This window comes from Python bivittatus, unplaced genomic scaffold, assembly GCF_059951505.1.
Source record: "Python bivittatus isolate LINGU-HERP-01145 unplaced genomic scaffold, Pbiv_v1 ctg000330_np1212, whole genome shotgun sequence".
Taxonomy (NCBI): domain Eukaryota; kingdom Metazoa; phylum Chordata; class Lepidosauria; order Squamata; family Pythonidae; genus Python; species Python bivittatus.
The window spans coordinates 8144228-8216316 of record NW_028277058.1 but is presented as its reverse complement, the minus strand read 5'-3'; the positions used below and the strand labels follow the sequence as shown (position 1 = coordinate 8216316).

The 72089-nt window shown below is 36.9% G+C and overlaps 1 protein-coding gene across 1 annotated transcript; it reads right to left on the bottom strand.

The window, feature by feature from the left end:
• Positions 1 to 24873: 24873 nt before the first annotated feature.
• SLC13A1 (solute carrier family 13 member 1) lies at positions 24874 to 65804 on the bottom strand. The gene is made up of 15 exons (XM_025164812.2): positions 65686 to 65804; positions 61010 to 61138; positions 59906 to 60042; positions 49847 to 50034; positions 49704 to 49755; positions 49570 to 49618; positions 46694 to 46854; positions 40432 to 40551; positions 39577 to 39675; positions 39379 to 39480; positions 33733 to 33836; positions 32917 to 33026; positions 30665 to 30826; positions 29317 to 29454; positions 24874 to 27648 (listed from the first exon to the last, which is right to left on the bottom strand). Exons 1-15 carry the CDS (start codon positions 65782 to 65784, stop codon positions 27505 to 27507), a joined length of 1794 nt encoding a protein of 597 aa, XP_025020580.1. The 5' UTR covers positions 65785 to 65804; the 3' UTR covers positions 24874 to 27504.
• Between the last annotated feature and the right edge of the window lie 6285 nt (positions 65805 to 72089).

The window sequence follows — 72089 nt, the reverse complement described above, 5'->3', positions numbered from 1 at the left end:
TTTGTTTTTTCTTTTCTTTTTCACATTTACTTTAGTATATATGTTTTCTTTCTTTGAATGTATTATCTATGTAAAATCTTTTAATAATACAAAATATTTAAATTAAATAAATATTACTACTGCCATTCAAATGAATATTTAGGACCAATGACAAAATAAATCAAAATTACAAATTAGTATTGCGATATTTAAAACCAGCAGAAAAATATAATCAGTCTTCTTGAAATCAAGATGCTTTCAGAATATGCCACAGAAACACTTACTATGGAAACAAATCGATCTCCACAGGAAGCACCTTCCTGTCTTCACCACCATCAAGATGGTGACAGAGTATTATATCAGTTATCACTCCCACTCTAAACCCGAATGCTTATGGAGATATGTCCTGTTTTGTGCAGATCTACAGCCAAGTCTGATGTCAGGTAAAACAGATACTAGTGGAGTCTAGTAGAGCAGAGAGCAGCAAACACTTGAAAATCACCAGGATCAAGGTTTGAGAAACTGTTTGACAAAGGCAAAATCCAGGGAACAGAGATCCAGAGGCCCTGGAAGCCATAGGCATGATACCTCCAGCAGTTATCTACATAAGTGTAGCAGTAAGCTACAAACCACCATTAAACCAAAATTCCTAGAGCTATGTCAAGGTTCAGCTATCAGGAATCAATAAAGTATTTGTCTCCCAAAGAGATGTCTTAAATTCTTCAACAAATATATTTATACATGAACATGATTCAGAAAAAAATGTTTTAAAACCTGGCACATACAAACACAATATATCTCTTCTATTTTTTAAAGCACAGATAGACTTTTTTCAGCCTTATGCATGACTGTAAAAAAAAAAAAAAAAAGGCCATTCTTTTCAGAGTTGGATGAATTTTAATTATTTAAAGCTGTGACATTTTTTTCCAGGCTGTTATAGAATCCTGAAAAAAAGAATCAGCCAGATTTAATAAATAACAGAGATAATACATCAACTTTAGTTGAACCTTCAGTAAAACTATTGTTGGGACAACTCCAGGTGAACTCAATTGACATATAAGCTCTGATTGTGTTAAGCCACAGTAAGTTAGTTTGGTTGTTCTTGAATTAGTACATTGTATACACTCAGCCATTTTGGTTTATAATTTATGGCTAACCTAATGTGTTAACTGATGTTATTCAACAAACCATGGCTAAAATAATGAGTTGAGATTAAAACATATAATCTGCTATTTTGTATTCTTTAGTTTAATTTTCTTTGGTCATAACTAATCAAATCAAATTAAAAAAGAAACCCTCTTTTCTCATTGGTAGAACACTAGATATCATTTTTGGACAAGGCAGTTTTCACTAAACTTTCTTTTCATAGTTTTGTTTCAAATAAATGTCAGGCAATCAGCAACATACTTCCTCAGATGAATTTTGCAATCTAAAAAATATTATTCTGTTGCCTGAATCTATGAATTTCCAAAACATTATACACAAAGTCATCAGTACACTATGACTATAAAATCTTTCTGAATGTGGCAGTAAATAACAAAAAATGAAGACTTGTTTTCAGATATGGTACCAAAGATTAAACATATTGCTAGATCTCAAAATGTTTTTTAAAAAAAATACATATATATATTTTATGTTCAACAATTTGTTTTTTAATATACTGGTTTATTTTCCTAAAAGGATTTTAGAGACCAAGGATTGTAGTACTCAAAATTTTCAATGAAATATTAGATATAGTGGGTTGAAGAGAGATTGATACTTTCAATCATCTTTCCTTTTGATGAATCACTATTATAAAAAAGGAGAGCCTTTATTACTAGGAATAATAAAAAAGTTACTTTGCTTTAAGTAGCTACAGAACCTGTATTATAGATGTCAGTCCAACTTTTTGCAATCTGGCAGCTGCCAAAAGTTTTAGGGAAGGCTGGACTACTGGCAATGCTGGCTGGGAATTCCAGAAGTTATACATATGGAGGATTTCTGATTGGAGAAGGAATTATTTGAAATAACAGAGTTATTAATACAAGTAAAACTGAGTTCAATGGAAATAATGGAGCCTCTTACCAATGGCTGGGTATTGGATGTTTGGGAGGAAAAGCTATTTTGAGCCTGTTATTTTTAAAGCCTCACTATCTACAACTGAACCATCTGTGAGATATCTGATAAGCCATGGTAGTACATCCTTCCCTCCAAACTAAAATGTTAACTCTATTGAGACTTTCATGATGCTCCAAACTTTTGCAACATTTTGAAAATATAAAGGCCAATTAAATGGGTGGAGGAGGGAAAAAAGCTTGGCTAACTTTTACGGTGCCCTGCTATGATGCCCCTGTGGTACTGGAGGTATGTTCCTGGGAGGGGTCAGCTACAAACACTGGAAGTGTACATCAAGAGTATATATTCCCAGCAGGATCACTCAAGGTATTAAGGTCATCCCAGTTGCCCAGCTGATGCAAGCAGGCATCTATACTTGGCAACAGTGATATAGGATGATGCTGGAGGTGGGTGATCATTTTACTGATATCAACAGGCATCATTTCATACTGTGTGGAAGAATGCAATGGTAAACTACTCCTGTATTTCACCAAGAAGCCACGTGGATAGATGGTTTAAACTGATTGATAATATAGTGCCAAATGATGGGCCCCTTATGTCAGATGGTACTGAGATGCTACTGAGAAAGAGCTGAGGATCTTTTTGAGCACTAATGGTGTTTATCACATGACTAGATTAAACTCTTCAGGATGTCTAGTTGCTGATGTTGCCATACAGAAAAAGAAAATCCAGAGCTGCAAAGACAGAAGTATATGGGAACCTGGTATGTATGAAGCACAAATATGGGAAAGTTCAACACAATGAAAGACAAATCAATTACACAATGACATCTTAGGCAACAACAAATTGAAATGAACTGAAAGTGGACACTTTCAGTTAGAAGGTCATGCTGTTATTACTCAGGCATGAAAAACAAAGAAGGAATAGCCTTGATTTCATAGACAGGAAGGATTCAACAAAGATAGTACTTGGTTACAATACAGTCAATACCTGAAAAGTATCAGTTAGACTTTGGGGATAATACTTTGATATCACAGTTATCCAAATTCATGTCCCAACCACTGATGCAGAAGAAGAGAAGGAGGATGAGTTTTATGATCAAGTTCAATCTGAAATCAACAAAACATGCAAGCAAGATGTTCTGTTCATGATTGGAGACTGAAAATAGTAAGGAGGAAAATGTAGTTGGACTGTACTGTATGGTCTAGGAATCAGAAAGGAAGCAGGAGAACAACTTACTTTCTGCCAGTCCAATGATTTCTTCATGGCTAACATGGTCTTCAAGTAACCAAAATGGTGTCTATACAGATGGAAATCAACAGATGGAGTTCACAGAAATCAAATTGATTATATTGTTGGTACAATATAATGGTATAGCTCAGTTACAACAGCAAAAAGCTGACTATAGAACAGATCATGAACTGCTTATATGCAGGTTCCAAGTTAAGCTAAAGTAGAAGAAAGCCAATGAGTTTCCACAATATGATCCTGAGGGTATACTCACCATTTTGAAATACAACATAAGGAATCACTTTGAAATCTTGAACCTTATTGATAGGGAACCAGAAGAACAATGAAATGAACTCAAAAAAAGTTGTTAAGGAAAAGAGACTGCCAAAGACCAAGAAACTGAAGAAAGCAAATTGAATGTTAGAAGTCACAGTGGAAATTGCCAAGAAGAGAAAAGAACCCAAAGCCAAGAAAAACAAAGATCTCAGAAAGACACATAATAAAGGATTTCAGAGAGCTGTTAGAAGAGACAATAAGCAGTATTACAACAACACCTGTAAAGACACTGAAGATGGAAAAAGTTACTGAGGAAATTTTTCCAAAAGATTTCTGAAGAAAGTTCCAACCTTGAATTGATATGGTAAAGGACACCAATGTACAGATACTAACCAATTCAAAGAAAAGCAAACAGAGATGTAAAGTACCTTCTGTATAGCAGTGATGTCAACATCTGACCTCAAGTTATTATATTTTGGGCTCATTATGTGAAGATCTAGCTCTCTTGAGTCATCTATAATGCTGGGAAAGGTGGAAGGAAAGACAAGAAGAGGACAATTAATGTTGGATGGACTTGGTTACAGTTGCAATGGAAGACCTGAAGAGCCAGGCTGGGGACAGATCATTTGAAAGGTCTATATATGTGGTCACCAAAAGTCAACACTTGATGGCACATCATCAGTCAAACAACTTTTTAGTAAATCCATTGCATTTAAAGCTTCATATTTGCCTGTTCTCACTCTCTTTTTCTTATAAACCTTGGTGATTTCTGCCTTTTTTTATTGTAATTTGTCAAATAAATCACACAAGTTGAAATAACCAGCTCCTAAAGCAAAATGCTGTGCTAAGTGGTATTAAATCTGTCATATAATTGGCCTCTAATCTGTCATATAATTTGGCCTCTAATCTGTCATATAATTTGGGAAAGAGAAGAGGTAGGATCTTATGACTTGAAATGAGCATGAGGACTACAAGTTGCACTTTCCATTTGTCTAATCTGTATGTTTTGAACTCAATTATCTTCTTAGTTGCAAAGCTGTTATTGTGTGAAAGAGAAATGCCATGGTTTAGGAATTACCCCAGTGCTTCTAGAATGCTCATTTTTTAAAAAGTTACATCAGATTAATTTGCTTTTCATTCACAGAGTATTTTTAGTTCATGGCCTTTGAGACTGATGTGCCCAGATATAAAAGTATGCAGGTGCATGAATTCTGTTGCTCACATCCTAGTGTTATGTCTGATCACACCAACCGTGGTGGGAACAACAGCCAACTGTGCCATTTCCAAAGAAGTTTTTTTTTGCCATACTTCTGAGATATGCTGTTTCTATGATTAATAACAGCTGGGAAAAGTTAAGAGTATGAATCAGCCCCCTCTCTGTGTCCTGTTGTTTGGCTATGTGAAAAAGAAAAAAGATTCATTACAGCAAAGGGGAAAAATCTATTTTTCAGAAACATTTCTAGAAATGATTTAAAAGCATCTTATAGCTGGCCTGTTGGATAGGCAATAACTTAAGTCAGAACTGTCTGAAGTTAATATTGGTTAAGAAAGCTTTGGCAGAGAAATGGAAAGGGGTCTAGTGTGGCTTTGAAGATGATGATGTACAACTCTTGTCAAACTGAACCATCATGAACACTAGTGTGGGATGATGGGTGCTGTAGTCAAGCAGCCCTTTGTGTAGAACAGATACAGGCTCCCCACATTTGTTCCAGGTGTGACAATGATTAGTCACAGTGAAAAGCAGGCATAAGAACTGACATTCAAGAACAAAATGCTGACATACATGTATGCATATAATCTATATGCAAAAATTCATTAAACTTTACTTATATCCCAGTTATCCTTCAAGCAATTCAAGGACACATTTATAAGATTTCACAACTGTACTCATAAAACCCTGGGAAATAGGCTAGGCTAAATATAACCTATTATTAAGCCATTCATTGCTTAAGTCTGGCTTATTGCAGGGAAGGCAACTTAACTCAGAGGCTGTACTTAGCATTTTAAGTGGGATGGAGGGCTGCAACATGGATGGACCATCATCATACACATGGGCAAAGATAGATTTTTTTTTAGGGTCATCTTCTTTGTCTTTTTAACTGTGATGTGTGTGTCTTAGGACTTATCTTTTCCTCTGTTCCCTACCTGAAAAGGGCCAGAAACTGTGCTGTCAATTTTTGTCAATCATGGCCAGAGGAGGGTTGCAGGCCATAGAAAGGGAACTTGAGGGATAGGAGGCTGCCCATCATAGCTTAGTGAATAAGCCATGATTGGCTGAATTCAGAGAACACACTAAACCACACACTACAGTTTATAAACCAAAATAGTTGGTTCTGCACAAATGCTAAGCCCAAACTTAAACCACACAATGACTTTGTATATCATGCAGTCCATTGCTCAGAGATCTCCAGGCTAGATTCATTCCTCATATTAAACAATAATATGGTTCATTTGGGTTTGGCTTAGCCTGTATTGGGTGAACCTAACCAATTGTGGTTTATTGAATAAGCCAAAGTTAAACAGATCATGGCTTCATCTGATGACTAAGTTTCATTTCCAAGCAAAATGTGAACCTGATGCTCTTATAGCCAGACCAAATGTTCTTCTATATTTTAGCTCTCAGATGCTGCTTCAGGCTGATCATCAACAATCCTTCAAATGGTAGCTTATGAAAAACATCAGGTATATGTATTTAGTCTTTGACTCTAGAAATGTATCTTGAGGCCCCACCAGCACCAAGCAATTGTAAATAGCATTTTGGACCAAAGTATCAATCCTATTTGGCACCTGAACTATAGCTCCCCTTCCTCTTGTATCACTAGCCATGAATGGCTATGCCTTCATTTATAGCAACTAACTCCTATGGGTCTGTGTGGTGAGCATGCTGATTCCTTAATTAAAATTGCATGCTAGAAAGCCAACTGTCAGCAGATGCTGGGTTCCCTCCTACTGTTGCATTCTGTCAGTTCAGGGAAATTTATTTATTTATTTAGAAAAGGAAATGTCACTGCTTTCTCTGAAATAAAAGGTAGAATTCTAGAATATGCTGCACTATAGGCTAAATTAGGGAAAGGAGGCATCACGGTGAACGAGGGCACATTGTATCTGGCAAGGACTGAAGTCTGGAGCACAGGAAGGAGAATGCAGACCAGATGAGGATCTTTCCAAAGTTAGAATAAGCCCATGGACAGAGGGTCCGTGTGCCTGGTGGAGTCCTATCATGGGAAGGAACTACTCTGCATCAGTAAAACAGGTCACTAATGAGACATTGCTTCATAAGACGTCTGATCTGGCAAAATCCACAAGGATAGAGTTTGCTGATAGTTCTGGGAATTTATTTAACCACAAAGAAGATTATGGTGGGTAGCTTAGTAGAGGTGACTTTTCACTGAAGAGGAAATAAAAAAGAGAAACTGGTTACATGGAATATTACTGGCAGGTACTGGGCACATGTATGTGCATTCTATTAATAGAAAAATAATATCTATGACATGCGAACCTAAGCAAGAGGGAGAAGCAAGATGGGTTGATTGTGCTTCATCCCCTAAGTATTGCATGACAGTTGTTTTCTCTCTTTTTTGTGGGAGGTCAGCTAGTTTCACACATAGACGCAAAAAACAGTTCACAGCATCGTTATCAACCATGGAAATCGGCAGATAAACACAGTGTTTCTATACTGCACCTCTCTGGATGACGCTTCTGAAGCTGCAGCTAGGTTGTCGCTATTATTATCAGACTATACTAGCAGTTCGGCTTCCTTACTATTTAAAATAGCAAGCAAAGTATTTAATACTAAATAAATGGTATTTAAAATACTAATGTTCCTTTAACTTAGGATTTTCACATTGCAAAAATTGGGCATGAAGAATTTAGTAAAAAGTGTATTTGACTAGAATGATTTTAATCACTGGTAGGGTCCAAAATGGCAAAATTAGAACCTTCTTGGTTAATATTTGGGCAAGTGCAAACTTTAAAAAATAAGTTTGTCTCTGCTTTGCAACATGTTTCAAAGCTTTGAGGAAAACAAAATAGATCTTAGCAATAACTCCTGAACAGTTGATAGTTTTATGGATTCTAGAATCAGAAATAAAATCTGATTTCTGTTGTACCTAAATTGCACTGACAGTGTGGGTGGTCCTACTAAAAAGAAAAGGAAACATGAATTACAAAAAAATGTTTTGATTAGAGATTCATATACCCAAAGTGAAGCCAGCTGTATTTTCAGATGGAGCTTGTATGACTGAATACAATGCAGAATACTTCAAGGGCACGATCCATCCACAATTCCACAGTGTAATCCCATTTATTGAATGCACTCAATCGATCAGAAATGCTAGAAATCATATCTCAATATATGGATGAGAATAGAGAGGGTTAAAGAGATTGCTATGCAGTTAGGAGAGATCCCTGTATAGATATTCATGAACAGAACAAGATGTATTAAACAATCTAACTGGAGCAAATTATTATAATATAATGCAGGCCATAGGATAAGGTTGCCAATGTCACATTTAAATGCAGGCATATTGTAATTATCAAGGACTCTAAAAAGTACCACCATACGTCATTAGTTTGAATATTTAAGGTTTCAAGTTGTTATTATGAAGTCAATATCAAATCAGAGGACAAAACAAAAGTAGAAACATTACTAAGAGAATCAAAATTGGCATCAGTCAAAATGTATCAAAATATATGGGAAGCATCCAATCGCTGTTTTCAACTGCCTAATTTGCAAGCTGTGAAAGTGGAGCATTATGGCAGTTGTGGGGCTCAGGTGAGGTGAGCGAATTGAAATATGGAGGCAGCGATATACCAATGTTGGCCAAAGCAGCCACTAAATTTGTCCCAGGAGACTTTCTTTTCACTTTTTAATATAAATTTTCCTGATTGAGGAAAACGAATTGAGAGTGGCAGCTTCATCTTGTAAAGTCATTTGATTCCCAGGGCTGTGGTAATAACCTCTCATTTTGAGGTACCTGATGCCCTATCTTCCAATTAAAAATCTTAAAGGTAGAGAAATCAACAATGATATTCAATCTATGCAATTCCAGATTTGGTGTAGTGGTTAAGGCATCAGATTAGAAACCAGGGGACCATGAGTTCTAGTCCTGCCTTAGGCACAAAGCCAGCTGGGTGACTTTGGGCCAGTCGCTCTCTCTTAGCCCTAGGAAGGAGGCAATGGCAAACCACTTCTGAAATCTTGCCAAGAAAACTGCAGGGAGTTATCCAGGCAGTCACCAGGAGTCAACACTGACTTGGAGGCACCAAAATAAATAAATAAAAATCCAGATTTAAGTCCTGCCATCTGTGTCTCTCCCTTTGCCAAGTTAAGAGTCCTGATAGGAGTTTGAAGCATTACTAGAATATTGTAAATAACGCTGACACGTCAGTTTGGGAGAATCCCAGAATTCATTGCACAGTAGTGAGAGAAACAGGTGAACAAGCTTTCTTTGAGCTTAGCTATCATGCCTCCATTTGATTTCTTTCATAGTTTTTTTTTTAAATTAGTGAAATAAAACCAATTATTTATATGGTTTCTTTCTTAGCTGAATAGGAAGGGGCTGACAAATTTGAAGGGATCGTTCCAAAATTAGCTGATGGCTTGAGATCATCTTTTCATTAGATGGTATGGTCTCTGCAGGGTATATAGGGTGTCCAGGGAGGGGTAGCACCTCTGGTGAAGGTGCCTGCCATGCCCTGTCTAGAGCTGCTTATTCACCTTTGGTCCCCACCTGGTGCTCAGCTCTCACCTGTGGCTCCAAGTAGCTGTAACACGCGCAGCGGCCATACCCCAATAAACCATCTCAGCAGAGGGCCAAACCAGGTGAGAGTAGCTGATAGGTCTTCAACTCTTGGCGAGATAGGTGGTTTGTCTATCCCAGTGTGTGAAGTCTGGCCCGGCAGATTGAGTGGAGGAGACTGGTCAACAGACCAACAGTCAAGAACACAGGCCCAGCAGGCATTGTGGAGTGCTAAGAGCATGACAAGACACTTAGACGTCGTGATCATCCATTGCAGCAGGAGAGGTATCCAGCCATAACGGTTCTCCATGCTACTGGATTAAGGTCTCTTATGCCGAGCGAATGGGACTGTCTTGTGCGATGGCTGTTCCACTTAAAACTCCATCATACACAAGTTTCTGCTCTCTGCTCCATCCTCAGCATTCGTTGGCAAGACTGTGTCTCCAACCTGGAGGTCTTGGATTGCACAGAGTCCACCAGCATTGAGTTCCTGATTATCGGAGCCCAGATGCAGTGGGTGGGACATATCATCAGAATGGATGGCCACCATTTGCCTTGCCAGTTGCTCTATAGTGTACTGGAGTCTGGAAGAGACCTCAAGGTCAATCATGCAAGCGCTACAAGGATGCTGTGAAAGAAATCCTACCCCAAGGGAACTAGAAGCTGCAGCTGCTGACAGAACCCTCTCAAGCTCTGTGCTATGAAGTCTTCATCAGCTTGGAAGACAAGTGCCACCAAAAACTGATAGAAAACCATGAGCGGCATCACAGAATAACACCCACAGTTACTGCAACAATGGATTTCCAGTGCCTCCATTATGCTAAACTCTGTGCTTCCAGACTGGGACTGCAGAGCCACCTCCATGTCTACAGATGAACCACATAACAGCGTGTCTTCTTCGAACCCGAAGGACGATTGTATATGGTCTCTGCTCCTTCTGAGAGCTTTGGAGGGAAAGGAAAAAAGAAATAGAGACTCAGAAAGGAGTTTGCAAAAACACTGCCTGCCAGATTCCTTAATCCCACAGAGGCACCCAGCTCAATATCACTGCAGTCCCACTGTGTTCAATGGATCTTACTCCTCAATCAGTACACTTAAGACTGCTACCAAATGCAGTAATCAGTTAGTATCCTGCTCAGCAAAGCTTTTTTCTTTTTAATTAGTACTAAGAAGTAGAAATGCATTCTTTCCTACTGTTGTAAAATAGGAAATGTCCAGTATGTTTATAGTAAAAAAAAAAAAAAAAACCCTGTGCATTTTAAATGTTGATTAGATTCAGTAGGTATGTTACCTATTATTATTATTGTTCAAGTCAATAAAGCAATAGTTTTTAATATTGTAAAATAAAACAGAGATAAAGTACATGATTCAAACTGACTGTCATATATTCTACTGATCCTTTTATTAATTCTTTACTGGAATTTTATTTTAAATCAAAGAAAGAGTTCCAGAAACAGTTCACTGTAAATGCATACTTGTAAAACATCACTAGTCATTAAATAAAAATGAGATTTTCCAAAGAGAATCCCTTTCAGGAATAGAATAGAATAGAATAGAATAGAATAGAATAGAATAGAATAGAATAGAATAGAATAGAATAGAATAGAATAGAATAGAATAGAATATCTTTTAGCTAAGCCTCTTGCCAAATCTTCCACCAGTTTGGGGGCTCTAAAAAAGAATTCCTCATTCATCTGCAGGCATACAATAAGAAAGATCCTGCTTCTAGTTGTGAACTTCTTACAGCTTTTACTTACGTTGTTAGGAAACAGTATACAGATGCATAATGTATAACATAGGTACAGTGATAACATTAAACACACTAAGCTATTGATCTCAATGAGGATAAATTCCAAAGGGCCCTGTGGGGAGGCTTGCTCTGAACTAAGTCTTCTCTCTCAGCCTACAGCCTAATCAGCTAAAATACAATCTAAATGCACATTCGATACTTAAACAATCCAACTTTTCCTCCCTTGGTTGGCTCACTGTAATTACCTTGGCCCAGAGTTTCATGCAGCAGTTCTCCACTCACTCTCTTCCCGGTTGGACCTTCAATCTACTTCTCTCAGATTCTCTTCCTCTTGGCCCTCCAAACCATGATTCGATCTCAGCCAAATCCATTGGGCAATTTGCTAATTGGCAAAACTTCCAACTACTCTCTCCCTGTCGGCTGAATTGCCAACTGATGTTCCAGAATTCTTTGCACAAAGCCTTCTCTCCCTTACTTCTTACTGATGAGTTAGCTTTTCTGCCAGCAGAGGGAGGGTTTCCCCATCCTACTTGTTTGCAAATGCCATTGTTTTCTTCTTTTCTACTCTTCCTTTTCTCCTTTGCAAACCCAAAGTTGGGGTCCTGTGTATGTTAGTGAGCTAGGTCTCTGTCTCCTTCTCAACTCTGGATTAATCATTAAGCAAAACAAGCATTGCAGAATTTTCCCCCTAGCTATCATACTCTTAGCTCTTTCGCTGCCACACTTAACTTTAGTCAATTTTTTGGTAATTGTCTATTTGCTGTGTTCAACTTTAACCTGCATTGTGAATAAAAAAGTTTTCTTTGACATGGTGAGTAACTAAAGTTTAAAAGTTTGGTTTAAAGATGTCATCAGATATCATCTTTTTTCTTTCTCATGGTGTGAGAATTTTGCTTCCATTGTTGGGCTGTGCTTAGGGCATCAGTTGGCCTTAATCTGGCTCTGCTCCTTCCCCAAACTAGTTTCTTTTCCTTCCATTTTATCCCCTAGGGCTAGGGATGGTTATACTATAACCTTGAACGAGCAGGACACACAGGAAGGGCAATCCAAGCACCAGTTCTTTCTCTCTATATCCTGCAACTTGACTATTAGGAATCTTTGGATCAACAAGTCTGAAAACACCAGGTGAGTATCCTTTGATCCTTGGCAAAGGAAGTTTTAAATACAGGTTTAAGGACTTTAAAAAATGGGGGGAATAAACAGGAAAAAGGTGATTAGAACTTTGATTTTGGAAAGTTACAAATGCACTAAGGGTCCAGATGGATTTGAAATAGATTTTGGAATTAATTATAAGAATCCTTCCCATGGAAAAATGCTTTTGTTTTGAATTCTTAAAATACACACACACATATGAGAGGATGAGACTTTGAAGGTTGGACACTAGAGGGGGTCAGAAGGAACTAAAGATTACAATTAAAGGAGAAGAACACTTAAATTTGACTTACTAATACAGAATGAAGCAGAATATTTTAACATTGGACATATTGAAGCATATTTTTGAACAGTGGACTCCGAAGTTAATTTTAAGAATGTCTGCCTCTATAGATAGACTATGTTTTAAAGGTCTTATGGAGGAGGAGCAGGTTTTGCCTGACAAGATTGAGACTGATATGAAGGTGGATTTGGAAATGACAGGCTGCAAAAATGATATGGAAAAAGATGCTACGCTGGACATACAAAAGAAACCAGCTGATGTCTTAATAATTAAAAGGGATATATAAATAATGGACCAAGAGAGTGACCTGGATGGTTTTTCTGTGTTGGATTTACAAAAGAGATTTGTTAAAGATTTGAAGAATTTTGTGAGAGGAGGCAAAGAAAAAATGAAAAGAAATCAAGTTCTAGGACATTATTTGAAGGGACTAGAGATCAAGATTGCTAAAAGTAAAAGGAAGGAATATGGAGTTGGTTTGTTTGATCAAGGTTAAAATAGATATGTTGTTATCTCTGGTAACCCTTAATGGACATTTGCTGACGTCAGGACTGAAACAATGAGGCTTTAAGGATTTGTTTAAGGTGATGAGATATGAGAAGAGATCGTTTGTTGTATTTTAAGAGAAGATGATAAGTTACTAAAATTGTTTATACTTGTTATGATGAGGGGGGAGTCATTTCTCTATTGTTTTTCTTTTCTGCACCTTCTATTTTTTCTTTTTTTAGTTTGTATTAGTTTTTATCTTTGTAATTGTAATTTTTAATAAAATTACTCTTAAAAATGGCTGGCATGGTGGATGCTGCTAATTACAAAACAAAACCAAAAACCAAATCAAACCTTTGCCAGAAGGCAACTGATGAGGACAATCCTCGCCACTCTCTCCAGATTTATTTTTGGTCAATTCACTATTTCTGTAGTGCTTCTAGTTAAAAATCTCAGTTCAAAACAAACAAACATATTTAAACAAACTGATACCTTAAATGTTGCATAATGTAGACAAGGTGAAAAGAACCATAAGATAAAAAATAGTATTATGACTATTTTAATTTGGTGTCTTTTGTTTTTGTTTTTGTTTTTTTAGTGGAGTATTGATTATTATATTTTTTGGGTGTTTTTTTTTTTTTTTGCTGTTAACTGCCCAGGGTTCATATCTAAAATGGGCTGCCATATACATTTTCTGAATACATAAATATACAACACTAAGTATAAAAGAGCAGTACGGTAGTTGAAATTATCATAGCAGCGCCTAAATTAGCACATTACTAAAAGGATGGCCCTTACCACTTCCAACAATCCCCGATACTCCCTGAAAGTTACCATCTCTCCAGCCAAAGCTCTGGGATGTCCTCCCTATTTATTTTTAAGACTAGGGGGATGATACTAAAGGCTGCCACTTTACTTTGCAGCATGTCAGTTTCCCCCTTAAAAGTTAGCTAGGGCAGGGAACATGCTAGAAGCTGAAAGAGGTATCTCCAGGTACGATGGTTTCTATGGGCACCATAGTGGAGTATCCAGCTTAATGCCTCCAGATAGCATTGCTGATTCTTATAAAAAATTCATAGTTTGTGTGGTAATCATCAAGATGAATTCTCATGCAGGGCTGATACAGGGTTCTTGCACCTATAGCTGTGTCCAACCTCCAATATGGGGACAGTGAACTATATTTACTTTGGGGTGTTTAGAAGCACTTTTATTTTTTAAAGTTACATGCTTAATAATGACTGAATTAGAGTTGGGAGGCCTTAATCGGCAAGCAAAAATAATTTGATACTAGGTGAAGTTAAACCAAACAACACACTAGAAGTACTGGCAATGAAGATAAAGATTAAACATTTGGGACACGTATGCAGAAGATACATAATGGAGAAGATCTTGATGCTCGAAAAATCAAAGGCAATAGAAAAAGAGGCCAGCAGAAGAGGACTCGATACTCTCATTGATATCATGAGCGTGAGCCTACAAGAACTCAGAGAAGTGGTTACTGGCAGACAGTCTTGGCAAACTATTTTCTACTGGGTCAGACAGCTGGAAGCACCGAAAGGACTGAATAACAAATCTATAAAAATACAAATCTTTTCCCCAGACTTTTCCTTCAGATGTAGTTTTGGTGAGATGTCCACCAAATGTTCCCCAGTCTCAGACACATAAGAATATTGATGTCAGGCCTAGCCCAAGGAACTCCAAGAGACCATGTAAATTCAGTCCAGCAATGTTTTTTAGTTACAACCTCTAGCAAGAATATTCCCAAACTGAAACCCCAGCTCCCAAGTAATGCCAGCCACAACATTGTGAATTCCTCAGGGAGGTGCCAGTCTCATCCTCTTATCTTTCCCTCGCGCTTCAGGAGATGAAAGAAAACATTTATCTCCCTGAGTCTGGCCTTCATAATTCCATTCCATCACAATTGGATTCTTCCACTGGGGCCCAAGAGAAAACTTAACAGCTTGAGAGCTCTTCCATCACTTTAAAGAAGCTTTGGACACATTGGTGGCTCTCTCTGTACTTTACTATCTAATATTTGTTCATCTACTTTATTTTGTACCATATCTAATTGTCCTATTTTTCTTGTCCAATAATCTTTAGATACTGTAATGGTATGTGGCAAAGACCTTGGGAGATTGGGCGAAGAGATGTTGCCTAGGGAACAATCTGATAAGAGACAGCATAGCTTCCAGCTGGGTAGTGGGTGGGGCAAGAGGCTTAGAAGGGGCCGTCCCTAGTTTCTTGGGCTGTAAAGGAGATGTCAGGAGAATTGTACTTTCAGACTTGCAAGATTCTGTTAATGTAGCCTTACAATAAAGTAGAATTAGCTTATTGTGTTTCCTGTCTAGTCTACCTGGTGAGGCTGACAGATACCAAGCTTGCCCAGATCTCACTGGATGGTTCTGAGTTTTCTGGTTTAGAAACTTATTTTTATTTTGGCTAAATATTTTTTTTGCATTTCTATAAATCTTGGGATTTCCTAAGCTTGCTATGATTTTTCCTTAAGAAAAGCTAGTGCCATTTTAGTCTCATCCATAAATACTCCACAAGGAGATTGCATTAGGTAGATGGGATAGCAGGAACAAGGGTCAGTATCTGATCATATGTGGAGAAAGAAAATCTGCATTTGCTGGAATGCAAACTGTCCAAATTAACTGAAACCTTGCTTTATAATGTATCTCGTCATATAAAGATCTATGCTTGTATTTAAACGAAGATGGGTAGAAGCCTCCTGAAAGAAACCTAGATAAATACAACTTAGAGAGTGGGACAAGACTATAAATGTACATTGAAAATAGGACTTGTATTAATACCTCTTGGATTTGATAACCATATAGATGAGAGAGGAGGAAGGAGTCCCTCTTGATGGTTATGCATACTAGTTGAGGGTAAGAATGGCTGTATAAAAGGATAATAGAATTTGAAATTATGGGGGAAAAAACTGTATTTCCTGACATGTTCCACAGGACATTCTCCTGACTACAAGAATAAAAAGAGTGCCGCACTGAATAGTGTTAATCCTATGGATCCTGGTACATCCATTTCAATCCCTGAATTCACACTGTGCTGCAAGCCCCAACATCTGCTGTTCCTGGGAGGTGTTTGGGTGGCTTTCTGAGCATTCAGATGAGGATCTATGGGCTATGTGGATATGGATTTGGTCCTATCCATCCCTAGGTGCAACAGTTTTTACTTGAGTTCCTCTGTGCTAGTTGGGCAAAATGTCTGAATAAGACTATATTCTACTTTTGGGTCAAGAAATTAGTTCAGCAACAGTGTGAATGACACGTCTAAAATAATTATTAGAAACATTTACAGCCAATGTTAAAACAATTAAATGCTCATTAAACAGCCTCTAACAGTTAAATGTTCCTATAACATTCTATCACTCATCTTTCCCTAGAGTTAGACTCAACCATTTTGTAGCCATAAATAATTCCATTCCAAATTGTTCAGATCTAATTTTAATGTCATAAATAATAACACACCATTGCTGGTTTTTTACTATTTTCTGATAACTCTCAGGTGTGGTTAAAATGCAATTCAATTAAATATAACCTTCATGTGTTCCCATAGCTTACTTTTTGCATTTCAGTTGTGTCAGAATACTTGATTACTTTTCATGACTTATCATAAGATAGCCTGACTACTGTAGCTATAAATAGAATTAGACTTGCTTTGCTGTTAGATAGTTCCCCCCACCCCAATGTCTTCCAGGTACGTTTTGTTTGCAGCTCTCAAAATTTCCAGCCAGTTTCTGAGGGTTGAAGCCCTGGACACACTAGGGTGGGAAAATTCAATAAACACATTTATGGTTCTTGTCTGAAACCCTGACTGAAGTATTTTTAAAATTAAATCTGTTGTCCAATTCTACAGCTTAATTCATTTGCCAAAATCTCTATCATATCTGATAAAAGTCAGTTTTCTGTTGCTATACCTAGGGATGTTCCTCTTTTAAGCAGTCAAGTGTCTGAGATAATATGAAAGGTTGTTTATAAAATAAAGGGCTCTTTATAAAGTAAAACTAAAACAAATCTAGGCTGTCTGCATTACAAAGTCTTTAGTTAGAGGAACTAAACTGTGGAGTTCCAAGGAGTGACGTCATGAGTGTCATAATGCCATTAAGCTGTGGATTATGTAATTTACATCATTGTGTGATGTCATGAGGCCCTTGATATCATTGTGGCTTGTGCTGAGGGTGTATGTGTTACACCCAGATTCAGATCTTATTCATCTGTGAAACCTATTGAGCTGACATATGTTAAGCAATAGTTTGCTAAGTAAGCACGCCAGCTGAGTTCACACGCTGTGCTTACTCATAATGTGGTTTGCTTGGGTTTGTCTTAGTGGGTGGTATATAAACAGTGATTATGGTTATGGTATATTGAAAACACTATGATGAAATGGTGAAGCACAGTGTATGAACTTAGGTCTCTTAGCCTAAGCTACTTCCCACAGATGTTGTGAATGAAAAATTGGGGGTAGAGGGAAGAACATCTTGAGCTTTGGGGCAAAAGGGAGGATAATACATGAAACATAGTAAATGAAAATTTAACTTGCAGAAGTTCAAACCAGCATAGCCAACTGTGAGGATTGTTGGGAGCTTTAATTCAGGAAAATTGAGTGGGCCATGCATTTCCCATCCCTGCTGTATGCATTAAAAGTCTAGTGCTATCCACGCTCCTGGTGTCAGCAGAAAACAATCAAGATGAAATGTGTCATCTCCATAATTAATCCTTGTCCTGCTTGTCCTGCCTCTGTCCCCAGCCATTCTCTGTCACCTGACTTCCCTCCAAAGAAATGGGTAACAACATCTAATAGATTTTACCCACTTTGAAGCTGTCACTGGATGTGTCGGGTTTTTTTTAATGTCCTCTCACTCTTTATTTGGTATGTGAGGAAGGATTAAAATCCCAGCATTTTCTGTTAATAACAGCAAAGATCATGTATCCTCCTTTCCTTTCTTCACCTATAGCTTCTATTCTGTTTCATACTCTTTCTTCACAGACCAAAGGTAGAAATTAAATCTATTTTGCCTTTGAGAATTTCTCCCCCAACCTTTGCCTCAATGAGAATGCAACACAATCAAGGGTATAAAAAAAGCTTCCGCTGTGTCTTGCCCAGGATCTCATTAAACAGCCCTCTAGTATTCGCTATTCGCTCTGCAATGAGTGAATTCTAGCTTTAAAAATCCATATGATTATGTAATCTCTATTACTAAATTACATTTTTGTGCTATTCTGTCTAATGTAATAATGGGTTTTTTTGGAGCTGCTGTAGGAGTTGTTTGTCTCCATTTCTGAAAAGTCCTTTTCTTAATAATATTCATCCTCTGAATGTGAACAGTGTTTGGCTAGAAGCATAACCAATTTTATGTATTTTTGTTTACGTTATTATTTTTAAGATGAAACTTCCATTTTCTTGGTGGAAATAGTAGATGAATAAGAATTAAGCTTGATAAGGGAGGGAAGACAAAGAATGAAGGCATACTAGAATGATATGGAGAATAAATAGTATGTAAAGGTTTTATAGAAATAAATGAAGCTTTATTAGGATGTTCAGAAATGATATAGAAGGAATAATGCATTTAGATGATAACGGAGCTGATAATCTTGCATGGCCATTTTGAAGATTTCTGAGATAGTTTAATTTCCAGAAGTGTAATAAACATGGGGGAAATTGCAATTAGTCCTGTTGTACCTGAATTACACATTTATTGTAATTTAAATTTACATGCCCATGTGGTGAAGGAGTTATTGAAACCACCAAACTTGTTTTAATATGGAGTCCTTGGTGCTCTCTGAGCTTGGTTGTTTGCTTGCAGACATTTCATTACCCAACTAGGTAACAACATCAAGTGTGAGTGATTGTGGGGCTTGCTCCCTGTTTATATATAGTAGCTTGTCCTGCCAGTTTTGGAGGGGGTGTAGCTTTCTCCTTGGTAGTTCTTTGATTAGGGTACTGTTTTCTGCTTCATTGTTTGCCTGGTATTAATCCCTGCTTATCTGGGTGTTGGCTGCTGGAGAGGATGTATTCTGGTCTTTTTGTTTGCTTTTTAGCTTGTTTATTGTCTCTTCTGAATGGTCTGTAAAAATGGTTTATCTCTGCATGTCTATTGATGGCTGATTTGTCTGAATGCCAAGCTTCCAGGAATTCCCTAGTGTTTTTGGATTTAGCTTGGTCTAGGAAGTTCAGAGTTTCCTGGTTGAAACTATGGCTGAGTCTGTCCATGTGTTGTGAGATTAAGGAGTTTTCATCATGTCTTCTGACTGCTAATTGGTGTTCATGAATGTGTTCTCCTAGTCTTCTGCCTGTCTAATGTTTTATTATATTGTCCATTTTGCATTGACTTTTGCTGTGAGCTGCTAACCCCACACCTAATTAAATATCCTGGTCACTCTGACCAGTCTTACTTAAAACATTTACTTTCAGATTCAAATCATTCCATTTTCTTAAGCATGGGCAAATTTTGTCATGTTAAATGTAAGATACGCAGCAGTTTCTCTCAGTAATCTGTTCACATAATTGGTTATTCAGTATCAGTTTTATGTATATAAAGTGTTTTATGGACTGATCACTGACTGCAATAAAGATTCTTCTTAAGTTTACATAAGCAAGAGGCTACTACAGCCCTGTTCAACCTTGGTTGAGAGGTAAACCCTGTTGAAGGTTCATTCCAATGGCACTGACTCTTCGGAATTTCATGGCCTACAGACCACAAGGGGGCAATAGAGTATATACTGACTGTTAAGGGTTTCCTCTGTGTCTCCTTTTCATCTGCATTCTGCCTGTTCATGGCCCAAGAAGTTGCTGATAAAAGGTTAGTTCTTTCTACTTTTCTTTCCAGGCACACAGGACATGCTGTTTTGATTGCTTCTCCTGGTAGGATGTAGTTAGCTAGGTACTGGGCTTTCCCTATTCCTATAACACTCAGATCAGATTCCAACTCTTGGAAATGTTCATATGCATACTTAGAAGGTTTTAACAATCTAACAATCTCCATGTGTGCTGGGACTACAGTTCCCAGAATTCATTTCTAGAATGTCACTCATCCTCATATGCTGAAAATCCTTTCTTAAATTGTTTATGCATTAAATTAATATATGATAATTTTCAACTTTAAAGCACTTCAGTGGAGAACATAGTTTAATGGTGATTTTAGAGGCTGTTCTTTATTTAAAAGTATAAACAGTTACATGGGTTCTTTCCATAATGTTAACATGGGTTTTTCTATATAGCACTTTTCAAATACTGTATTATCTTTAAAAATAATTATGAAATGCTAAACCAAGAATAATGCCCCTAAGGATAGAGTAGCTCTTCTTCATATTACAGCAGACATATGAGACACTGGTTTAGAAAATAATTAGATTTATATTCCACCTTTCATTCAAGAACTTAAAGCTGTGAGGATAGCGGTATCTGGTTCCATTTTTCCCCACAACAAGAATCCTATTAGATAGGTTGGACTGAGAAAGATTATCAAGGATTGGTTCTTCTGAGTTTCTTTCTCATACCTTCTGCTTTGCTGAGGCTGAGCTGTCTTTTATTTCCCCTTATTTGTTCCTGCAAACCTTCTTCAAGGTTATCTTAGCATTCTTCTATAACCTGGGAGCTTCCGTGGTTGAAGATGGACTAGAATCTGTGGTAATAGTTGTTAGAACCCCTTGTTGACTTGATAGAATTACTTCTGTGTGCTAACATTTGGTTGTAAGCTATCTTGGAATATTTTAGTCTGTATAGAGTACACCTGTACTGAAACAGTTCAGTTCAGAAAATAAATTACATATATCTAATCTATATGTTTGCTATCAAGATATTATAGCATTAAAATTAATGTGTCAATGTTACTTTAATGCTATTCTGGTCCAAAATTGTAAAAAGCTTTAACTAACTACTTTAAAAGTCAACTCTCTGGAAGTCTGATTCAACCCCCTGACTACAACCCAGTAAGATTTAATTATTCTTGTGACACTGCAGAATACTGTATTCAGTTTTAGTTGTGGGCCATCAATGTTACATATGCTATCAATGCAAGACATTTCAGCTGTGACATCATATCTACATCACACATTATTCCTGCCTCTGGAATGTGGTTGCCCCTGAGATCCAGGTAGCCTGCAATCTGCTGTTGCTCTTTACTCAGGCATTTGGCAAGGGAGTGAGGCCCCTCACTTCATTCCATCTGGCCTGTCACACTTGCCATCTTTTATTTTTTATTTTTTTGGTAATTTCTTTGATTGTTGTAAGCTGCCCAGAGTCATTGGAAGTCGGGCAGGATACAAGTTTAAATAATAATAATAATAATAATAATAATAATAATTATTATTATTATTCCCATTCCCATTCCCAATCCCATTCCCATTCCCATTCATTTTATTTCCTCATTCATAAACTATTCTGTCCCATTCATAATCTGTTCATTACAAATGTTTAAAAACTGCACAGAAATTCACAATAAATTTGTATGGAGAATTTTCTAGACTTTTCTAACCCTAATCCTCAGCTTCATATGTATAGGAATTTTGGTACATATTGTAGTGGTTAACTGGCATAGATGGAAAAGTGGAAAACCTGAATGCTAACTATATAAGATCAGGGGAAAATCTCATCTGCTTAAATAGTAGGAAACTGCATCATGTCCATTTTAAGAACCCATTCAACCATGCAACTTTCCTGTCCTTCCCAGCAGCGGTGATGAACAGGCATTCAAAATGCTTCTTAGTTTCCTAACATGGTATAGAAGGGAACCAATTAAATAATCCTGTTAATAAAGTAGATATGGTTCCCATCACCTCTTCTTTCTATGGAAGCCAAATAAAAATGTGCAAAAAAAGCTATTCCTAAATCTGTACATTCTGTAGAAAAAAGTGTTGAGTAAAGAATAAAAAATATACTTAAAGCAGAAGATATATGTTCATCAGCTTAAAAACAAAGTAAGATGGATGAAGGAAGATTCGTTTCAGAGCAGTTCAGCCGTAGTGGTTTTCTGTATGCGTGCATTTTTTCCTACATTTTTTATTCACATGACCTTTTATCCTTAAGTGAAAATTCTGAGCCAAGGTCATGTGAATAAAAAAGTTTCATTTTGTTCTGGAGAAACGTGGCCCAGATGGGAGAAGATGGAGAGAATGCCAGGGAGAAAACAGCCTTGCTTTATTTTGTTTATTTGCTTTGATTAACTAAAAATAGATGCTGGAATGCCTTCATTAATTAGGTTCAAGGGAATTTACCTGCTAAATACCATTGTTTTTCATAGTGCATTTAATTGAAAGCTACTACCATGCCAATAAACGTAATATAGATCTGAACTTCTAAATTAGCCAGTCTCCCCCTAATTATTTTATGTGAACAAAAAATCAATACACTTGAGAAATACTATTACCTCTGCCCTGGCTGTCAGAGTTCATGGCAGCACAAAGCAGGAGTTGCTACCCAAATCCTGGTATTTCTCTAAGGAAGCTGTCTTTGGCAAATGCTTTTCTCTTTTTTATTCTTAGGTTAGGATATTTAGAAGGAATGTGCCAGTCCATCTGCTAGACTCCAGCAGTTGGGAGGTAGGCAAAGTAAACTTGTTAATCTGTTTAAATATTAAAACTTGTCTGAGCCAATTTTCCCCATTGTTTGTGAACGTGGCGTGCTAATTCTGTTCCTCGTAACTTGTGAATTCTGAGGGCGAGTTTACATTTCTTTTAATTCCTGAATTGGCAAAAGAGGAGTAGCTATTCCCTACAACAACATGAATAGGGCATAAATTGGCTGTGTGAATGCCACCTTTTACTTTACCTTAGGCTGGCTTCTAACTGTATATATGTGTATCTTCAAGGGGACAGAAGATGTGGCTAAAACTATAAATCTTCCTCCATAGCCAACAATGAATTAAATCAAATGGCCCCAGGGTATTTAAAACTGCATTTCTGCACTTAATATTCAAATCACCTCTGAGAAATATGCTCAAATGGAATGGATGTGTGATTATCAGGCTTTAAAACAGATTACTTTTGATTATTGGAACTGCTGCTCAAGAGTGTTTGGTGATCTTTCTCTTTCCAGAACACAATGCTGCATATCAATACAGCTTTACAGTTCTCCAGACATAAGTTGTAAAATGATAGAACGAAGGGACTGGATGTAATAATTTAATGGTGTCCTCTAATTATACAGCATAAGTGTCTCATTTTTTCCACATGGGTGAGTGATAAAAGTTAAAAAGGAACCTACAGATTTAAGTTAAGCCCCACTTTCTGCTGAGATAAGTCAGAGACCAAGGAAAATATTAATAAGTACATCATTTGTGGACATATTTAAGTGTACCCCTGATCTTTCAGAACATGTTAGTCTTCAGTATAGTGGCTTAGCAGAAGCCACCAGTGTCATCAGGTAGTAAACCTAAATAAGAATTCCATTGTGCAAACAACTCTTCATTTTGAATGTGACATTTTCACAATCTGCTTAAAAGGTGCCTGGGTAGACATTCCTCTTATTAAAATGTAAGAAGTGAGAAAACTGTTCTACACATTTGCAAGTAAGTACCATATGTGGGTTGCAGACACTTTATTCTGTCTGTCAAATCTAGCAAATCTCACTATCAAAAGTGAGACCTCTTTTTTAAACTGTTTATTTAACATTCTGATCACTGGGATTGCCTGTTGAGATAATGATGGCTCAGAGTGTGTTGGATAAGGAGACAAGAGGGGAGCAGTCACTTTTCAATAGTTAGGGACCACTTAGACAAAGAAAGAGCAACATAGCACCAAATAATTTCTTGCATATTAAACTTAACACAACAACATGCTAAGAATGTTTACAAAGCCAGATTTCTTATTTTTTCACTTACTATAATTTGTTCTTCAGGATGCACACATAGACACTTGTGTTTGGAAGCTCTCAGGATCTGGATGGGAAGGAGCAAGCTCCAACTTAATTTTGCTTTGCAAGTTGGGGTTCCTCCTAGACTCACAGCTTCTGCAGGAAAAGTGTGTGGAGACTATGGTCCAGGAGAACTTTTGCCCAGCTCTGCCTAGGTGCCAATTGCAGCCTTAGGTGGAACAGGAGCATTGAAGATGGTCCTTCATGTCCTTGTCATCTGTCATATGGTTTGCTGAAATTTAGTTTGTGTGGGGCTGCACCTGAAATCCTGCCCTGGAGATTTTAACCAGTGCAAAGTACAGGAGGCTGTATGCTTGCTGGGCAGTCTTGATGTTTCTGCTACTAGAGTTGCATTGGTTATCAGTATGTTTCTGAGTCTAATTCAAGATGCTAGTTTATAGATGACCTATAAAGCTAAATATCGCCCAGGGTTTGGGTATCTTTCAGCACCTATCCCATATAGATTTTGCCTGTCCAATCCAAAGATACAGAGAATGCCTGCTGAAAGTCCCTTTTGAAGGGTGCAACAAGAAGGGGACTGACAGTGGACATTCCCTGTAGGGGCTTTCTCTTCTGGAGCAGCTTGGCAGCTCCAACCCTCCTGTAAAAACTTGGTGTTCTGAAGATCTTTGGTATTTCAGCGTCGCTGAACTCCAGGGGACAGAACCGTTATTAAACTATAAATTACCTATCTTGTGATATATTAGGTTTTGTTTTCTATTATTGTGTTTGTTCTATTGTTGCATGGGATTTACTTTTGTTCTTGTTGTACTGGCTCTGCTTTTGCTCTTGTGTGTTGTTTAGAGTCTTTTGACTGAAGCAGTTTATAAATTTATAATAATAATAAATGCATAATAAATGCATCCACCCACCAGTTTTTGTTTTTTAATATATTTTTTTAATTCTACATTTCATCTTGTTTACATGATTTAAATTTGCCTTGAGGGATGCAAGTAATCACTGCTTGTGTACCTGTAACCATAGTATTCAGACTTCTGCTTCTAAAGAAGTGGGGTCAATGTGTACATAAGGATGGGCAATCTTTCTTAGTGTAGAAGTTCTGGTGTTGTTGTTTTTTTTTAATGTTTTGGGCCTGCAAGACCTACATTGCATATCATGATAATTAAATAGCATTACTGAGGAAACCTTGGTCAAAAATATCTTCCTGCCCTTGCTCCCTTTTATTTTTTAAAGAAAACATGTGCATTAAGTCCACTGGCATGGCACACTGCTTTTGTTTTTGAATTCTATATAAAAAGTGAAATGCAGGCAGCTCATTACTGAATTTTGGTTATGCAGTCAGCGGCAGGTTGATTGTATAGATTTTATGCAATCTAGAACTGCATAAAATCCTCAGGCTATAGATTACCGAGAGAGTAATTTAACTCATTAAGTTTCTCATCTGCTTGAAGACTCCAACTGTTCATCATATTGGAATATATCATTTTGGATTCCTGTACTATATCACTTTTTGCCCCATGGTTCTTTTTAGGAAACCTAACATTTTCCATTTCCCAGCAATACCATTTTCTATGCCTCCACATATCATCTTAATATGAATAAAAAAGGGAACAGGATGGTAAAATCTGGAGATACGGCTGGGTCACATGGGAGGTATTTAGCTGAATAGGGAAAATAGGAAACAAGCAAAATATGCAGACAATAGCAGGACATGTTCTCATATCTATCTAGACAGTAGCCTTGAAGAAATTTCCTGAAGTAAACTGGTAACCTCATGAGTTGGCACAACCACCTTAATCATAAACTGATCAGAACTAGTTCTTATTTGCAGATAAAGAGTGGAGCATCTCAACTGTGAAACCTGCACATCCCTAAACATTGTTACTTCTTGTAACAAATTATGTGTTGAATATGCATGCCACAGAGTGATGCAAAGATATCAGAGTTCACTCTAAGATCAGAATGAATCAGCTTGGACAATGCTTAACTTTAAGTTTCTGTACCAGTTTTTCTCAACCTTGGCAACTTGAAGATGTGTGGACTTCCTCTGGCTGGGGAATTCTGGAAACTGAAGTGCATATCTTCAGGCTGCCAAGGTTGATATACATTGTTCTGCACTAATAAGTTTATATTTCAAAAAAAGTTACTATTTATGCTTATGACATAAATACATTACTATTATATGATGCTCTTGTGAGATAGTTGCACAGAATATTTTATCTACAGTGTTTAACATTGGTGATACATAAATATTCAACAGCACATTTAGTATAAGAGAAAGATATGTTTTAGTACAAAAGTGCAAAATAAATACATTTAAAATGCTATTCCATCTTCTCTTAAAGAGAAGTGTCTCTGGAATGTTTAGCATGTACCCAGGCTAAGAAATAGGTCTCCAGCAAGATGAATACGATATAATTTTCTTTTACAGTTGTAGAGATACTATTTGGCATTGTTATGTTTCTATAAAGTTAAGTCTATATATAAAAAAAGATGCCGTGAATTTTGATAGGAGTATGCTAAAACTAGCATAACTAGTTTTAACCAGAATTATAATCAGAGGGTAAGAAATTGTTATAATTCTTCCATGATTATCTGTTTTCATTAAAATGGACCTACACAGTGGAATTGGAATATAAGGACAATTAATAAGCAGGGTCATGACTGGCTAGTAATTGGATGGGAGACCACCAGAGACCCCAGAGCTCTAGCCTGATAAAAAAGCACAAGATTCTGGAAGAAGATAATGACAAATAACTTGTGCACTGCATGGATGTGTCCATGTAGTCATGAGGAATCAAGATTGACTTGAGAGTGACTTTTATTAATGAAAAAGGTGCTTAAATTTTCAGTTCAAAAAATAAAGCACTAAGAATTTGCTGGGATGCATTTATTTTTTCCAGCAATTGGTTATATCAGAATCAATAATGATTTACTGAACTTTTCTGTCAATAAAAATATTATGGAATTTCATCCTCAGAATAATGTTTTTTTTCCCTGTGATATCATCTAATGCCCATAATGTGATACAACATGAATCTATCAATATAGAACATCCTAGCTGCCATGTCTGTGTTTTGTCATATGATTACATCCATAGCATGAATTTCTGAAACTTTCATTACTTGTTTGGAAAAAAAATCTTCCTGTAACCAATAAATGTCATTATAGGGGAGGAAAGTTCACCTGGAGTGTTAGTTGATGGTATGATGGTGTGAGATGTTCCATATGAATAGATAAAGTACCAGCATCTTGGAAGAAGTTGGGACTGGGGGACTTACTAGTTAATAAATTAAAAACATCTGGTTTCTAGCATCTACAGTATCTGTTTGTCATACATTAGTCTGTCTACCTGTCTTTCCATCTATATTTCTTCTACCATTATTCTTACATTCATACTACTTAATTTTGTGACCCGAAGAACAGGGACAAATTATCATTCATAATGAATGTGCATAATGTACAAATGTCATTTTCTAACTCTGATGAGTACAGTCTTAACTGGGAGAACTGATCGATCATTTGTACAGGCTTACTTTCTGTTGCATTATTCAGATCATAACATTCTTGCTTTGTGGCTTTCCAGGCAGCTGTATCAGTCAGTACTCAGGACAAGGAACCATGAAGCGCAACTTATCCTAAATCACAGCTGTACTGTACCATACAGATCTATCAATTAGCACCATAGCTGGGAGGAAGAAGAAAAGGAACCTGCTGTTCTTCCTTTAAAGTCCAGTGATATTAGCACCTGAAGGAAGGGGTGCCCAAGCTGGATATGAATGGAGGTTGAACATGGGCTGTGCCCATGTCATGATGGCGAGCATCACAATGGCAACTCCAATGATATTTATACCCAGGCCCGCTTTTACCTAAAGAAGAAAAAGTTATTTTTTAAAACAAATGGAAAGTTAACAGGAAGACTGACTTTTCTAGAACAAACTTGCAAACCAAAGAATTAAGATAAGTGGTACAGTAATGATTAAAATGTATCACATATGCATGGAAGGCACTAACTTTTGAATCAGAGCAGTCATTAGTTCACTGCCCATTATTTCCTCAGTCTAATTTCTAAAGATTTGTTGTTAATTTTTAGATTTCATTGCTGTAAGGTGTGGTGTTGGTCCCCAAATGAAAACTAATGTGGTATATTCTAATAGTTTGATTTGAACTAAAGCCTTTAGAAGGCAGCCTGTTCTGGTCCAAGACAGATTGTTGCTGGCATACTGATAATACTGTGTTTCATTGCTTTGAATGAGTTCTTCTGGGGCTTCATGTAGAGACAATATGTGGGGAGGAGGAATGGAACACTATGGATTTCTCAACATATACCATGTGGTTGAATAGAAATAGAATCATTGTAACAAACTGCCACAAAGCTCCAACCCACTGAACCTCTCCAGAAAAACCCCTTGGTCAGTGTTTTCAAATATTGCTGAAAAATTCATGTTAGTCAACATAGTAGCACTTCCAATCCATCTGATTGAAAGTATCAGTCTGAGCAACCAAACCTATTTCAGTGCTCTCTCCAAGCTTGAAACCACACTAAATAGTTCTAGAAGATTAGATTTTTCCTAAGTACATCTGTAGATGACTGGCCCTCTTTATTATCTGGCCCTAGAAAGGAATATTTGCAACTGGGTAGAAGTTATCTAAAACCTCAGGCTCCAGGGAAGGTCTTTCCAAGAGAGGTCACAGCACAATCTCTTTCAAAGTCTGTCCTTAGATATCATATATTCAACTCATTTATATAACTCCCACCTACTAGAGCTTACCGGACACAATGACTAGTGGTTTGGAGAACGGTGTCTTGTCTACTTCCTCAGATTTCAATAACTAAATCATAGACTATGATTAGATAATACTGCCATAAACTCAACAGGTTCTGCACTAACTGTGGTGTCTAATTTGGAGCAGATGGAAAGGACCTTATACTCAATATCTTGAATTGCAACCGGAAGCCAGCTGGTAGCCAACACAGTTCAAGTACTAGCAATAACACACAGGTGTAATAAGAACTGCTTGTTACAGCTCACCCCACTGCATTTTGGACCACCTATAGCTTCTGGATGGTCTTCAAGGACATTCCCATCTAGGGTGCATTGCAATAGTTCACCATGGTCAACTGCATCGAAAGCTGCTGAGAGATGACAGAGCACAAGGATGATGCACCATCCCCCCCTGTCTCCGCCAAAGGTCACAGACAAGTGTGGTCAGTGCTGTCTCCATGCTATACCCTGGTCTGAAACTTGACTGAAACTGTCAAGATAATCCATTTCCTCCAAGATCCTCTGTAGCTGCCATCCAGCTACTTTCTCCACAACCTTCCTACAAAGGGAAGATTGGAAACTGGATCATAATTGTCAAGGATGTGGGGGTCCAGCAATGGCCTCTTGAGAATTAAAGCTTCTTTGATGCCACCACCATCAACATACATAGTAGATGTAATTATGCTTTCTCATGTGTGGTCAGTACTATCAACAACAACAACGTTTGAAAAAAGAGGTTCACAAATTGTTCTTTTCTTACTGTTAACTTACCATATCAATAACTTTCAGGTGACCATAAGAAAATACAATGGCATTGGGTGGATTTGCTACTGGTAGCAAGAATGCAAATGATGTGCAGAGGGTTGATGGTATCAAGATATAAAGTGGGTTAACATGGATGGCTTCAGCCTATTAGACAGAGAAATACCAACAGAAATTCAAGATTATTGGTTAATATTTGCTGACTGAAGGATAAATCTGATATGAAACTGGTATCCTCTAGATGTATTGAACTACAATTCCTATCATCTCCAAACATGAACCTGCTAGCAAGGGTGGTGGAAACTGTAGTCCAGCAGATCTGGAAGGGACAAAATTGGAGGAAGCTGCAGGAAAGGATTAAAATCCAAGGAACAGTATTACTACTGTAATTATCAAATGAAAATTTAAATGATACATAGCACTCAAAATATATAATTACCAAATCTTTATCATCATTATTGCTTATATTGTGGATATTAATCTTCCATATGGAAGACTGTGATTTGGAACGTAAAAGCTATAAAAGATCTCACAACTTCTTACTTTTTTCTGCACTTTGTATAATGTTGCTCAACCCTAAACAGAATATTGTGGGCTTCTACATATGAAGATTGATACTTCTCCACTGTTGTAGGCTAAAGAATCCTTAATCAAAACATCCATGGTGGAAATTTAATTTGGTCTACTTATTTGCATATTTGCATAATATAGAATGCTTCCTTATCCTTATCTAAGTAAATTTCATATAAGTACATTCTTTACCACTTTGTAAAATAATTCAGTCATGACTATAAGGAGACTGCATTTACTGTGGCTGACCTTAGGTGACCTGAAAAAGCTAAGCACAGTCAGAGCTTTTTAGTAATTGGGTGGATGATAACCAGAAAATCTCATGGCTATTGACTGTCATAGGAATTAGAATGAGAACTTTAAATATATTTTGACAAAACTACATAAAGATACTAAGAACAGAAATATCTCTGTATGTAATGTAAATACACTTTTAGGATGTGATCTAAATGCATCTCTGTAAACACAATAGGAGCAAAAACTTCAAGCTTCATATTATGATTTTGCTTAGGATACAGAGTGAATATACATTGGTTACTTTTCTTTCCAAACTTGTTATAGCTAAACAAACAAACAAAAACTCTGTGGTTTATTCATAACACTATATTCTTATAGTCTTGAATTAAGTAAACTTATATAACTAACTATTCCCTGATTCTCTACTTACCACCACTAATTCAGATTGCAAAAGTCCTGTTGTTTAAAATACAGAAAATCTAACCTTTTACGCATCTTTAACTGCTATGACTGTAGATAAGCTGTTTCAAACCCAAATCAGGTTGCTTACCAAAGGGGCCAGGATAGGCAGAAATATAGTGATTGTAGCAGGATTGCTGGCTACTTCAGTTACTGTCGTCACGATCAAAGATGAAATGAGAATTATTAGCCATATGGGTAGTGATCCTAAAGGGGTTAATTTGCTTCCAATCCAGGCTGAGAGTTTTGAGTCCTGGGAAAAGGAATAGTTGCTTACTGATCCATAAATTTAATTAAACGTTTTGTGGAAATGCAACATTAACCAAATCTCTTCACTTCTTATTCCAAAAGATCAATATGGAAATGGGAGGAACTGAACAGAAGAAGAGACCAGGCCCCTACGATATGATTTGCTTTTCCTTCTAGCAAAATATATTCATACCACACAGAATGCTCAGCCTGAGTGAGTTGATGTATTTTAGCCACGTAAATGGTATGTAACATTTTGTACAGATAATCACAGCTGCTTAAGTGACAGGTCTGGCACGTTGCATCCCTCTCTGGTTTCTTTCAGAGATTCTTTATGTGTGTGGGTGGTCCTTAAATATGTTGCTGAGCATCAAGGTGCTCATGTGAATATTTGCTCAAGTCCTATGGTTACAGATAGAATACCAAATAATTGTAGGACTCATATCAATGGGAATTTTTTCAGAGTAAATATGTTTTGGATCATCTCTTAGATTCAAACAAAGAACAGCTTAAGTTTAAGTCCTCCATTTTTTAACCTCAGTCATGTATGGTGCAGAAAGTGATAATGAGCCCACGTGAAAAATAAAGTTATCGATGTTTTCCCAGCATTAATATATATTTAGAATAGATCTAAGTTAAACAAATAGTTCTATGACAATTGCACATGGCTTAAGCCTCTATTTATCTAAATGTTGTAGAATTTTTTTTCTGTTGCAGTAGCTCCCCTCTGGAACAGCATCCCTCTTGAGATTTGAATTAAAAATTCTAATTTTTAAATAAAGAAATGATGTAATTAGAACATAATCAGGATATTGGATTGACAAGGAATTCTTTTGACTTCTCAACAATATCAGAACCTGTTTTGATCACTGGATATGGTTCCAACACTGCCTGCTGATATCGTAACTTTGGTGTATCAGAACAGATTTAGGATATTAACATCCAGTGTTAGAAGCAGGGTGGGTGTGATAACAGCACCATGATTATAAGGAAACTGCATGTACCATAAATTATGGTCTGTTTTATTTTTGTGTTTATGTTTGTATACACAAACCATGGTCCACAAGTCCAAGATATCTCACTGCAATTTGTGTTAATTTAATTTGTATTCAAAAACTATTGTCATATTACTTTATATCAGCAGGCTACTGCATAATAGACACTGGGGTATTTCTGAAATAGTGAAGCTGAGCAAATGAATGAGCTTTTCTGCTCATATAAATGTGGAAACACACAGTGTGGATTCATAGGTTTGGTGTATTGTTCAAATGTAATCAGTATATTATTCAGAGATGTATTTTTATCCTCTTCCATAGCTTCGGAGAGCCTTGGATGGATCTGTTACATTAAAGAACAATGACCTTTTGACTATATTAGTATACAGGTAGTCCTTATTTAGTGACTGCCTGGTTTAGTGACCATTTGCAGTTACCAAGATGATGAAAAATTAACTTTGCGACCAATCCTTGCATTTACAACCTGCACAGGTCTGTAGAGCAAAGGAAAACTGAAGTAAGATCCTAAGCAGGGTTGCAGTTTCATTTCACTTAACGACTGAGTTGCCAGTCCCAATTGTGGTCACTAAATGAGGACTACCTGCTATATGAAGAAAAATTATGTTCATTTGAGGGACCTCACTGAAGGTTTAGCCTATGGTGATTCCAAAAGCACATCAGACAGCCAAACAATTTCCAGCATTGTATTTTATGAAACTGGGTGACTGTAGAACATATACAGTCATTTTAAGGACTGAAATGGGAAAATACTACAATATACTACCAATAAGCTATTACCATGGGCCAGCCTGGAGGTCAAAGCACAGGCCACAAGATATACACTAATCATGAGGAACTGATAGTCTTTTCCAGGGAATAGCTCTTGCATATTTTACTTTAGACAGCTGAAACGCGTCTTGCTGTTTTCAATAAATGTTAGCGTGCATAAATGCAAACAATTTCAGGGATGACATTTTACTGTTAGATAAGTGATGGCAATGAACAAAATCAGTGAAGATCATTGCCATTCTTTGCATTTCCCTTGCAGCTAGCTATACTGTAGCTTATGAACTGAAGAAGTGGTAAAAGCCTGCATTACCTCACAGCCATCAGCCAGCGCAAAACCACCACCAACAAGGATGGCAATTTCCCAGGGCATGCATGCTTGAAATTCCTTCCAAGTTATCAGGGGAGTGTAATCAAAAACAACTGGAGAAAGGGGAAAAGGTTTTGGTTTTTGTTAGTCACTAGAGAAAAACTCACTGCAGGTATCCTTTTATTATTCTTCCATTTGATTTTAAACATATTCTCCACCCAGACGCACCTGCAGGAGGCTGGGCTGGGCTGATTAAAAAAAAGTCAAGGTGATGGCTGTAATGGAGCATTCACAATCACCATTTTGACTTTTTAATCCCCCCATGCCCTCCTCTTCCCCTACCCCTGGTTATAATAACCCACCTCACATATTCCTAATGATGAAGGTTATATTGTCTTTGCCATACTTCTACAATCTACTTCTCCACCCAGGGTCTCGGCTCAGATAGAACAAGAAGATTTGTTGACTAAACCTCAAATGATGTGTTTGTACAACATAATGATGTATAAATCATTGTCTATAAAACCCAATGATTGGGTATGTACACTATACTAAGTAAGAATTTAAAAAGTCATATTATAGCAGAGGTTAATGTATGAATGACACACAGGGGTCCTACAGTATATAGAGGATCTATGTCAGTGTTGTCCAAACTTGGCCACTTTAAGATGAGTGGACTTCAACTCCCAGAATTCCCCAGCCAGCCATGCTGGCTGGGGAATTCTGGGAGTTGAAGTCCACTCATCTTAAAGTGGCCAAGTTTGGGCAACACTGAACAAAGGCAATTGCACCCAAAATGGGCAAGGAAATATACTCAACTGTTTTCTCCGTTTGAAGTTCTAGACACTCTTTTTGCGGGAATAATGAAGAAGAGGAGCCCAATTAATAATGCCACTGTTGAATCTGTAGCATAGCCTGGATATCTAAGGGAAGAGTAGATATTTCACTTAGAAAACAACTGTAGGAAAAGGATTATGTGGATATCTTTCAGCAATAATATACATCAACACATTTGCTTTTCTTTCAGAAAGTATTCATTTGAAGGTATTGGGAAATGTATTGACATTGGGCTAGTAATCAGATTTAACTGTATGGGTTATTTTATTTCGGGAGAAACACTACAATAGCCTAAAGGAGATTAGATGTAATTTTATACATTGCAATCTTTTCAACAAAGCATTTGTTCAATTCATCCTTTGACCTGCCTGAAAATATTTCATACAGTATATCTCATTTCCCACTTGCTGGAAATGCCAACAAATTCAGTTAATATTTGTTAGGGAAAGATACAACTCCCACATATTAATTACAGGTGCTTTTATGTGAATGTATGCAAACTCTGGTAGGAAGAAAAAAATTGTTTCATGAAATACCTTGTTAAATATATGAAGTCTCCACAAAGATCTCTGACACTTTCTAGGGATGGGTAAATATGCCAATATCATCTTCTTTTAGTGGCTCACTTTCCATTCAGAAGTTTAGTTCATCTCATTCTAATTACTTTTTCCCAAAAAAAGTTTTTGCTAAAATTTGGATGAATATTTGAGCATATGTATCCAAATCCACTCATTTTTCTTTCATTTTTTTTCTAGTGCACTCCGTATTTGTAGACAAATTTCTCTTAAATACCTTATTTCCCCAAATATGGTTCTAAATTTATCTTTTTTTCCCCTTTAAACCTTAAATGAAATATCACTGTAAGCAGATGGTTAAAAATTACATCGAGCTTATAGCGAAAGGTAAAAATGGTAAAACAAATATTACTTCAAAATTTACATATTTGCTAAAGGTATCCCAGTGTAAAAGTGCCTTTACTTTATTTAAAGCATATTGATCAGATATTAAGATTTCTTTCCTGGAAGGACAGTTTCCTGGATTTTCTTAAACTATGGTTATCATATGATACTGGGGATTTAAATGTTCCTGATTCTTCAGCTTCTTCACTGGGCATATATTTTGACTTCAATCTCTTTATCAAATACTGGTGATCAATTTAAAAAAATCTATTATTGGCACAATCCACAAATCCACAAATCAATTATTGGCACAATCCGCACAATTGGATTTTATTATTATGTAACCCTCTTTGGTATGCCGGCTGGGGCATGACCCCATTTTCAGCCACAGTTCTTTTTTGTTTCTTGCATTAAAGACATAGTTGAATGACATATGGACTGAGGTTCTGACCCTTTGATTTATTTACTTATACAATTTATAAGTTGCCTGACTCCCAATGGCTCTGGGTGGATTACAATTATAATCTGCCCCAGAGCCTGGGAGAATAACCAGGTCTTTAAGAGCTTCCTGGATGTCATCAGGGTCTGAGACATCCAGCACTCTAGAGGCAGGCACTGCGACAGAGAAAGCACATTTCCTGGGCCCCAGAAGATGATGCTACTTAAATGATGGGACCTGGAGCATGCCCACTCTGCCCAATGAGCAGAACCAATTGGAGACAGGCAGCCCCTCAAATAAACAGGCCCTATGCCATGAAGGGTTTATAGGTGAGAAACAACATTCTGAACTGCACCTGGAAGCCAACTGGTAACAAGACTAGGTCACGGTGGAGTGGGGCCACATGGACATATTGAGGCATGCCCAACACTGCCCACACCGCCACTCTTATTCACATGACAAACTTTGTTCTATGCCTAACCCTAGTCCCTGTTTGAAAATAGCAGGTAAAGCTTTTGTTGTTGTTAAAGTCTTGGACAAATTGGTTATTAATTCTTTAGATCAACTTATTCCCAATCAAGTGTTCAAATTATCTGTATCACTGGAAGTTGAATTTTGCTTGCCTAATAAATAGGTGTTGTCGTTCAGTCATTAAGTCATGTCGGTGACCCCATGAACCCTATCGTGCCAGGCCTTCCTGTCCTTCACTGCCTCCCTGAGTTTGCTCAGTCTCAGGCTCATTACTTCAGTGATGCTATCTAACCATCTCATCCTCTGCCGTCCTCTTCTCCTTTTGCCTTCAATCTTTCCCAGCATCAGGGTCTTTTCCAAAGAGTCCTCTCTTCGCATGAGGTGACCAAAGTATCTGAGCTTGAGCTTCATTATCAGTTCTTCCAATGAGCAGTCAGGGTTGATTTCTTATAAAATAGGTGTATATACAACTAAAATATCTCTTGATTTTGCAATAGACCTGGATACATTAGCAATATCTAAAACTCCTGAATTATTGCTGCTATTTATACTTTAGATAATTCAAAATTCACCATATTTTTAAAGGTTATATATCTAAGACAGATATTAGGTTTTTGCAAATAATTATTTGAAAACTTTGAAAAGAGAGTTGGAGTATCCTCTATTTGTGAATCAATGGCAAATGGACTTAAAATATTAAGTACATTTCCTACGATCTTAAAATTAATTCAACAAAATCTTCTTGTTCTTGGTTATTAGACTCCTTTGACAATGCTTTAAAAAGGCTGGTTATTAACTTCATTATGTTAAAAGTACAAGGATACACTCAAATGATATGGGCTTGTTCAATTAATACTCCGTTTGGGGTTGATATCCATATGATTGTTAATATGAGGATAACAGTTAGTGTATTTTTGAATTATATACCAAAAATGTGGATCTATCAGTATATGAACTATAGAGTTATTAAGGTTAGGGAGAAGCAAAGAATCTTACTGTTCAATATTGGAAAGATAAAGCTACCAGAGAATTATAATCTCTTTTATTTAAGAGGGTTTTTTTTTCCTAATGAAAAGTTGGATAAATATTATTTCAGGTGATTTGTTTACAAAATTGTCTGAATATTTCATAATAGATTATGGTTTGTTTTGCTCTTTCTATATCATCTGTGTGGCCAATTTCAAAACAAATGCAAAAGCAGCATCATTATTTAGTAAAGCCTTTTTTTTAAAAAAAAGGTATTGTTGGTAACTATAAAAGCGCTTGATGGCTAGCATCCCAGAAATGTCATCCCTGGCAAAAACAAAACTTTAGGATTGTATGAACCTAGTTTGATCTGACTCTGACAGCATCTCTAGATTGAGAAGCTCCATATTTTTTTTCTGTTTGCCAAGGTCCAGCTCCAAGGGGATTCTTCCCAAATGACCAATCAGAGGCAGAAAAAACAGTGAATTCTTCTTGTCAACAAGAAACGGGGGGGGGGGGGTGCGAAGTTATAGCAGGCACTGAAGATTAAAAAGGTAACCAAGGAGTTTCAGGTGATAGTAGCAACGTTAAGATGACTCTGCTTTACTGAATTCTTCTGAATGTCTGATATGAGATCAAAAATCTCAGAGAGCAGGCCAAAGCTTTTAAAGTGATGGCCAGAGGAGCCGTAACATTCTCAAGATTTTGACAGCTCTCTTAGAGGCCATATTTTAGCATCATCAGAGCCCTTTAGGACCAAAAACTGCCCAGCTTTGCTTTAGATATTGTGGCATAAAATATGTAAAACATATTCATGGTTAATGAGGTATTCTGCAGTGTCTATAAAGAAAAAATAATGGTAAACCTCACATGAACTATTCTGTACAGCGTTCTTATAATCGTACGCGTTGCCATGGAAATTTCCTGGCACTAAATGTAAATAATGTTTGAAAATAAAATCTGCAAAGGAGATTTTATCTATACAGACACATACACAACTTCATATTTAGCAGCATATATAAATCAAACACCTGAATTTTCACAGGAAATCTCACACCAGAAGCAGAATATAATGGATATTTACAGGGAACCCCCCCACTGAAGTTAGTAAGAATTAAAACTTGGTTAGCTGTTTTGAAGAAAAAAATAAAATGCCAAATGTAAGCAAAGAAATAAGATACAAGAAAATTATAAATTATAAAAAAAAATACAAAAGTAAAAACTGTTTTATTGTATTGTTGTTATATCTTCATAATATAAGGAAGTTCAACCTGCTGATCTTATACTGAGCTGGATACATTAAACTATAACCACAATTTATCCATATAGATATATGATATCTATACTTTTATTTCAAATCAAAATGGATTGTAGGGGAACTAGAGGTGTTCTCAGAGGAGTCAAAAAAGTCAAGATAGTGGCCACTACTGCACAATTGAAACCCCACCCCTATTTTTTTGTGTTATATGTATAACTCTAAAAAGGAGTGAGGCTTCATTCATATGGGCTTGGTCAACCTATTGATTTTTGGATCCCTTTCATGGATGCCCCTGGGGGAACATTGTTTCGCTAACTCTAAAAAAGAATTTGAATGAAACAAAAAACAATATAAAGAAAGCAAAGGAACAAGTACAGATGGTTTAAAAGTGTGTGTGTTTTTTTCTGTAACCAGGATTAAATTAATAATGTTATATTTTCCTTCATCCTCTGATACCAGGAAGTTTAAAAATATATAATATGTAAAAGATCCAGTAAAAGCATATCAAAATACAATATAGAAATTACATAAAATGGGCAAATACCACCAGCTTATTAAAACCTAACATGAATGAGGAAAGAAATATAATTTGACGCTAAGAAGAATATAATGTCAGTACCAATTGCTTCTCCAACAGGAGGCTGTTGTACAGCAAATGTTGAATAGGGATTTAAAAGATACCTGGAGAAGGGAAAGCGGATATCAGAAGAGATGCTCCTCCATATTTATTGTGTAAAAATCCATTTCTTGTAGAATCTGTTGAATGTTACATTCAACAGATTCTCAGAACAGTGAGAAAATGGTAAAAACTCTTTCTATAATCATACACCATTATAACCTTTTCATAGAGATTGTTAAAAAGAATTCTGCTCAATATCTAAGTAGCATCTATTCAAAACAGTTAAAAAGAAATCACAATTGTGTTGAAAACCTAATAGAGAAGAATAAAAACATAGGAAGGTGTGATTATACTCCAGGTATCCTCCAGGTAAGAAATGACTGCTACATAAGGAATGTTTATTTAACACCTCCAGCTTTAAAAAACAAAATATAGTGGTTTTTCAAGCTCATCTAAGCAAACTGGGCATCCTACTCTAGTTGCAAGACTAAATGGACCAAAATAGACTAAATGGAGAGAGACCCCACAGGAGACTTTTGTTATCAAAATAATATTTGTATTAATATTAGTATTAGTATATGGTATATGTTTATATCTAAACTATTTTCCTCAAAATGAAGCCTGTGGGGTAGGTTGGTATGAGAGAAAATGAAACCGAAAGTCACCCAGTGGGCTTCCATGGATGAGGATGAATAGAATTTGGCTCCCTCTGTTTCTAGTCTAACACCTTAACCACTACACTTCACTGGATCTCATTTTTGCTTATTTTTAGAATAGTCAATAACAAGCATACCTTCTACGGTACTTGTGGCATTCTGAACACCAGGAGAAAATGTATTTTTCAAAAGACATTGGCTCTTCCTCCACATAGTCTAATAGATGTTTAAAGAAATATTTGATACCACCGATCTGGATTTATCCACATATAAAAATATAGAAACATCTGAAAATTCTACAGCACAGTGTATTGACTTACTCTGGAAACAAGGAAGACCAGCCAGGGATGAATCCAGGATCTCTAGTAAACCATAGCAAGGCCATTAGAATGAACAAGATGAGGGTGACAACTTCAGGGTAGCTGGAACAGAAACACCATGTATCGATCATCACCCTTGAACTGATTTTCTTTGGTAGCATTATAATATTTCTTCTGTGGATTAGCCTTATGCCTTACCTTACTGGTCCAAGTTTCTTGTATTCATCTTTGATCACCTGTGCTGAAGCTTGTTCTCTGGATGACTTTGTCTTGCCACACTGGAACATTTCTTTGAAGCTGAAATGAAAAGTGAATAGATATAACTAGTTATAATATAAGTTCACTAGGTGATAGGTTCCATTTCTGATGACTCATCTAAAGAACTCCTTGAGGATTTGGGCTTGTCCAGAAGAAGGGTTGGCCTTCCTCCTTTGAAAAGGACACTAATCTCATGGCTAGTCCAACATATTTTGCTGCACAAAAGATAATGCTGCAATTCCACGTACAAAAACTGACCTGACTGGCAGAGCAATCTTACTTCAACACGGATGATGGAACAATGCTGTCCAAGGCAGCTATTAGATGACTGGGCTGGATCTTTGCCATTTGCAGTTCTCATCTCCAATATTTGCCTACCATTCCTTGTTTTGCCCAGCATGCTGCCTGAATCAACTATCACAGGCTTCCTAAAGGTAGGGCCAGTGATGACTTCTCTATTCTGTTTTGCATTATAAATTTTGCTCATGTGCATATCAAGATAACCTAATCCACAACCTTTTTCTTTCTTGAATCCTCAGGCTATTTGCCTTCACTGAAGCATAGGATATCTACTACATACAGTATTGTAGCTGAGCAAAAAGATACTAAGAAAAATAACCACATATTTTCCCTTACTTCTCTATGCCTTCATTTTTCTCCTTCCTCTATTGTTTCCTTATATTTATTTACTACTTATGCTCCTTGGGGTAAGGATTTGTTATATCTATTCATTGTAAAACACATCCTTACACAAGCTGATATTACTTTGGACTCCTCCCCCGTAAGAGTACTTACTTGAAACCCAGAAAAAGCCACTGAAGCCAGACCCAGGAAAGTAATAAAATAATAATAGTGATGGGGATGCAAAGAATAAACCAGGATCCAAAATTGATGCATTGGCAACCAGGGTATCGTCTGAAAAAAATAAAAATGAAAATGAAATTCAAGTTGAGATAGGGGCTTTGAATATGAACAGCAAGATATTTCTTAAACCAATATCCACAGTAGGCTCTTAAAATGGTAATTCTTAAGAGAAAACCTATCCAGCTTTCATCTGAAATAGATGGCTACTCTCCCAGAAAGTGAAAATGGAATATTCACTATTAGCAGTGTAAACTCTTGCACCAATTTGTCTATGTCCCATGCATGGTGGAAGCATTAGAGCAGTGTTGTCCAAACTTGGCCACTTTAAGATGAGTGGACTTCAACTCCCAGAATTCCCCAGCCAGCATGGCTGGCTGGGGAATTCTGGGAGTTGAAGTCCACTCATCTTAAAGTGGCCAAGTTTGGACAACACTGCATTAGAGTACGCCTATATGCAGCAGAGATTACTCCTTTTCAATTTGTCTTCTATCAGTTCATGAAAGTTTTCTAGATAACATTTATATGAAGGTGGTACTTTATCTGTTGCAAACATGCTGACCTATGTTTCCTTTGATATTGGTATCCTCGTATGATTTTTTTTTTAATTTAATCATTGTTAAATGTATTGACTAATTGCATATGCATAGGAAAAGTGGAAGATTTCTGTGGTAATCTCAACAGAAATCCATAATCATCAGCCCTGGTAGTTTCAAATATTGAATTACATGGACCTTTGGGGAGCAAGCACAGTTCTAGTCAGAGGCTTAATACCTCATTCATGGCAAGTTCTCTTGAGTCATGTGACCCTCTCAGCCTAGTAATACCCCCTGAACTCCAAAGTCAGATTAATAGCTTAACAGACGCAGATATGTACTTGTTCCATTAATTGAAATGCTCTGAATGATTTTATTCAACTCTTCCTGGAACAAAGGTTTCAGTCTTGATTTGAGAGTTATAAATTAAGCAAGGTAATATCTTTTTATTGGACTAGCTGTTCTGGGGAAGCTATATGTTGCTTCCCTGAGACAGTTAAACCAATTAAAGTAATCTGAAATGGCAAAGCAGCCTGGCATGCCAAGGTGAACCTGAAGGAGTAGACTTTCAGGAAATGGGGTGGTGAACTCAGTTGCAATAAAAAACTTCTAGTGCATACTATATGAGAGCTAGTGTGGTGGAGTGGTTAAAGGTGCTAGACTTGGAGTAGGGCATTCTCCCTTCGGCATGAAAGCCAGCTGGATGACATTAGCCCAGTCAGTCTCTCTGTCTTAGATTGGAAAGTTGAAAAACATTCCAGAAGAAGATACTGACAAACCACTCCAAGAAAACTGCATGGTCCTGTCCAAGAGTCAAGGCTGACTTGACAGACCATAGCAACAAAAAGTATGTACTTCAGGTTTTGGTTCTAATTATGGCCGGTGGGGGGCTGGGATTATAAGGGGGAAAAAAACCCTTCTGAACTTGTCTTATTAATAGGTCTGGTGACATCACACTTTATCTGGACAGTTTCTTGTCTTCAAAAGCTTTGGATGCTTTCGCGGGGTGGAGAATAGTATGGCTTCTCCTGCAATATGAGAATCAACAAATGCTTATCACTTTTTTTACATTGGGGCAGAAATGAATAAAGTTTGGTCATAGTGATCTGTGGGATTTCAGGCAGGGATGTTCTGGCAGCATCTTTAAAGCCAAAAAAATTAAAAACAAAACAGTTTGGTTGCCTTTCTTATGGTTCTGGGGGCAATTTAAACAAATATAACAGTGTATGAAAGGGCTTCTAAGTTGCTGGGGGAAAAGATAAGCATAGCTTTGAGGTTTATGAATTCTGCAATAAAACATTAGTATTTTAGAGTTTAAAGATGCTTTTCTTTGCTGCTCACTATGTAGCAATCATAGCTTCCAGAATATACTTTCAAGCACTATGACTGGAAGTATGACCTAATAATCATATAATCATTCCTGACTGGAAGCTAAAGTTTTCAGCATAGAACAATGCTTTCCTTTCTCTGCCTGATTTTTTTTTTTAATTTATGGAGATATGGGAAAAGATTTTAAAAAATACATCAAATAATTAAAGAAAAAGGTATTTAGAAACAAAATTGTTCCAAAGTTCCAAAAGCAAACTATTTTTCCATTGGTTGCTTCAAACTAAGTCGCTTCACTTTCCGCAATTGTCTGAATGATTTTGAGGCAAGGATCCTGATGAAAACCTGGTTCTTACTGAAGATGAATGCCTAGTTTTACTTTTATTCTCAGTTGGTAACAACTGATCCTTTATGACGTTCAAGGAGGATAATCTGGATAGACTTTTAGTATACACTGTCTATGTGTTATACAAAAAGTGAACCTCATTTTCTGAAATGATAAAACTACACTGAAAGATTTCCAGGTACTATTTGACATTTCTTCTGAAATGTGTCTTCGTGTCCTGCTGGTCATTACAGGAACTTCTAAAGTCATCCAACCATTGTTGTGCCAATATAACAATATTGCAGACAGCCCTCAAAGATGGCTGAATGGTGCTAGAAGATGGTACAATGACTAATGGGGAAATGACCCAGAGACCAGAGATATCCCATGTCCTCAAGTTGTTGCAAAAGTTTGAAGTTCTCTAAACATTGTTTAAAAAGCCCACCCTTTTAGGAGAAATATTGATCATTGTGAAAAATGGCACTATCAGATTAGCCAAAGTTGTGCGTCATTGTTAGCCAGGAATTTTGGTTTATTCAACCAGACTGTGAATAAGTAGCACGGGAGCAGTCCATTCATTCTTACTTGGCTCCTGGCTTTAAGAGAACTAGTAAATAAGGAAGGGATTATTTGGGAACATGAGATTATGATTAAATCCACCCAGACAAAATAAGATTTGTGAAGGCAATAACATACCCTGGTTTAAGGCTGGCTTATGATCTTGGATTATGGGGTGCATTTCACCATGGTGCTGAGTTAAAAGTTCAGTACAACTGCTAAGAGTCCTCTGATTGTGTGCAAATATAATTAAACAAACAAATAATAAAGCTAATCCTTCCTCTTTTGTTCATGAGATGGAATGGCTATATGCACGCATAGTTTATTATGCCAGGATTCTAGCATGAGATGATATGGAAATATGGGCAGTTTGAAGTGAATATACATCCCAAAATTAAAATATAAGAAACAGGCTTAACTAGAAAAGGAGTAAGCTCAGCTGCCTAACAAAAGCAGCCCCCCACCCTTCCAATGGAAATCTCTGATTACATAACCATTATAACCTAGTTGAACAAACGACTGTCTCAGATAACTTTTTACTAACAAACTCCCAGGCTGAAAAGAGCCTATCTTTGCCCTTAGGGACTTGGACAATATGACAAGTATGTCATATCACAGATTACTGATATGAAAGAGAGTTGGAGACTTCTTCTTTGAACACTTCCCTCCCATCTTGACTTTCTTTCATGGCTATTGTCACGCACTGTCATTTTCATTAGGAAGCAGCTGAACTGAAGGTGATGTATAGCTGCAGGGACAAAATTGCTCTATCAGGACAAGCCTAGATATAAGATTACCACTCTGCAACAGGGTTTTTATTTATCTTAAGAATGTTCTTAGGAGTTTATGTTATTTAAGTTTCAAGAGAAGGATATCCTTCCCCCCATAAAACCCCTAATAAGAACAGTGAAACTATATCATAGCTAAGTGGAACAGAGAGGAGCAGCTGTATCATGGAAAGCTATAAAGCCTGAAGACATTAATGTGGTTTGGTGATGATATTTCTTTATCCTGGGCATTCATTTTCCCTCTGCTGAATAGCTGCTCAATTCATTGCCTTTCTACATGCCTCCTTTGCTCACCTAGCTCCAATTCCACACCTCTCCATCCTCCGTCTTTGCCATGAATTAATTTTTCTTAGCACTTCCTGTTTACTCAAGCTATTTATTAGAGCCCGCTGTATAGCTTCTGTGCTTGGTTGCCAACCTGTGAATGTGCATTATGAGTTGAGAAAGCAGTAGCTGTTGACATTCATTTCTCTGCCCTTCCCTGCCTTCAACAAGGCAAATGTGGAGTCCTAGTTACTACAGAGCCAAAGGGAAAAGAACAGGCAAAAGGAACAGATGAAAAAGAAGTGATACATTCATGTGACTTCCGGGGAAGAAATGGCGAACTGAAGATGGCTCCGCTAAAAGCAGAGCTGACGACTGTGGCGGAATGAAGAGCCAGTGAGTAGACTGGCTCCTCATAATTTCTCTCTGGACAAGGAGAGGTCTTGAGATTGCTCACAAGTGCTCCAGACAGTTACTCCTCATGAGGAGATGCAAGACAGCAGTCTCTGGTGGGTTTAGAGCTTTGGGAGACAAGGGAAAGCCATTTTCGCTTAAACCACAGTTGGCACCTTAATGGACAATGGGTTCGCATACTTCCTTTTCTAATCACTTTTGGAAATTGCTTATTAACTGCTTTTCAGCTATTAGGAACCTTTGGAATGACAAGTTTTACACACCAGGTGAGTTTCTTTCTATCCTTAGCAAAAGAACAAGACATTTAAGAAAACCGGGCCAGAAAAAGTATCCAGTTATCCAGTAGCTTTTATGATCCAATTAATATGATCAGGAATATATCTCCAGTTAAAACAGTAGCATCACAAGCCACTCTAAAAATTATCCTAGACTCCCATTAAGCCAATATCATAATGATATGTCATATTTTAATAGACTTTTGTAGCCATTCTTAGATACCCCATGCAACCCAAATCCTAGGTCTGTTGGAAATTAATTCTAATGGAAAATGCACATGCCATTCCCCGTGGATCAAAATGGACTCACCCAAGGAACTAGAGGAGATATGGATTTTGCTCTGGCACAGTTATTATTCCCTTGCTTTGTATTCAACAAGATTTTAAAATGTTTATGTGTCTTGGCTTATTTGATTATATGTACGCTTTTCTTTTATTGCTTTGAGGTAACTATGATATATTCTTCCGTGTAAAATTCAGTTTGCGGTGATACAACTTTGAATGAATTACAAGTGGCAGACAGACAATATTCCTGGCAATTGGAAATGATTTTAGCAGATTAGTAATCTTTGGGATGTAAAGCAAAACTGGCAGAATGCTCATCGATACTATGATTGTTATCAGTATCAAGGAAAAAAATTGCAGTTCCCACATATATATTGTCAAATTATGCACCGTACAGCTTTACCTGTGAGTTAAATTTCATGAAGCCAAAATCATTTAGGAAATGTTTTTGAAACAGCTCCAGTACTTTCAAAGGGATTAATAGAAATGGGGAGGAGGAGGGAAGGACTGGTAGCCAATTTGCCAAATAATTATTTCAGCCATGATTACAGATTTATTATTCTGTCATTCTGATCTGTGTAATGCCCTCTGCATCTATTACACTGTGTTTTTATGAATGTCATAAAATCCTCTGTTCATAGAGGATAAGGTTATCTATGGCTGCTAGTCCTAATGGCAATATTTTACCTCCTGTTTGTACACAGAGTAATCTAAGCAGTTAAAAAATTAAAGAGCTATGATTTTAAAAGGAGAAAATTAAGCAGGTGTGCTCTCAGTGTGAAATGAAGGTGAGCATTCCTGCCTACTGTGACATCATAAAGAGTACAGAAGTACAAAAACAAGATAAAATTATAAAGCCTTGCCTTGAGTACTCAGAAATACGTGGATAGTGACCGTGGTTCATACAATCATTAATTAATTTTACCTTAGTTGGTTAAAAAAAAGAGATGGTGTGATATAGATAGGTAATCTACAAAGAGGGTAATGTAAATTATTTGAATGGATGGTTGTTATATTGGGGATGTATATGATCTGATAGGAAGGTCTTTTGAGCTAGCTAGCTATAATGTGGTAAGCTATGGGTATGACTAGTGATGCGAAGAAGGAGAAGGATTAAGAAAGGGCATTTTCCAGTAAAAACTGCTTTGGGCCACTGAAGAGCTCCAGATCTGAATACAGGGCTCAAGTTGTCTGTCTGGTTTAGCAGGGATACATCAGTGAAGAAAACCCTTCTGCTGACTTCTTCCCAAAAGCAAAAGGGCTTTACGATGTAGGAGCTCTCATTAGCATTGACATTCAAAGCAGAAAGGTTCAATTATGAGAAAGGGAAAGCACTGCACTGACATAACACAAATTAACTTAAATGGACAGAAGAGAGGAATTTAAAATAATATTCAAAACAAATAACTTAATCCCTTTTCTTACGTATTGAATTGTTCTGCAAATATTAAGTTGGTTGACGTCCCAGTGATGGTAGTCAGTCCTCCAAAAGTGGATGAATAGGCAATACACAAGCACATGACTTTGCATATCATATGGTCTTTTTTGTTTCGGTATCTTCTTTCAGACTGGCTTGGTTCTGAATTCTGCTTAAATATAAAAGAAATAAATGCAATCAGCAATTTTCATAGTCTATTAATACCCAACCTTCTCTAGGTAAAATGCCTAATCTTTTCCTGAAAATTCTCCAGAGGTTAGGAAGATCCAGAGTGAAGTAGCTCTTCCACTTTCCCTAATTCTTCTATCGACCAGGAGGATAAAAAGGATAGCTGAGGAACATGCAAAAATCAAGTCCTATCCCTAAGTTTCTAGCTTTCCTTATTTATTTATTCATTCATTCATTTATTTATTTATTTATTCATACATACATACATACATACATACATACATACATACATACATACATTCGATTTATTCTCTGCCCATCTCCCCCCAATGGGGAACTCTGGGCAGCTCACAAAGTATATACCAACCTAACAGTGACAAATCTTACAATTAGTGCTATATCTATTACACTACGTGCCCAGCAGGCGTCGCTAGGGGGTCATCTGGGCTTTTTTCCTCCTCTGTAGATCTTTCTCGCCACTCGCATCGATCGTTGCTCATGCCGGTTGTATTTGGAGTTCGGCCAGCACCAGTATTTTGCTCCCCTGCGCAGCACCGCCGGTTCCTCCCATCTAAACGGGAGTCCCCATTTATTTACTTGCAGATGGAATAGCTTTCGAACTGCTGGGTGGGCAGGAGCTAGGACAAGGGACAGGAGCTTACCCCGTCCTGCGGAGCTGGGCCCAAACCACTGGAGTGTCAACCATTTCTGACTGGCAAACTCCAGTGTCATTAAGCCCCTGCGCCACCGCATCCCTAGCCCCTGCGCCACCACAGATTATGATTACATTTAAATTCTCTATTGTCAATGAAAACTCTGAAAATGGTAAATTAGCCAGGAATAAAACACACTGCAGATCTGATGATACTGAAATGTCTTATTTGCACAGTAAAGAGTCTCTTATACAGTAGTTTTCACCATAAGCACATAGGTTTCAATTTCAGGCAACAGAATGATTCACAATTTGCCCAATAACAGCTAGGTGAAATGGCAAAAACGTGGTGGAAATCTCTCTCTGTCTGCTTTAAAAGTCACGAAAGATGCATGTTAATAGTGAAGTATTGCCAAATGTCTGCTGTCTCCAAACCGATTGATTAAATTACTTCCATGTGTTTAAAGAAAAAAAGATAATTCAAATCAAACAAGCTAAAGCATGCATAGTAACTAGTGGAAATGTGTGGCACATTTGCCACTGTAATCAGTGCATAGGTCAAAATAGACATTTCAACTAGAAATAACAGGATAAATTGAAATTTTAAAACACTAAACATGGAAATTAGGATAGAATGAGTTGAATACCCATCTCACATCCAAATCAATTTAAAAAGGAATATCTTGAATTATATCTGGATCGATCTTCCATTGATTGTTTTTGTATTTATTATTTCTGTGATTTGAATTAGCTGATTATTTTTAACTGAATTAACTGAGTGTTTGTGACAGGGGAGAGATTGTCAGGTGAGGGCAGATGATGGGCTAGGTCTTGTAACAAAGCTTTCTGGACATTATGTACATTTTAAAGAACAAATCCATACATCTCTCCTGCTTATCAGAAATGTCATTTCAGCACTCTTGATCTAGTAGATCAAAATGCAGTGTTAGACTGTGCAAAGGAAAAGGATAGAGAGTAAGGAGACCTCATTTTAAGATCCCATTTATCCAACTTTACTCTGGATGGGTACATAAATGAAAAAATGGCTGAAAATAATAACCTAAAGGAAATACAGATTTCAGAGAATCTTATTCTGGATATATCATCTGGATTTCCTGAGTTTTCCCTTCTTTTCAATAAATTGAAAATCCTTGACACGCCTATCAGAACTCCTGCTATAGAAGAATGGCTTAGACATTAATGGAGAAGACAAAGATTCATGAATCACCATTTTACCACAGTTTGGAATAAATTTTTGCACTCCTTCTTGCCAGGGTCATAAAGTTGGCCCAGGATTAATCCGAGGTTTAATTAGAATTAGACCAAAGTGAATAGAGAAAAACCATGGGATGACACCAATGGAGGCTGCTGAAACTGGGATTGTAGGTGAGAAAAGCTAATAGCTGAAATCCAGAAGTGAAGAGGCAGATCTCAAAAATAACAAAAAGTATGACAATCTTTCTCAAACTATCCCATTCCAGGTATGTTGAACTATACCTCACATCAACTCCAGCAAGTTTGCTATTGTACATGAAGCGTAGAGACTATGAAAACTATTGAGAACAGTAGTTCATCATATCTGGAGAGGAATATGTTGGGAATACTGGTCTGTAGAATGTCAATAACTTAATTAGGATCAAATAAAATGTCCCAAATTTGTGAGGCAGCTGAAACTTTAATCATGACTTTGAACATTCTACCTTGTCTTAATATGAATATTACAATGTTGTGATGCCCCCTCTCTCTATGGGCCCTAATATATATATATTTTAATTTAGAAACCCCCTAAGCTTATTCAAGATTTTGAAACCTTGTGATTCATATGCATGAGCATATTGTAGATTTTGGAATTAGACCACCAAACCACCTGCATTTTTTAAATTATCTGGAAAATCAGGAAAACATTGTAGAGATCACAGTGCTTCATATCAATCATTACAGAAAAATTACCAAATTGATTACATAACTGAAACCATAATATGTTAATCTGACTGTAATAGGTATTCCAATTTTTAAAACAAGGGTGAGAATTATTTTAAATACCTTTTCATTTTCAACGTCGCACACAGCGTGAGCAGCGCCATTGCTGTACCTGGAAAGAAATACTTGCTGTAGTAGTTATTTTACTGCTAATAAAAAATAAATCATATAAATGTTTTGCTCTCTCTATATATTACCCATCAGCTTTATTGGATTTCCAGTCAACTGTTTCAGACTCAGTAACATTTTCTGTGAAAACAAAAATGAAAAATTTAAAGGAAGGATTTTTGCTCAGGTGATCTTTCTCCAAGCGAAGTAAAAATGGGTTGAAGTTACTTACCTTCAAGTTCCAGGGCATGATTGGTGGCTCCATTTGCACAAGTGATCTCCATGGCATCTACTTCAGCTTCAGCACTAATGATTTGCTGAGCCACTGCCTCTACAATTGGCATCACCATGGCAGCAGTAGAAGTGTTGCTAAGCCACATAGATAAAAATGCACAGCTGATCATAAAACCAAGGGTGAGCCTGAAATAATAACAAAAAGTCCATCTATGTCTGGTATTAACACTCAACAACATAATTATAATAAAACTCTATTAAAAATAATTTAGGTTGGCACCTCCTGACCTTCTAGACAGTTTCTAATTCCTTTCTCTATATAGCAGTAGTATGAATGGCTTGGCTTAGCACTTTTGCCATTCGAGCAGAATTGGATTCTAAGAAGATAACATTAGAACATTGTCTTTAATTCAGATTCATCTATCTCAGTTTTATCTACACTAACTGCCAGTGGTTCTCTGAGGGTTGAAGCAGGGATTTTCCCAAGTATGGCTGGATTTGCAGGAGACCGAACCATGGACTTGCGTGCAAAGTGCAAGCTGCAGCCCTTCATTTACACATACAATTCAGGATATGGGCCTCCAGAGGTTCTACAGAAGTGTCCATGGGAGTGTGTGTATGTGTCAGATCACAAAAGCAGCACTGTAACAATGCAATCATTCCATCTCTTTTTATACATGCATCATCAAAAGGGGCAGAATCTTGCCATGATGGAACGATGCTCCTTTCATCATTTTGATGAAAACACTGGATCCTGTGGATGCCTCTACCCAGGAATAAGAGTACATGTGCAAATTGAATTGCCAACATATTCAGTTTTCAAACTTTGAAGTTTTTTCTCAAGTGTTCTACACATGAAATGTTCACACGATAATGGAACGATTGCTCTTTTTACATCATGCATGCATAATATATGTTTTTTTCCATTAAACAAAATATATTTTAAAAGACATCAACATTAAAATAACTTAGGTTCAGTTTATCTCCCTTACAGCCTTTGTTAATCTCAGTGAAATCACATAACCATGGGAAAGGAGGAAAGCAAGCATGGTGAGAAACCACCACTTACAAGGAAAAAAGAAGAGGTGGTGAAAAAAAGTATTGAAAAGAATATATTGCCCAATTCATTCAAGTCATGTGACTTTTTCAAGTCATGTGAGTTTTCTCAGAGAAAAATAACCAAAGCAACTTTGAATAATATATACCAACTTTGAATGGTCAGATGTACTCAATGGATTGAACTGAATCAAGGTAACTGAATCAATTTGAAAATTCAATGGATTTTTTCCACACTGAATGGTTGAATAGAATTGATTCTGATTGACAGTTCATGAATTTACAGTGTCCTAAATTTATATTGTGATGTGAAGGAGATACGGCTTGTCCACATTCTGGTAAAGGCAAGGTTGAAATGAGATTCACAAAATGGGATCCTACCTTTGGATATTTTTGCTATAAAAATATATTTGAAACCTGACAGGTACACAACTGACTTCAGTGATCTTTTTAACAGACTTGGGCTAGAGTTGCATCATCAGGGTTCATGATGTTTGAAATGCACAACTGGGTGAAGAAGTCTTATTGAAACATCTTAAATTACTGCAATTTTCCATATTTCAAATCAATTAGTGTTGACTTTCCAAGTCCTTAGACTTTCCACATTAGGCCATTTCTTAACAATTTTTGTTGTTGTTCAGATGCATCAAAACAGACAGGCTTGTATACTTTTCTATTTGGAAACAAGGCAGGAGTAGAAATCAAATAAAGATAGGGAGATATAATTTAGCCCCAAATATCTCCGAAACATCCTTTCTTTGTTGTTTTTCATTTAGATTGGTCATTCCACATGCACAATTGGGAATTGCTTCATCATAATGCCAGGATTCTACTGTATGTTTCTATCTAGGTTTTTGTTTTTGGCATCTTGCTTTGTACATGATCTGATTCCAAGAATGTCTATGGGGGATGGGTGACCAAGTTGGATGGTCACTGGAACCACATGATCAAAGCCCCATGTATTTAAAAAAGAAGCAGGGCTTTGATAATGCAATTGTAGCAGCCACCTTGACTTTTTTTCACACACACACACACAGGATCATCCCATTCATTTCTGTGAAGTCTCCTTGGTACCTAATGTCTATGGTCTCTGCCTTAGCTTTTCTTTTTCTTGCTTCCCAGTCCAACTAAGTCACTTCTATGAGGGTTCTCCAAGAATGGCATGTAATCTTCTAGTTAGTTTTTACTGCCAACTCCTGAAGTTTCTTTTCCAACTGAGAAATTACATCCTTGGAACACCTGCTCAATTACTCACAAGACACAGTTGCTGACAGCACTGTATCTTTCTTTGATATAGGGTACAGTCCAGCACAAGAATTTTCAGCAATGTGCAAAAATGAAAATGCATTTAATCATACCCTACATAGAACAGCAGCCACTGACCGACCTTTTAATGTGGGTAACTTTGAACAACTTTGTGCAATTACTCCCACAAAACAATGCAGGAGAAAATGAAAGGCATTCGTTTTGGGACACATTCAATTTGTGATATTGCCCTGTTTTCAATACAATTAATGATTGCCATGTAAATGTTTAAATATACCATGTTTTATTCATGCCAAGCAGCATTAGCCTAAATAATTGTTAAAGACTGTAAAGATCTTTGATATCTAGGGGATGAAAAGTACTTCAGTAGTTGCAAAGAGTAACACAGAAAGGGTAGACTTATTTAAACATGCAAAATTGCTTTCACATTTTTCTCTAATGCATTTGTAACATTTTATGAAAATGGTTGCATGAGTCCATGTTATAAGACAGACAGACAGACAGACAGACAGACAGACAGACAGACAGAAAGAAATCTCTACATTGGTATCAGTGAGGGTGTCATCAAAGGATCACTGTAGTAAGATAAAACAATTTTCTCCCCCAAATCTCATTCTAACAATATAGCAGCAACAACAACACTTCCTTTGTTTTTCTTTTTTGGCAGAGTCACCTCAGATGATCTCAAATCATGGAGTAAGAACAGCCAGGCCATCCTAGGCAATCAATTTGGCAAAGTTGAGTTGACTCAAGCTATAAGTATGGTGAAGTCAACTCAACCAGTGCCTTCATATCAAAATACTTCTGACCTCTATTGATCTTCTTCCCCAACCTCTCTACAGTTGACAGTTACACTGGGGTATTAATTCAGAGAATAAAGGAAACCTAATGCAAGCCTTATATCATAGCACATAACATGCAGGCCAGCATGGTTCAGACATTGTACTAATCTGTGACCATAGCATTTCATCCTCAGATTTTGTCTTGCCACCTCTTCTGTATATAACTCTTTGAACCTGCCTTGGGATGTGAGAGAGTAAGGATCACTATCAGCGTATATGTGTTATTAAAAGTAACTACAACTAATAGGAGTATTTCCTTCCTTCCTTTCAGCCCATTGGGCACAATGCTTAGGGTGGTGTACATCATCAATAAACCACAATAATTCAGTTAAAACAACAGAATAAATAAAACCTGTAAAACCATAACTCAAAAGAGATTGGATTACTATTTTAAATTAAATTAATAATACACTTTAAAAATCTTTTGTCCTACGTCCTTTACAGCATATCCCCTGGCACGCTGCTCAGAGGTGTGCATGGACCTTACACCCACAAAGATTGGGCATTCCTTACATAAAAAGAAAGTTTGGTACACAGAAGATATTACATCTTGAGATTAATATGATATACACTTCTCTAATATGTTAATTTATCACCATAAACTCAGCCAATTTTTATTTGAGGCATGTAGAACAAAAGTAATCCTAAACAAACAGAAAGGGTAAAATACTTCTTGGGTTATTTTGTAAATTATATTTTATTTATAAAATATAAATTATGTAAATTATATTAAAATGCATTTTTGGAAAGAACTTTCAATTGTTCTTTTTTTTTTTCTGTAGCTATATTCTGTAGAGCTATATCCCATATTTTAAACCACTGATCATTAGTTGAGGATGGGCTTTCAATTATAGCAAATTACTATTCATACACTGTTAGGTGATTGTATTCATAAATTATAAAATGTATAAATTATATTAAAATGCATTTTTGGCAAGATCTTTCAATATTATTTCCTGTTTTTTTCCCCTGTAGGAGACAACAGAGCTATATCCCATATTTTAAACCACCAATCATTAGCTGAGGAGGAGCTTTCAATTATAGCAAATTACTGTTCATACACTGTTAGGGGATTAACTATCTTTTCAGTATCTCTGAGACATCCATCAAAGATTTACTATAGACTTTGCAGGAAGCATATGACTACTGTCAACTGCTATCCACTGATTGCATTCCAAAGCTCAGGATCTTATTACTCTGTGAAAATTCCAACAATAAGAAATACATTTGCTTTGTGAGAGCTGCAACTGACTTTCAAATTAACAGAGGTGTTATTCTCCTGGTGGCTGATAAAATAATAGAACTGTTTGTTCTTCCCATGTATGGGCACCAATAGTTATTAGGCCATGCTTACATTCTAGATAATATCATCCTATTATGCCTACTATTTAATAAATGGATTATAACTATTATTGCAAAGAATTGTGGATGAGGATAAGTTACGTATGTAATTATAAGAATGCAAATGAAAATTTCTGTCTTTGAAGTTTCTTAAAATAAATGTTGGCCTGGAGGCTTCCCAGTCTTTGCTTTTGACTTCTCCTTGGTCTAGACCTAGTTAAGCCAAGATAATTAATTATTTATTTCATTTATTCTATTCAATTTGGATGCTGCCCAACTCCAGCTGACTCTGGGCAGCTCACTGCAATAAAATAACAGCAACAACAAACCCAGAAAATGAACCACGGCAAGTACAAAAATAACTAAAAAATAATCACAAGATGGCAATTGAACAATGAAGCAAACATCACAGAGGAGTCAAATCTATCCTACCCCAAGGACAGGGCAAATATTATCATCAGGATAGGAGCTGTATAGATCTCTTGGAGGGATCTCATTCCAGAGGACAAGTGCCACTACAGAGAAGGTGCGTTTCCTGGGTTGCAAAAATGGACACTGTTTAATCAAAGAGACTCAGACTATGCCCACAGTGCTGGATCGTACTGGATGGGCAGAAACCATGGAAGATTGGATATATAGATACTGGATATAAATACATTAAATACATAATTACTCTGCAATTATATGCACTGCCTGGTTGCCTTGTCACCCAAACTGGCCAACATTTTTGGAGGATAGGAGTGGACAATATGGGGGGGTCTGTACTCACCCTCCTCCTATCACAAATGTGACCTCTAGATGCATTTTCCTGCTGCACTTTTAAAATACTCTTCTTCTCCTTCGGTCCCCCAGAGTGGCCCTGACCATTTTTGTTTATTACCAACTTCAGAGAGGCAGGAAGATGCCCCACAAGTGAATCAAGAGTTTGCTTTACCAGCAGTGCTATAACAGCTCAGAGGTTATACAGTAATACCTTATAAACAGAAGGTTGCTAGTTTGAACTCTAGTAAAAATGTGTGTCTGTGTTTTTTTTAATTAGTGTTTTTCTTTTCCTGAGGTATCTACTTTTCCCCTGGGCTTTTTCCACTGAGAAACAGAAGAAAATATGTGAAAGGATAGTCAGCATAGTCAACTACTGTATGGACAAGAGCAGTGTTTCTCAACCTTGGGAACTTTAAGAAGTCTGGACTTCACCTCTCAGAATTCCCCAGCCAGCCATGCTGGCTGGGGAATTCTGGGAGTTGAAGTCCAGACCTCTTAAAGTTCCCAAGGTTGAGGAACACTGGACTAGAGGAACTAGTGGTCTGTCTGTAGGGGAACTTTCTATGCTTCTCTCATGTAAAGTATGGGAATGTATTGCTTTTATGGGAAAGGCAATTTCAACATATATTCCACATTGTGGATATTTCAATGAACTTTTTAATGAATCCATACACTCTGCTCCCCAGGATCAGAAGCAACCCCTAACTTCTCATTTTGGTAGCTCTTAGAGCCCCCTCCAACTCAGCTGAAAACTAAAGGCAAAGTTTCTTTCTTTCTATTTTGAGATGGGAAACAGATGAAATTTGCAATTTTGCTTGTGACAGGCAAGTCACAATTAAAAAATAGAAGCCCCAAGGCATCTTCCAAACCCACATGCTTACATGTCCTCACCCACTCTGTGGCTCTCATTAGTCCTTTAACTCCAAAGCGCTGCACAGCCCTTGACCTCCAAAAGGTCATTCATCTCTGCTATACAGCATAAACATTCATATAATTCTCTAACCATAAATCCTGCCAGGCAGCTGCCTTTCTTTCCTAATATCTCAGTTCACAAAGTGTCTAAATCATATTTCATTATCAATCTATGCACACATACACACGAGCACATACATCGGCTCACAAACACACTTCACTGAACATCTAACTGATTACCAGCACAGCAAAGAGCAATAGAGCACTGTTTCTTGAAAACAGTACATTTTGGTACTTTTCCCTCTAAATCATAAAGTCTGTGTAATAAGACCAGCCACCAGCAAACAAATAAAACCACATGCATGTTCTCCCTTTACAAATTTGTAGAGGCACTGAATTGGAGAGAATACTTTATCCGGGGTAGCTTGATAGATTTGACAGTTAGGTGGGCCATGAGCTGAGAGTTGGAAAGAGTGTTAGAGACATCATTTCAAACATTTTAGTATTCCTTATGAAATGAAATGGACACTCAGTCAATTTATTTTATCGTTTTGACCATTAGTCATAAAAATGAAAAGGAGATTTCTGGGCAGCAATATTTCTGCATTTGTGAAATTGTGTCTCCAGGTATATATACCATGACCTGTTCAGCTTGTTTTAAAAAATGTAGATGTACTCTTTGACAGTTTCAATAGTATTCAGGATGAATACATCTGATGCGCCTACACACCATTCACAATGCATTACTCTCCCAAAGAAGCAAAGCTGACATTTTTGAAATTAAAATCATCATATTTAAACAGTTGAGGATTATAATTTATAATAAGGACATTGGGTCCTTAGAAGTGCTAGACATTGGCAGTGTCCATAGGCTTTGCTTTATGAATGTTTGTAAAATGCTATTTGCTTACAGTAAGTGCAATAGTATAAACAATATAACTTAACAAATAACTTCATTATAGCAAAACCAAAATTCTATCTAATAAAACCCCAGTTACTATTCAAATAACCCATAATCAGTGATGTTCATTACATTTCAATTTCCAGTTCTTCCATAAATACTTACTGTCACTTTCTCCATTGTTGCTATATATAAACATTGAATCTGTCATTCACAAACCGTAGTGAACAGAGTCTTTTTCTAGTGTCTAACATATATGCATGTATTGATAACTTCTAAAATAAAACTTTATTTTAAAACTTCTGTTAAAGTTGGTAATAGCTTACTCAGTAATATTGAAGAATACCACTAAAGGCAATAATTCCCCATTAAATACCCCACTGTGAAATTGCAGTAGCAATTTGCTGCCAACAATTTTGAGTGCATTGACAAGTTTACCACTGATGTCAATGATCCCATCACTGCATAATAAAAAACCCTTCCCAGCCTATTCAGCAAACTAATTTGATTCAATTGAATTGAATTAAATATCATAAGAAGACAAAATTATACTCTATTTCTCTTACAGAAAAGTTTGTAAAATACGTTTTTTATCCAAATGCTGACTTGATAAAATATAAGACATATAAGCATCAAGGTATGGAGGCTGAGAAGAAGAATGGTTGCAGGAATGAACAATTCAAAGGCACAAGTCAATTATGATGAATATGCCATTCCCAGTGCAAGGAATTTCAAATATGTTTAATCCCCAAAACCATATTATAAGCATCAAAAAGATCAATTTATTTAGCTTCCCTCTGGGAAAAGTCATTACAAATGATAAGAAAGGATGCATGGGGCAAGTTGTAGCTTATTATCATTATAACATTTCTTTAGTACAGCTTCCCAGACCAAACTAAATGGAAAAGTATAATAAATTAAAACTTTGTGACTTGTTCACTCACTCACTCACTTGTATGATTGGAGAAGACATGTGGATACATGTGAGGCTCTAGATGGAGCATTAAATCATCGGTACTTCTGTGTTTTATTCTGCATCTAAATATTTTTTTAATAATATGAAGACATCCCAAGCAGATTAAGAAGAAAATTCTAGGTAACTTATTATTTATTTTTCTGTTGTCTATCTGAACTTTTGACTTATTTGTAATTATAAAGCTGTGGGGTTTAGGCTGTAATTCTAGACATTGGAATAACTGGGCAAGTCTATATGTGTTTAATAAAAAATATAGCCCAATAAATTACTCTCAAGTCTGAAATATATTTTGTATTAATGTGAAGATATAATGTGAAATAAACAAAGAGAAATAAAGGGTTGTTGTACATGTTACATGATTTAATTGGGTCTCAAGAAACCAATTACAGTATTGTGTAATTTACATAGATTGTAAATTAAGTGTGTAGCTAGTACATTTACATTAAATGTAAAATTAAATGTGTAATTTATATAGCTAGTAAACGTAAGTGCTGAAACTACTGGAGGTTATTCCCATGTGAATGTATATAGAATTGCAGCTTAAAGAGAAGATAGGTATAGAGAAGATAGGTATAAAAGTTGTACTGTTGTATTTTTAATCATGGAAGGAATCATACCACTTCAAACGTTGGGTTAGATTCAAATTGAGGCGCGCATAACTAGATTAGTGGAAATGGAACTCCCCAACCTCTCCTCCCTATAGCATCCCTTCCAGCCCCATAAACATGCTTCATGAAACACTAGAGATCCCGCTCAATGGGTAGGCTGTGGTGTAAGAGGGGGTCTTCTAAGACAGAGAAAACAGCACCATCCCTAGCTCAGCTCCTGGGGGACTACATGGACAGGGAGGTTTTTTTTGGCAGCAATATAAAAGTGATTTCCCACTCCCCTCTTCCATTTTTAGTCTATTCTAGATTGGCATGGGGTTTCCTGGTGACCTCTCATGCCAGTACTACCCAGGTCTAACCCTGCTTAGCTTACTAGATAGATAATGACATCTAGCCATTTGTGGCTAAGTCTGGATCCATTCCATGGTGTCCAGCAGGAATGTCCACATGCACATGTCGGTGCACAAAATAGCAAGATGGCTGCTGTGATTGTGCGATTGAAGCCCCACCTCTTTTTTACGTGTGTTGTATGCGTCTAGGTTTGCTGATAGGGATGCATCAGCACATCCACCAGCTCTTACAGTGGTTTCAAACATCAGGAGGGGAAGCGCTAGTGCTTTAGCTAACGTTGCTAATTTGCAATCAAAGAGGTAAGTGACAGCTTACTGCTTCCCCCTCACAGCAGCCGCTGGCAATTCAAACTCAGGGAGCCTGCTGTGCTTACAGACTCTTTTTTGACTTGCTGATGGGATTGACAAGAGACAGTAGGGGCCATCTGACTCCTTGAGAGCAATAAAAAAGAGCACAGCATGGGTTTAATTTCTTATTTGTAAGAACAGTCCGCAAATTGGGAAAAAGGCAGAATATTCCTCTGAGTCTGAAACTGCTGCTGGAACTACCTAAACTATAAACTGAATAATAGTGATGCAGTGTATGAAAGATCTCGTGGGTTGCCTAACCTCAGCCATTAAGAAGGATGAGTCAGAGTTGTTCACTAGTTCGTCTGCTGTTTTGTTCCAAGCCATGCGCCGTTGTTGTCAATAACAGAAGCATTTCATGTGCAACTCGTCTTCTCGCCCCAGTGATACGTATAATTAAATTTCAGCAAGAGGCTGGTCTTAATGAATCTCTTTAGCAGCCAAACAGAGCAGTAAGTCTGGCATGTAAACAGGCAATGCCTCACAGTCCTTCTGTAACAGTTGAACTGAAGAAAAAAAAAATCCAGCAGATACCAAAGCAGCACCTGTTGAATTCCCTTCCAGTGCACGGATGCTAATGGACAATGAAATGTCGAGAAAAGAGGTGGCAATTGACCTGCAAAGCAGAGTTATTTCTGAGCCAAAAGAGCTTTCGTGGCACTTTGTTTTTTTATATATATATATATGCTACGTACCATGCAGGGTTAACACCCACCAGCATCACCATTCTCAGGGCAATTCTCTTGTGCAAATTCCATTTTTCTATTGATGTTGCCAGGCAAATTATGCCAGTCAATAACAGATGAAAATCTCTAAAATAAGCGGATGCCACCTAAAAATCAAAATTTGTTTTATTAGCTAAGGGCATACTTTTAAACTTTTGCTACTCAAAGCACAAAACACATTGGTTCATTTGGAATAAAAAGAGGGCTTTTACAATCAAAAATATATGAAGCAGTTTGGGAAAAAAACTAAATGATGCAGACTGCCTGCCACAGTCCCCATAATCTGTTGGAAGTACAAGAAGTGACAAATAAACTGAGCTAGTGAGAACTAGGGAATTGTAGGAGAAATTTAGATTATGAGCGTAGGAAGTCATTTCCATTCCTACTTTTCTTAGCTGTCTGAATGCCACTTCCTAGTATTTTGGTTGTCTAGTCAGTGATGTCAGGCTCCTTCTATAGCTGAGTTCACAAATCATGAAAAGTGAATTTTTTTTAGTATCACAAGCAAACAAGAATCATAGCACATCCTGTCAGTCACCCTACCATGTTCTTGCGGTTTGCCTGGCAAGATTTTTGGAAATGGTTTGCCCTTGCCTCCTTCCTTGGGCTGACAGAGAGTGATTGGTCCAAGGTCACCCAGAGGCTTCATGCCTCAAGTGGGACTAGAACTCAGTTTCCTGGTTTTTAGCCTGGTATTTTTTAACCCACTGCACCAAGCTGGCTCTCATTCATAAAGTACTGCCTCACAATCACCTCTAACTCAGAAATAAGTGCAAGTCAGGATGGCTTTAAGATGTGCTCTAAGTGAACACAAGGCCTGTTAGTAGCATTATGTGATTGGGTCTACAAACAGCAAGTAGGTGGCAGCAAAGAATCAGTGTTGTGAATCTTTGTTGCTCCCCAGTGGTGATCTGGATTTTTGCAGCTCAGATCTCATGGCCTTCCTTTTAGCATTAGGCATATTATAAAAGAACATCTGATAAACAAAAGTAAATGCACTGTAATCTTTGAAATATAAATAGACTGAGTGCTGGAATAACAGTAGAGAAAAGAAAAAGAACAGAAGGAATATACCTTTTTCGAAGCCAATATTCCAAACAGCGGAAACATTAAAGCAGGAATTAACGCTGAAACAGCCAGAGGCAAAGCTTCGGTAAGCCAGAAGATAGCAACCACGAACAATGTGTATGCACATTCTGCTTCCTAGAACAAATACATAATTGAAAAATCAGATTTACATTAGATAATATGTAGTCAAATGAAAAGATCTAAAGATCCCAAAAGAAAAGAAAATTCCAAATATACAGTTGTATGCAAAAGTTTAGGCACCTTGGTCAAATGGCACATTTCAATGAATCCTTCAGTAAACAGAAGCTGATGCAACCTCTACATGTACGAAGTTAAACATGACATCCTTCTCCCAATTTGAATACATATGAACTTTTGCATTATCTTACTGAAAGGGAAAAACCTTTATTTGGAATAAAATCAAGTGATTTCATGAAAAAGCTCCAGTCCTGGTGACCAATATGGACTCCTCCAGGCAGTTAGCTTGACAACTATATAGAAGTGATTTAAAAAATATTGTGCTGATGGCAACTTTCAATCTGTAGGCCAACTGTCCTCATTTTGGTTTCAATGATATAAGATTTGTATTCTGGGGATGTGCTTCCATGGTGTTACTATTTTTTTTTTTTTTTGCTTAAGCTTTGTCTTCGAAACAAACAACTGTGATTACAAAAATGAATGCCCTAGGACACCAGCATTTTGAAGTCATTCTCATAACCTTCTCATCTGCTGGAGGCTACATATATGGGCTGAGATCTACCATATAAAACTGGTGATCCGGATAGGAGTAAAACAGTCTCCGAAATGGAGTTGAGAATATTTCTACCTGTTTTCTCAATTTGCCCTTCTAAAACCTACTGCGGGTAAATGCACAGGGCAGTCTCCATGCTATATGTGTGAAGAGGACTGGAAGAGCCATTTTTCAAGATTGAACATTCTGTCTGGCTTTCCACATCCTTAGCCCTCTGCAACAGATTGTGCCACAGTGTGGTAATTAAAAACAGGAAACTACTACTCATTCCCAGCTTTCACTAAAGTTGTAAAGAAATCTTAAGCAAACCAAAGCAAAGACAAATTATATACATATTAAAGCTTCTGCAGCCAACTTTTTTTCCCCACCACATGAAGGATGCCTCAGACGATCTTTGTGCACATACGGTACACTAGAAGAAAGATTAGCCGGAAAGATTAGTCATTTAAATAACAGACTGAGCAGAGTTTTTCTCTCTGCCTGAAACTATATTATCCATCTCTTAGGCACAGCTACATTTCAGCGAGATGGTAAACAAGAGAAATTTATTCATCTCTTATTTTATTGCATGCAATTTTTTTTAAAGGCTGTAATGAAATCTCATTTCTATAACACTTCCATTTTTACAGAATTCTATTCTAAAAAGTAAATATAATAATGGATATACCATTATGGACCTAGAATGTTTGGCAGGAGCCTACTTGTCTTTTGTAGCTAGTCATACATATTTAGGACATATTTCTCAAGCAATGATTAATTACTTAAGATGCCATCCAAAATTTTACTACATAGTTTTAATTACTGATGACTTATGAACTTTAGAATTACTAAGAATCAGAGCTCTGGTACCAACGTTATACTTAAATGATGTGAAAGATTGCTTTTTAGAAAATTATAGAAAGACCAGTAGTAAATCATACTGAGAGATGAATACTACAGCTGTGCCCATGGATAAGGAAACCCTCAAATGTGATGGGGGATACAGGTATTTAAATTTAAAATTTTCAAATGCAAATTTAGGGCTACCAGATTTGGGTTGCAAAAATCTGGATGGCCTCTAAGATAGTAAAATGGATAAAGTTATCTGGATATCTCTTTGCTGCCATCTCACGATCATCTGGAATTTTTCAGCCCACATCTAGTAAATCTATAACCACTTATTTCAGTTAACATGTTTGAATTAATACACAAACACAGCTAGTTTTGCAGGTTGTGTGGCACAAACATTTAGAACGCTAACTCCCCTGAATGAAAAAATTGCTTACAAAAATATACATTTGTGAAAATAATATAAAAATTGCTCATAATAGTGAAGAATATTTGCAAATATTATGCATGTTAGAGACAAAATACAAGCAAAAAATGGATGCTTAAAGAAATAGGCATTAAATGCATGCACATTTTACTGCAAACTTTAAAAAAAATTCAAGGGAACCAATCTGAACTTGATAAATCAATACAATCTGAAAAACGAACAAAAATTAAGATTGATAGCTCCCAGGCCACAGCTCAATATGTTATAGGCTTCTTTACTGCTATCTTTGCCATTCATAGTACTATATCATATTTCCAATGTTTACTAACTTAACATGCTCAAAGTGTGCCCCTCCAACCATATTATGGATGTATATGGGATAAATTATACCAGCTTCCACAAATATAGGATGTAACTCTGCTTCACACATGTCAGTTGCATATGTTAACACAGGTTCCTCCCCCAGATATGTTGCTCTATGTATACACCAATCCATCTGTATATCCAAATAGACATCTGTATTGCCTGACGTACAGTATGTCTGATAATATATATTGATGCATGAAAACATATCTAATAAGAGACATAAGAGGTGTAGAGAAAAAAAAAAACACTGCATGAATGTGATAGGTTTACCTCTCAATCTTCAGAGTCTATTATTTGTTCTCAAAAGATCTTCTCTGAAAATGCTGTTATGACTAATTATGATGGAGGAAAAATCAGCATTAGGGGAGGTTTATTTCTTCCCTTGGAAGTTAAAGGAACTGTGCAGTACTATGAAAATATATAGATGTAAAAAGCTGGGGGAAAGTATATAGCCAATAAAAACTGGCACAGCCATTGACCAGGCTGAGAGTTGACAGCTTCTCAAAAATCAAGTGGCTGTTTTGTCGTAAAATTTCATGGAAACAAAAATTCACTCATTAACATTATTAACATCAGACAAGTGCCTTGATCACCTTGCCAGATAAAAAGCCATGCTTGCCCAGTTAATAAGCTGCTGTTATCTGCTTAGTTTAACTTTCTGTCATTAAGAAGACATTTAACAGAAAATATTGCATTTATATATAACATCTGCATTGTTTTCTAAATGCCTAGACTCAAGAATGCAGTTGCCACACACCTGAGCTTCAATCTACTAGTACCATGGCCCTCATGTGTCAGCCACTGATGCATGCAGAACTTGGAGTGCATTGATTTATTAATATTGAAAGCATCTGGTGCATTGAAAAAAAAATCAATACCTGCTGAATTCCATCTGCCAGCAGTCTTCATACAATTGCCCACAGGCATGGCATTTTGTTTGGAAATTAGAATGAGTGGCAGACAGTTTGGCATATCAAAAAGAGGGAAGGGATACTGAGAAAACTCTTCAGAAAACAGGTATGTAGAAGCACAAGGAAAAGGCTATTGTTTCAAAGGAAAATAAAACCCAGCCCAGGAAAGAAAGTTTGAAGCTTGCGTAGATCCCCATGATAGCTCATCAGGCCTACTTGACACTTTTCTTGTGGAATACAAATCGTACAAACTAGAATTTAACCATTCAGATTCATGAAAATGTCTGCATTGGGGAAGAAGGGTTCATGCGGTTTTCCTCCATCATACTGCTAGCATGGTTCCTTGTCTGAATATGGAAACTAGGAGTCAGGGTAGGGAATACTCCCTGGAATACATGACAGCAATTGTAAAAGTGATTTTCATCTTTTTATTTATTTCATTCTATTACGATGGGAATACTGACATTCCTATTGGATTTTATACTTGCAAAACGGGGGATCCCCTTTGTAAGTCTTTTCATCCCTGTTGCTTTGGTTGTAGTTTGAAACTTCCACAGTTCCTAGTCATATTGTACATACAGCTAAACATATTTTAGACTTGTCACTGTGTGACTAGTACAGTACAGTAAGTCGAGGTCTGCTTTAACCATGCTTTATTGACTAAGCCACAACTGAGTGGGTTTCTACAAAAAACTGAGTCACAAGCCATGGTTTATAAATCATAATGGCTACAGATATCAACATGCTAAACCATAAAGATATAAGTTAAATTATGCTTTGCTGAAGTGTGAAACCAATACATAGTGTCAACAGCAGCTAGTTTTATTCCTTCCTACCTCCATTTCCCATCCCTTCTCAACTGTTTTACTGTTTTACTGTTAACTTTACCACAAATTCTGGAGAACTCAAAAGTTTACATGCTCTTTTGGTTGGCTTAATAAAGGTATTGTCCTTACATAGATTTTAGCATTTTTCTCATGGTTAGTATAGTTGCTTAGATCTTAGCGGATATCTCATGATGAGGACAAGGACCAAATGAACAGTAAACCAATCACAGTCTCCAGGAGTTTGTAAGGAACTGTGATTTCCAATGATATGAAATATTTTGATTGCTGGTTTTTCAGTTTATCTATCAAAACCACATCGAGAAAAATCAGAAAAAGAGCCGTAATCCTTCTCGTCACACATATATTATATTGCTGTATGGAGTTTCATTTTGAGATCAATGTAAAATATTGGAAGTCAGTGATATAACCAAATAAAACAGTTCAACATAAATATACAGGTCAACCTTTCTAAATCTCTGCATCTCAATATGCTGGTCACGCCAGCTGCAATCAAGCATATCTAAACAGCCCCATGTTGGAATGACTGAAAAAGCTCTACAGTTTATACTTACTTTGGTTCTGATGATGAGAGGTAATGGAAGCAGCAGAAGGGGAGTAAAAATAATGAGAAGGAACCGGCGGTAGACCAAGAATTCCCTGATCGTCTTCATTGCCCTGGCTTAGCAATTTAGCTTTTCTGTAGAAAAATAATTTAAAAAAAATTGATTCAGCTTTAAGTAGATGTATCTGATTAATATTTCTCTAAACTGTCACCTTTAGTCATTGCAACAGAGGCTTCAGTCAAGGGAAGTTAAAAATAAATCTTGTTCTTTATTGTTACAGTGTTTACATTAACACATGAGATAAGAGGTATATTCACCAGTGAAGGCTCTGCATTTGTTCTTTTTCTTCTAAGATAAAACAGATTCTAGTCACATTATAGTCTTTTTATCAAGATTTTCTGTACCTTAGAATGGGTCTGAGAAGGCTTCTTCACTCAGAAATTTAACCAAGTTTGAAGAGTGATTGTTCTGAAGCAGAGGTTAGATTTGCAACCCTTTAAACCTATTTTGGTTAACTTCATAAACTGGGATTAAAACAGCAGGAAACAGAAAAGTAAATGCTTAGAATCATTGCTTCATATTTATGGATCAGTGGCACCAGATATCAATTCCACCAGCTATACTACCGGAACTGAAAGACAAGTATAATTTAAGTATATAGTCCTTGGATGAGTTCCATAGCAATTTATGGAATCTGTAAGGAAGAATACATTTATCAGAAGAGCATGACCAAATTACCTGAAGCCAACTTTCTAAATCCTTTGCAAGGACTATAGGCCAGATGTCACTTGTGAATTCTGTAGAGCAAAGGTAGAAACTTTGGCCTCCAATAGCTTTTTAAGGCTAATTTATATTCACCTGTAAGGAAAGGAATGATGATGATTAACAGGATTTAAGTGATTGCTGAATCACATTTTCACTGAATAAATCTCAGTTGCCTGGGTTCACCAAAGATATAAACTAGGGAAGAACATCTTTTTTTTTTTTTGCCATTGACAGCTACACTTTAAACATATAGCAGGATTTTTTATTTTATTTTATTTTGGTTAATCACCACAAAGTGACCTGGTGAAATCACTATAGTAATTGACCCAGAATTTTGGACCTTTATATTTTTTCTTTTTTTGGGGGGGGGGTGCTTGATGGTAAAACTGTAGTAAAATTAAGCCTAACAGAGGCTTGGTACATGTATTTTATAATTTTATATGTGGTGACTTTTTAAAAATCCAGGTGACTTCTAGATGTAGCGTGAGTTTTCTGTATCTCTGCTGCCATCGTGTACTTATCTGGACTTTTGTATGCCTGATCTGGTGGTCCTATGCTTTACAAAGTAGCATAAAATTGTCCTACTGGAAATGTATGTATTTATTTTATTTCTAAGCTACTCTTCCAGAGAACCCAGAACAGTTTATAGGAAAATATTTTTTGAAAAGTTTTAAGGAAAACCATTGCAGTAAAATGATTCTTTAAAAAATACATGCAAAAATTAGGCCAAAGTTAATTTTTAAAAAGTAGAAAAGCCAAGTACTGTAATGGGCAAACCATCTTCTGGCTCCCAAAAATCTGGATGAACAGGTATGCCTTTAGTTGCTTTCTATAAGAAGAGAATATGATGGCCGGCTGAACATCCATCACAAGAGAATTCTGTCATGGATGTTTCCCCTCTAAAATTTGGGGTCCCAATCATAGCTGGTTCAGGAGCTGCAAAATGAAATATAGGGCGTCATGTGGGCCTACAACCACAACAGCTGAGTTCACCCATTAGGTAAAGCCAAAAGTAAGCAAATAGCATTATGGATCAGCATTTTGGATGACCACTGAACTCCCTGTGAGTATTTAGTACAATGCTGCCAGGTACCTTTTGGATGAATCTTTCAGGAATCATGTTAGTTCTTAATTTATTGGTGACATAAAGTATCCAAGAATATAGAATGTTGTAAGATGCTAGATGTTAGGTGATGTCACTCCATTATAAAACCTCTCTATAGGAGAGGAAGAAAATTTCCTGCAGCCCTCTGTCTAATGCCCAGAAAGTAGAGTAGTCATGAAAGAACAGACTGGGGTCACTTCCCATTGTACAGAGTTAATACTGATTGTTACATACTTACCAGGAAATAAGGTGTATTAAATTCATTGACAGGATTCACATATCAGCAAAGGTGTTATTTCTTTTAACTGGAGTTTGCTGAATAAGCCATGGTGTCTGTTTCACACCTGAAGCTAAACCTAAGCTATATTTTATAAACCAAAATCAACCAAGGCAAACTATGTTTGTTTGTTATACTTGTACCCCACTGAAATTAAAATGGCTTTCACAATCAAAACAGCTCAGTGCAATATAAATAGCAAATGGAAAGCAAGCACTATTTTGCTAGAATAAATCAGATGTGGTAGCAGATTGCTGGTTTAGCTTTTGTGAGTTCTGGTTTCCAAAATTGTATGCAGGATTACAAAAGTATGATAGTTAACCTTTGAGCATCTAGGATTCTGTAACACACACACAAACACACTCATACTGGAGTGAATGCAATTAATAAGATTTATTGTTTTTTGATGTCCCTTCCATACCTAAACAAATATTCTCTTAATCTGAGTAACATTAATTTAAGGGAAAGTGAGATTATCCCTCTCACTACAAGCAAACAAAAAACAGTAACAATCCAATTTGCAAAGTTAGAAAAATATTTGATTTTTAAAAAGTTTTAAAGTATGAAAGTATTGAATATTTATAAAGTGCATTTATGATGTACTGGCCTAGCACATAGTGAATAGGATACATACACACACACACACACACACACACAAATAAAATATATTTCTTATCTTGAAAGTCTTAGGAAAAACATCCCAGTGAAACAAAGAAAAGCTAATTATCTATGCTACTGTGCGTCATATCTATGATACTGATAAATTGTTCAGATTATGTAGTTTAGTGTACATACTCAGCATTTCTTGGTGGGAACTCCTTATCAGATAAGTTCTAAAACACTGGCTGTAGGGTGCTAAACATATCTACCAGGCCAATAAAGCCATTTGGTTGCTCAAAATAACCATCATTTTTAGAGTAATATGTCATTTTCCCCAACCTGGTACCCTCCAGAGTTACTGAACTTCAGGTACCATAATTCCCAGTGTGTAAGATAATCTCACAGTCTGAAGCATAGTAGTAAATAACATGCCTGCCTCCAAGGCTGGTTGAGTTATTTTAGCACATAGGCAGAAAATACAACAATAATAAATCAAATAACAATTAGTTTGATGACATCCTACATCTGCCAATGGTAGAGATGATTCCTCTATCTTTGTAGAGAACAACATAGACCCAGCCTGCCTATATAAACCTATTAACAATGTATGTGAACAACTTTCAAAACTATTTACAAAGCAGGCTTTCAATCAGGGGCAACCCAAGTAAAATAGGGTAGGTCTTTGATCACACAGTTTGATGCCCATCTAGATTTTTTTTGGGGGGGGGCCCACTTTGTGGATGTTTCTGCTTTCAATTTTCCCATCTCCCAGATCCTTTACTTTGTGCAGGCAAATTTAATGTTCTGACTTCCAGAGCTATCTGTAATCCAGGGCCAAACTAAACCCTTTCCTGTAAGATGCTAGTCAATTTATTTTGCATTTAAGGCAAATATTTAAAGAAACAAAACAACATAGAGGTATCTTTCCTCATTGCTGCACATAAAATGAAAAGATAATAATAAACTAAGTAATGACCAATGTTCTCCTACTGTATGACCTTTCATTTCAGCTCTGTGAGGTGCCTGCCACCTTTGCCAAATAGTATATTGCCAACTAATATGCAAAATTTTGCCAAGCCAAGCCATATGTGTTAGGACCTCAAACGGAAACAATAGCAGATGTCAGGAGCATACGTCCTGGAGAAAGAAGAAAAACTGTAGAGGAAGGACATTTTTTCTGATTGTTCACGTCCAAATAACATAGTCAGCATTGGGATACTATTACTAGCAGTAATATTGCCATTGTTCTAGCAGCAAGGTAGATGTCATTATGGGTAGGGATCCTGGGTATTAAACAGCTAAAGAAAGACTAACATCAATAGATAGAATATTCCCCATATCGATGTTGGAAAACATCTGGGAGGGAGGGCGGGAAATGGGTATATATTAGTCACTCATAAGAATTGCTTGGAGTGACATGCCACATGTAAAGGCAAGCAATCCTGTTGTGCCCCTAACACAGATGTTAAAGGAACAGGGCTTTTCTCTTTTCTTTTAAATACAAATCTGAACTATTTCCAAAGTCTAGAAAGCATTTTCTCCCTTAAGACATCCTCCTGCTTCTTCCTAGTTCTTACTACTTATTGTAACAATGTCAGATTAGGAGCAGGGAAATCAAGTTCAAACCCTATTTAGCCATAGAAACTCACACAGTCCCAAGAGCAAAGTATGGAGCTTCAACTGCTGTGATCAACATCTTAACTTCTTTGGATCTCCCTATGGCCTACCACATAGGGCTGTTGTTACAGGAATGCAATTTTGAGAAGGGAGTACAATGTACCCTTCCTTCTCCTGGAAGAAAAGCAAGATATAAATCTAATCTAATCTAATCTAATCTAATCTAATCTAATCTAATCAATCAATCAGTCCCGCTTCCACGGTGTACACATTTCTCTTGGTCTGTCCACAGCTGTTAGCATACTTCAGCAATTGCCAGGGCTTGCTGGCTTGCTTATTTATTTATTTATTCATTAGATCTGTATGTCACCCGACTCCCAACAACTCTGGGTGGCTCACAAGTAAAAGCAGTAAGAGACAAGAATAAAAGATGGCAAGGAAGGCAAAAACCACCTCTATGGCTATGTGGTTATATCTGCCCTCCATCTTTTTTAGTTTAATTAAAATTTTGATTTTAATTAACTTAATTTTGATTTCCAGGCAACCAAGTCTATTAGTCTCCTTCAAGTGAAGTTCAACTTTGGATGATTTTGATGAATGCATCTATGCAGGACTTTTCTGCAACAGTATGGAGGATTTTTGCTATTGCCTTCTTCTGGGATTTTTTTTTTTTTTTTACTTCCCAGGGATAGCTTCTACTCTTGATATTCCTTGGTGGTCTCCCATTCCAACCATATCCCATTCTGTGTAGCTTCTAAGCCCAAACAAGGTCAGCCTCATGTTGTCAAGTGCTAAGAAAACTGATCAGCATTTCTACTAATGCCCACAATGCCTTTACCACAGGTTGCTCTGAGGCCTTGTGGGAAAAATCAATGATGCATAAACATGGACCCTAACTGTAAACCTAACTCTGTTTTAAGCAGTTATACCACAATCAAGCTTAATTGGAAGGACCCAATGTCAAGGAATGTTTTCTTCAAACACAGGAACAGTTGTCTAAAAGCATAGACACAGTCTGAATATTAGGAGTGTGGGACTGAATTAGGAGTAGGTGATTTTAATGGCCTTAGCTGCAATCTTAATGACATGGGACTGTGGGAATTGTAGTCCAAAAACACAGTGGGTACCAGGTGCTACCCAGAATTAAACTGAGCCAGCACGTGATGTTGTTTTACCAATAAAATATAATTTATTCAGGCTGCCTGTTAAACACAAGGAGACTTGTGCCAAAATGTCACCATACAAGTGGAGAACCTGTGACCCTCCAGATGTTGCTGAACTATAATGCCCAGCACTCCTGACAATTTGACCTGATTATTGAGGACTGAGAGCTGTAACTCAGCACTGTCACAGTTTTTCTGCTCTACCACATCATCCTCTAAGTCTTAAGGACAAGAACATCTTGAGAATGTTGGGATAGTATGAGAACAGCAATATTGTTCTCTGGTGTAGGGCTTCGAGCTATGAAAATTGGGTTCCCATCCCATATGTTCTTTAACCTTTTTGAGCCCATCATGGGGATGTTTTTGCCTTGGTTGCAAAATGTCCATGCCCCAAAAAAGAATACTTCAGTTTAGAAGGCCAGGAAGACTTCTGCTGTATTCTAGGTAAGATTCACACACAAAAAAGTAGGAAATAGTTCAATGGTGCTCCATTCATTTAAAGCTTGTTCACCTCTGACTTAGAATGATGTGCATAATGTGCACAATGTCTAGATGTCAGTTTATTCAGATGGTTTGCTCAGCTTCCCAGTCTCCTTTCCTCATATGAGTCAGCCGCATTTCACCTGGCAATCATACATTGCAGAATCAGCTTTGTTTCAGACATCAAACTTTGGATCATCCTGCCGGTTAATCAAGATTGTTTTAATTGCACTGTAAATATGCAACCTCTCTGACCCTGGTGCCCATTGCTCTTTGCCAACCATGTCAGCTGATGAAATTTCCTTTCATATTGATGAACTTATCATGCTCTCCATACTTGGAAGAAAAAGTACAGCGGTGCATACAAAACAGTGGGGGGATAAAGTTAATTAATCCTATTAATTGC

What these genes read in the sequence shown, in the direction of transcription:
- SLC13A1 (XM_025164812.2), bottom strand. Translation starts at nt 65,784, where the DNA reads ATGAAGACGATCAGGGAATTCTTGGTCTACCGCCGGTTCCTTCTCATT. An exon ending in GCGACGTTGAAAATGAAAAG is followed by an intron (nt 46,855 to 49,569) that starts GTATTTAAAATA and finishes ATATTTAAGCAG; the next exon opens with AATTCAGAACCAAGCCAGTC. An exon ending in AACTTCAAACGGAGAAAACA is followed by an intron (nt 33,027 to 33,732) that starts GTTGAGTATATT and finishes CCCTTTCTCCAG; the next exon opens with TTGTTTTTGATTACACTCCC.